The 72,089-nt window shown below is 40.0% G+C and overlaps 1 protein-coding gene across 2 annotated transcripts; it reads left to right on the top strand.

Annotated features, from left to right (window-relative positions):
- The first annotated feature begins 6,804 nt into the window (after positions 1-6,804).
- On the top strand, positions 6,805-59,036 carry LOC148018049 (protein yippee-like). 2 transcript variants are annotated; one of them, XM_087661358.1, is made up of 6 exons: positions 6,805-7,203; positions 8,668-8,774; positions 9,198-9,241; positions 58,119-58,227; positions 58,318-58,373; positions 58,516-59,036. In XM_087661358.1, the coding sequence occupies exons 1-6, from the start codon at positions 7,140-7,142 to the stop codon at positions 58,520-58,522; spliced, it is 387 nt and encodes a 128-aa protein (XP_087517484.1). In that variant the 5' UTR covers positions 6,805-7,139; the 3' UTR covers positions 58,523-59,036. The 2 variants fall into 2 exon arrangements, with proteins under 2 accessions (XP_087517484.1, XP_087517483.1); XM_087661357.1 differs by having other exon boundaries at positions 6,811-7,203; positions 58,502-59,036.
- The last annotated feature ends 13,053 nt before the right edge of the window (positions 59,037-72,089 follow it).

Here is a 72,089-nt window from a genome sequence, read left to right on the forward strand (position 1 = left end):
ACACATTGAGGTGAGGTATCACTTCATACGTGGGGTCATTGAGAACAAGTCTGTTGATCTTGTCAAGATCTCGATTAACCAGAATCCTGCAAATCTGCTCACGAAAAGCCTCTCTACAGAGCGCCTTGCGTTCCTCAGGAGGTTGATGGGCGTAGGATGAGATGACGTCTTTCCTCATTCTGTTGTACATATGTACATGTTGTACTATCTTTTTTTTTCTCTTTTCACTCCTCACTAGGGCAGATTCGCCTTTAAGTTGCAGGTTGTTGGGGGTAAAGGCGCCTCTGCCTAGCCGCCCGTGTATTACTACACTGACAGTCACCGCCACTGCACACTACAGGTGGTGGGTGCCCATCAACGTTACTTTATTCTTTATTCTTTTAGTGACAGTTTGAATAAAGGAAGGCCCAGTCACACATTGTGACTGTTGGAGTTCCCATTTCTTTTCTCTCTCTTCCTTGCTCGTGCTCTCCCGCCATAGCTCCCAAGTGCAAGCTTCGATCCTTCTCACCTTTCAACAAGTGTTGAATGGTAATGATGCATCTAATAGCCATTTGGGATTTGATGGAGATTCTAGTGGTTTAGAGGGTTTGGATGATGAGCTTGGTATTCCTTCAGTCACAAGACACCAGGTTTACAAAGAGCACATGGTAATGTAAAGGCTCCACTAAGTGATCCAATAGTACACAGGTCTAGCAAGGTCATATATCCTATTAAAAGATTTGGTTTTGAAGGTTATGCAGCTCACCATTATGCTTATATGGTAAAGGTAGTTGATGATGTTAAGCCTACTTGTTTTGAGGATGTTGTTGGTCATGTTCATTGGGATGCAGCAAATGGATGAGGAGAGGGCTGCATTAGAAGCCAATAAAACTTTGGATTTAGTACCATTGCCTAAGAGCAAGAAAGTTATTGGTTGTAAGTGGGTCTACAAAATTAAGCATAATGGAGATGGTTCTATTAGCATGTATAAGGCTAGGCTGGTTGCAAAAAGCTATGCTCAAACATATAACATAGATTATGAAGAGACATTTAGTCCAATTGCTAGGATGGCAACTATTAGATGTATGATTGTTTTAAGTCAATGGTCATTATGATCCTCACATGGCCATTGACTTATCGCTTATTATATTTAGTTTGTTGCACCTACTTATAGCTAGCATAGTTATAGCACTAGTTGACTAGTATAGTCACTTATATACTGTTTGACTTAATAGACAACTTTTCTTTATGTTGTAACTTATCTATGCTTTTTTTGCATTGTATTGTGTGTGAGAGAAGAATAAGAAAGTAACAAGAAATTTTTTTGGCATCCATCTCTCTTCTTATGTTCTTGAGTGAGCTTCGTCTTGTGTGTATAGTGTGTGTTTGGTGTAGCAGCTCAAGCAAGTCCCCCCACCACGCGATTCATGATGACAGAGATGCTTACAACAATGGCACACCTTGTAGGGTTTTTTTGAAGGGTGATTTAACAATGAAAAGGGGGAATATTAGTCTTTAAGTATTTGTTGTGCTATGTGTATGGGATAGGGCCATTATCTTCTAGAAGTGCTACACCTTGTAGGTAATGTAGAATGGCTAAAGTATCCCAAGCCATTCATTCATCATCAAGCATTCAATCATAATTGTGTATCGATCTTCTTGGTGAGTAGTCATGTTCTAAGGGCGGTTACACACCAAACGGCAGACGCCTAATCCCTACCCAGAGTGTGGGCATGCAATTTTTGAAATTTGGTGTGGACATGGGCACAAAGCCTTTACACACTAAAAGAACACATTTTGCAAAAAAGGAAAGATTATTATATTTATAAAAATTTTATTGGTTGTAAGTGCAAAAAGTGTACCCTTGTCCATCAATTTACTAATTGGGCAGGCAAGACTCCCCATCCAAAAGTGGGCGGGGATTTCACTTGTTTAATAGGTAAATAACAGGTTGTGTCCTCTCTGGTGTGTAAAGAATTGTGGATGCCCAACCCCTAAAGAAGTATTTTGATTGGTTAATACTTGCAAAGTGGGCGTCCGCCATTTGGTGTGTAGCTAGCCTAATCCCTTGTGAGAATTTTGTGAGTGCTTCTTAGCTATGGCTTAATCCATTTCCAAAGCCAGGATTGATTGTCAAAGCATTGGGTGAATATATTAAAGCAATTACTAAATCCTCACCATTTAGGAAGAATCTAACTGCAATGGTAGTGCCTTCCTTGTCTCACCATTCAAGTATGGTTGTAGGTAAGACTTTGCAAATATCAATGTGCCCCCTTTCCCACTAGTCGTAGCTTTGGTGAAAACCTCATAACTAGGTTCATGGATAGCATTTTGAGTCTTGCCTATCTTTAATTCTTGAAGGGCCACAACATTGGGCTTATAATCCCAAAGCAAATCAAAGCATGCCCTTCTCCTTTTTTCATTGTTGAAAGCCCTCACACTCCATGAGAGGACTTTAAGCTTCTTAGATAGCCTATTCATCTTGAGTCTCAATAAAACCATAATCTTCATACCCTAGGCTTGCATAATTTTTTTGGTCAATGAGAGGGCCTACAAGCTAGATTTGGAGAGGATGATATGTTGGTTTATTTGAATGTGCAAAAGAAAGGAGGTAGACTTTAGATAGAAAGGAGAAATCAAGAACCTTGACACAAATAGGGTTTTCTTGTTTACTATCATTAAATTCCCTTTAGAGCATTCATGATTTCTTCATAGTGTGCTATGTTGCAAAAAAGTGAAGAGGAAATTATGTATTGGGGGACTACTTTTCGTCAATACAATGTAAGAATTGTCATTAGCAAAAGAAGAGGTGTTTGAGCATCACAGATAACAATCTCTCATGATTATCTATCTAAGAAATGTACCAAACTTGAAAGGAAGTAGATGACTATAATGTTAAGGTAGGGAGACAAGCAAACATATTAGATCCCCCTAAATACCTATTTCTTTGATGAAATCACCAATCTTCAACTCATCAATCTACAAATGGGGTTTTTTCAAAGCAAGAATAATCTGCTATACTTAAGATATATGTGTAAAGCACTTATTTGTATAGGGTGTTAAAGTTGATGCATAAGAAAAGGAAAAGACTAAGAAGGAATGATGTTTAAACCCATCAGTTTGACATCTAAAATCTTTTAGAGCTCTTCTCTGTTGGGTTATAAAGGTGACAAACCTTGACATCTCTACATCACACTTGCATCCAATGTTTTGTTCCATTTAGAATGACATAGGTTTTATAAGTTTTAAGCTTGTAGAAATCATCCAAGATTTTGTTCCATTCATAATGAATTGGATTTTATGAGCTTCTATGCATGGTTTTAAACTATTCATTAGGATCCTTTTTAGGCAATCCATTTTGATCTAAGTTATTTATGTGATATGAGATAATCATCACAGTCGCATTTATAGCCTACCTCCCAATGCTACTATCATTTGCATAGTGTAGAAAATTTCAATATCTCTCTCTCTCTCCTCTCTATCTTTCTATGTTGTCTCTATCTTTCTTTCTCTCACATACTTTCTCTCTCCTCTCTCTCTCTCATTTTCCTCCCTCTCCCCACCCCCCCCCCCCTCTCTCTCTCTCTCTCTCTCTCTCTCTCTCTCTCTCTCTCTCTCTCTCTCTCTCTCTCTCTCTCTCTCTCTCTCTCTCTCATGATCCCTTCATTCCTCCAATAGTTTTACACTATTAACAAATAGCTCCTTGCTACTAACTAATTGCTATTAAGTTGTGATTAAATGTATGCTTTAACAACTTCTTGATTATGTACTCAACTTAACATTAATTTTCCCTCCCTCAAACAACAACAAACTCTTTCTTGATGTTAATTTTGTTGCCAAATTTTGAATTAGAATCATTCTTGTGGTTTTAATTATTGCTAATTTTCTTGAACATTACTCACATGTGGCTTTGTCCTTATTATTCACTCACTTTCTCTCTTTCGCCCGCGCTCTCACATGTGATTAGGCCCCAAACTCACCCCAAAACACATTCATCAAGATCCATTTGTATTTCTTTAGCCATAAAGTAACTCTACATGCAACAACTTTTTCACTTAGTTGCCATCATAAGCACTGCTAAAAGCTTTCAAAATCTCACTCTAGGTAATATTAACTTGAGTATAGCTCCACCCATCTTAGTAACAAATATTAAGCACCCTTGTATCCTCAATGAGTAAACTTAGCTCGAGTGATTGGTAGAGTTACATGCGTTTTGGCATTGAACATTGCACCTTTAAAAAGACTCCTAGATCTTTATCAAGGTAATAATATCTCTACCAAAACATTCATTGCCAAGGCAATGATAGAAGACCTATTACTAAGCTCAACTTACCTCCATCACTTGTACACCCTTGGTGTGTGTCTAAGGCTTAGGGTTGGTAGCTTGACCACACACCCCAAGAAGTCCTTGAACTATTCCTCAAGTTAATATACCTCAAGGCTAGATGTGGTAAGGTATTGGCCTTAAATACAAAATATATTTGGTCTATTTTTATGAGTAGGCTTCTTTGCAGGCACAATTTAAGCTATGTTTTTAGGGTTTTCGCAACTAGTAGTTTCCAATTACAATGCATATGAATTTATTTTGTATGAAGACACCATATGATATTCTATCTTTATATGTTCATGGATTCCATGATGAATAGTTGTCTTTCACTATAGTAAGTATTCTATTTTATGCTTTTGTGTGTAGCATTAAGCCTATGAATCTAAATTTGCTCGAAAAAGGTATTGTTGTATATCATATCGAGATAGAGAAGTATTGTGCATGTGCTATCATTGAAAGATATGGAATTTTTTCTTAATTGACAACAAAATATATGCCATCATGTGTTGAGCATTCAACATAATATGATGCCCCAAAGAGAGAGAGAGAGAGAGAGAGAGAGAGAGAGAGAGAGAGAGAGAGAGAGAGAGAGAGAGAGAGAGAGAGAGAGAGAGAGAGAGAGAGAGAGAGAGAGAGAGAGAGAGAGAGAGAGAGAGAGAGAGAGAGAGAGAGAGAGAGAGAGAGAGAGAGAGAGAGAGAGAGAGAGAGAGAGAGAGAGAGAGAGAGAGAGAGAGAGAGAGAGAGAGAGAGAGAGAGAATTCAAAACATGTATGCTTGGATGATAGTCCTTCCCACTTGGAATCCTTGATGTTTACAAAATGATCTATACATCATTTCAATTTAAAGTTCACTACATGATTATCATGTATAGTAGAAAGTATTTTGTACTACATGCACCTTGCTTTACATTGAAGAGTATTTTACACTACAAAGGTGAAGGCACATACCATGAAACAACCTCGATGCCATAGTACAAACCAATGGAACACAAAAAATGCTACCCAACATGTAAGATCGAATCACATCTTACTCTCATATTTACAACTCTCAAAAACAAAATCCGTGCGAAAACTTGTTGTGTGTCCATCACATTGCCTTCGCAAAATTATTGGATGAATTGGTCAAAGTCACATCATGTTTTTTTGAACACAATGTCGTTATTTAAAAGGACAACAATGATCTACTCTACAAATATAACTTATGAAACCCATGAAATGTTCATGCTTTTCTAAATGCATTAACTTATTCTTGGCATTCTTGTTGTCATTATTGAAGTATCCAAGTACAAGGTGCTAAACTTATGCAATACATGCAAAACATTTAGGTTTAGGTCTCTTATTGTGTGGTCGGGCAAGGTGACTCTCTACATTGTCTAATGTGGTGGCCCACTTGTGGTTGTGTGAGGTGGAGGTCTATTAGCAAATCGGTCACCAAGTGGTGTCTTTGATCCAAACGTTCATTTCCTTCCCTTTTGTTTCTCTCCATCTCTAACAAGCCAAACATTCTCTTTCCTCTTTCAAACTCCCTCGAGTCTACTTTGTAAACATCGCTTTTAAGGATGCCAAATGTCCTTGAGACCAAGTCATAGGGCGTTCCCATTAGTGGGTGGCCCATCCACCACCAAACCCTTTATGCTTTGGTAATTGAGCAATTGAACTGCCATCTAAGTTTCGACATCATGATAAGATTGCAAATAAATAGCGTGTGGGAATTTTCGATCACAAAAATTTTACTGAATGGAACTTTAAAGCATACAATTAAAGTTGACATTTCTAATGTGATACTTTACAACATAACTTGCCACTTTATGTTCGACCTACTTTACTCTAATTACACTTAATGTTCAAAATAGCTATAGTTCCTTTTTTTTGCCCTCTCTATGCCTAGCAATGGAGGATGTTATCACTTAAAAAAGATAATTGATGTCATTAAATTGGTGACATGATAAGGTTGTAGATAGTTCTGCTTAATCTCTTTGGGGGATATTGATTTGAAAGTGCATTAGACCATGTAATATGTTTTGTGCCAATAAATGCTAATCTCGATGCATAAGCATTGAAAATCACCATTATTTTGCTTCCTTCCGCTTGACTAAGTCCTAACATTGTTCCAGACATTTGCCAATGTTTCAAACTAATGCATAGTACCATAATTACAAAGCCTAATCATGATGTACATGCTAAATGTGTGAAGTCGGTCGATGATTCACAACCATACCTAGTAGCATCCTTTGGTTGTGGCAACGAGAGAAGTGCCTCATGGGAAGTGGCTCTGCGGGCATTGGAATGACCTTGACTAATTAAGCCAATGAAGAGCCTCCATTAATCTATAGCATTGTTGTGATTTGTTATTGTAGCCTATGCTGCTAAGCATTGTTTTTTTTGGGCAAAAAGGGAAAGTGGGCTTTACCTTTCACGTGATTCTCACTCGATTCCTTGCCTAGTTGAGAGGCTCCTGCAATGATTGGATACAAAACCCATAATTAATTTTCATCTCGATTCCAATTTGGATGTCATCTCGTTTCATATTCCACAAGTCTCAAAGTTCCCCACAAGGTCTATAATTGTCAGCCTTGGCCTATTTTTGCATCTACTGCAACAAGCCCCATTCTCTCTTCCTTCCATTGATTGATTGACATGTGAGAGAGAGAGAGAGAGAGAGAGGATCCTGTGATGGCCCATGTGCCTGACAGGGTTTCGGATTGTTAGCTCTGCATGCACGAGACATGAAGCAAAGCATCGCACAGCTTTAGATTGCCCCTTCTGGAGTTGCGTTAGATTCTCGTGCGGAGGGATCAGCATCTTTTCTTCATAGTAAAACTGCATTTTATATGCGAGAAGTTGACCACCATCTTCCCTCTCACAATTGGCTCCATTCCTTCTCTATTCCTGCAGGTGAGTCCCTCCCCTTCTTGTGACATTTTGTTCCTCTTGTTTACTGTACTCTCTCTGTTTTCCTGTACATTTGTGCGAGCCTATTGTTCTGCTCAATAACCTTGCCTAGGTCTTCCCTTTTCTTGGCTTCTGTACATTCCCCATTCAGTTCTTTAATTTCAATGTGTTGTCTGATTTCCTTGATTGAGGTTTGACATGACTCTAAACAGCTCGATGTCACCTGCACATATTATCAAGAATCAAACAAATTGTGAGAGCTAAATTGTGTCTGCAAAGAATGAGAATGTTTTCCGATCAAACCCTCGCAAGCATATTTTGTGCATCTGTTTTGCTTGGTTCTGTGTGGATGCTCACCATCATGGAACAAAACAAATGATCTGACAGCACATTTTGGTGCATTCATTTCGATTGTTCCTGGGAAGTGTTCACCATCATGGAAAAACGCAAAGTATCTGACAGCATACAAGCATGCATCACTCCTTTAAAGCATATGCAAGCAATATCCAGGTGCACACGCATCCATAAATGTGATGAATCCTGCACGATTCAGTGCATCTATGAAGGATGGCCTACGTAGGCATAGTATAAACATACATCCACGTGCATGCTGTATGTGCTACATACATACATACACAGAGAGAGATGCAGAAACATGGGAGGCATGCATACATACTATGTACATGATTATAGATACACATTGTAATCCCATAGAAATATCTATCAGGTAGATCAGATGCGTAGAGTCGAAATTCTTCACTACTCATGCCATCAGTTCGTGTTTTCCTGATTTTACTAGTCGCCAAGTAACTGAACTCTGGAGGACATGGTCAGGCATGCATGGAATGCCAAGAATGAAATGTCCTTGCTGACAGTAATGAACTTGGTTTGTGAGACACTGGTGTCCAATATGAACTTCTACACTTGCCTCTACAAAATGTAGGTTCAAGGTCATTATGGAATGCTACCTTGTAGTTTCAGACTATTTTCAGACAAAATATCAACAAGCGAACTGCTAGGTAATTGCAAATTTGTTGCTCTGTACAGTGTAATCATAGCCTGTCTTTGCAGGACATAGGGTGGGATTAATTGGTCAAAGATGGTTTAGGACCAGGAGGGTTTTGTTGATATGTTGTGGCTGCTTCAGCTTGAACTCCTGTTTCATCATGATCTATCAACTTCTAACTTCCAACAACTTGTGTCTTCTAGTTTAAGTCAATGCTTGTTTTGACAGGAAAAAATTCCCGTTCAACTGATTGCATCTTGTTTGCTGTTATTATAAATGTTGAGACTTCTAACAGTAGCAGTAGATCGGATCTTTGATTACAGTTATGCACCATGTTTTGTTCCTTCATGTTACTGCCTTGTGAACTCTAGCGTTTTTTAATTCAAATGTTCACTCAATGAGAATTTAATGACACATAGGGTTTTGTTGCATGCAAGTGAGCTAAAGAGAAGACTTGTCAGGTAGCCTGATCATGGGAAGACTGCATGTGGTAAAGCTGGAGGGAAGAGTCTACAGTTGCCGTTTCTGCCACAGCCACCTTGCAAACAGTGAGGAGCTTCTTTCTAAGGTGCGAACACAACTTGATTTCAAGAAAGATAAACTGTAAAAACAGCTTTGATGAGAATTCAGAAAGATTAAAAGATTAAGAATTTAGTTAAAATAGGCATTGAGTTTTCTAAAACTGCCTTGATGAGAATTTAGAAAGATTAAAAGAGAAAATTTAATTAAAATAGGCCTTGTTTTTTTAAAATTAAACTCAGTGCTGTATTTGGATCTGTCAGTACTGTATTTTGATTCTAAATTGAGCTCTATGATGTCACTGGCATGGAGGCCCCAGAATGGGGTTAGGATTGTGCTTCTTGTTAGTTGTTGCTTTCTTTATCTTTGAATCTGATAGAAGAGCCTATTTGCAGGCTTTCTTTGTTTGTAAGTAATGAGGTACTGGCTATTTGTATACTGATATGGCTCTTGCTTAGTGCACCTTTTACAGGCATTTCACTGCCGACAAGGGAAGGCTTACCTGTTCAACACAGTGTAAGCTCTCAATCGAACAAGTTGCTGATTATGGATGAAACTTAGTCATGTGGATGCTTATATGTCTTAGTAATCTGCATTGACTTTTGAAGGAAAACAGTACGGTGCTATTGCCTTGAAGGCAAAACTCTTTTGATTTGGAAGTTTATAGCATTTGAAGTTTTAGAAAGATGTTGTGTTGGATGTTCTTCTTTGTAAGAGTAAGTACTAGGTATGAGTTATTTCGGAGCTAGAGATCACAAGATAAATATTGAATTTATTTATTTGTTCTTAGATATCTCAAATTGTTGGAAGGTGGTGCATGCATTATGGTTTCAGGCTATTTTCAGATTGAAGGTAGCTGAAAGGAGGAAAACATATATTCAGTGGGACTATGGAAGTGCATTAGTTGAATTATAGATACATGCTTGCTGCAACCACAAACATTAGGAAGGAGGAGTTTGTCTCATCTCCTTCAATCTATTAAGGATGAGATAAGTGACAGTAAACTATGTGGTGCAAAAGGTCCTTAGACATTTGTTACAGTGTTGTTGGAACAATGCATATATGTATTGATGCTCTTTGATAAACTTCATGATATGGTTAGCATCCAACGACATAAGTCGAATGAAAAATAAGTTAAGAGTGTGAGCTATACAAGGAATCCGACTAGTGTCTTGTTACACTGCCATGATGTGTTCACCTGCACTCTTATAGCATCGAGAGCTGACAGATTCAACTAATTCCCCACTCCTAAGAAAATGGTAGGTGTTGATATTGGCTGAAGTGGCTGTTCCAGCATTGAAGGTAGTAGCGATGCCTATATGGTGGAAGCAGACTTGTAATGTACATAGGGGCCGGTGGGAGTGGAGGCTGTCCAGTAGTCATTGTCTCTCAGGAGAGCAGGTTGAGGGAGTTCTTTAGGATCTCAAATTTTACTTTTTCTTTTTATTTTACTTTTGCTTATATGGCGATAACCCAAAGTGGAATGTAAATGGAAGTGTCTATGTCCCACAGGTCGAGTTTGGCCTCGTGTGGATGTTAATATGACTTTCTTTTTCTTTCCTTCTTTCTTTCTTCCATCAGCAGACAATTTCATTTTTTCTACTGTTTCCCTTGGAGATCATCCTCGTCATCACCCAAAACTATGGAGGACTGCATTTCGCTTTACTGCTGTCCACTTTTATTCGTGCCTTCTTCGACATCCCCCTATGCGAAGGACTGCATTTCGCTCCCTCCATAGTGCAGGTTCCTTCATAGGTGTTGCTGCTTGATCAGCCAAGTCAATGCAGTTATCTAGAACCACTTTGCCAATGCTAGATTCTGTGATTCATGCATCAGCCTTGGTCCCAAAGAGGAGCCAAGGGCCCCCATTGTATCAGGGCATGATTGGATATGTAGCAGTAGGCTGATAGGCCAACTTACAAATTTAGCGAATGCATCGTTCATGTTTGTAAGAAACGTCCAAGCAATGTCCATATTTGAAAACAAGTGAAGACAAGTGTCAAGCATGCCTAATTTGAATGCTTATACATGAAGAAGTGAACACATAATATAGATCGATAGTTTTTTTTTTCACATTATAATTGTCTCATGGTTTAGATCAAAACATTCTAGTGTAATATTCAAGACTATTCCGTGGACACAATACACTGTGGGCCAATCATCCTTGAGTATTTGATGAAATAATATCCAAGACTAATCATCCCTTTAATACTTGATCATAATTTACTTAAGGTCAAGCATCCTCAAATGCTTGTTCTTAAAACTCCAAGGCCAAGCACTCTTGGTGTACTCCAACAGTTTGTGACAACTTGCATGGCTGTTAAGGCAGGGCAATAGCTGATTTTTTCCACTTTCTTGCTATGGAAGTTTGGATTTTCTCTCTTCTCAGCATTCTCTCTTATCTTCCAGCCATTTCTCATCTTCCCTCAGCAAATTCTAGTAGTTCCAGCCATTGGAGGTGGAGACGCTAAACCCTAATTTACAGCGAAAATTAGGATTTGACAGCCACCTCGAGAAGTGTGCTTAGTTTTGCAAGCCTAGGGCTTGAATTTCAGCAACTGAAGTTGAGGAATTTCAGGAAATTCAAGAGGCTAGCTAGGTAACAGTGATTTGGGGTTGAATTTTTCACCCAAGGAGCACGGTGAAGGCCAATTGCCTAATCCAATGAAGGGGCAAATTGGTTTGAAGGCTTGCAAGTCATTTGTGACAGCAAGAGACAATTGGAGAGTGAAGGAGATTTAAGGAATCTCAGTGTATTCCATCTACATTGCAATACAAGATAAAGAAATCCTGAAAGGGACACCAGTTTTGGGGCCAACAGACAGTTCGTTGTCCAAGATTAAGTGGCAATGTTGCATTTTCAGTTATGTGAATTTTATGCTTGCTGTAGTTAGTGCTTAATCAGGTTATTTACCACCCTATTTGAGAAGGAAGGTTGGTTTTATGATTCCATTGCCGAGATACCATTACATTCTTTGAATTGGTGGGTCTGAAGCACCTGATTGGAGGTTAGAAGCTTTGCCCTAGTGCTGAAATTATATTCAGCTGAGCAATTACAGCAAGGATGTCTTCTTATGGCGAGATGGGATCAAGTAGTGATGTTGCATCTTAATTTGAAAATGCATATAATGAAGGGGAAAATGCAATGCCTACTCTTGAAACATGCTCACATTATGGACAAAAGAAAAGAAAAGAAAAGTGACACCAAGAAGTGTATCCTTCTAGACCATAGGATATTGGTCACTAGCAAGAAGGAGAAGAATATGATGACCAATTTAAGGCTCGGTTGAGGGCTACAACTGATATCATTGCTCAATTGACTAAGGATCCATAGTTTGAGAAGTTTTTGAATTCTTCTAAGAAGGACACCAAGGGCAATAAGAAGATGTCATCCTCAAAAGGCTTTGGGACAGCGAGAAGCTTCCAAAGGGCAGCCATTGCAACCTCAAGGTTCATCAAAGGTTGGTAATGAGCAAAAGTAATTAGTGCTAATGGGGCTAGATATGCAAATGCAAAGCTATCTTGGTAGTGCCAATCCAATGGGTTTTGGACATCAATAGGAATTTCAACATTTGATAAGTTGAAAGAAAAGATGACTTTAGATCCTGTGCTTGTGTTGCCTGATCTAAGGAAGTCATTTATTGTTTAGTATGATGCATGTGAAAATAACATAGGGATTGAATTAATGTAGGGTGATTGAGTAATGGCACATGAGAGTTGCGTTCTCCATGGGGTGCAGAGAGAAATTTGTAGGTTTATGAGAAAAAATTGTTTGCTATAATTCATGCACTTTTGACATGGAAACACTAGCTCTTGGGAGTTGACTTTACAATGCAGACAGACTATCAGACATTATACTACTTTTTGACAAAACCCTTGCTTATTTTTGATAGGCCTTGATAGAGTATTGCTAAGGACTTTATTTTTGAGCTTCCTAGGATATCTATAGGGAATGATGGGATATGGACTATTATTTATAGGTTTTGAAACCGGCTTGCCTTTTTGGATAGGGTGGTAAAATCTAATCAAGCACTTAATTACAACAATTAATAATTGAGCATAAACTGAAAGGCACATATTACCACTTTAATCTTGGACAATGGACACCTGATTAGCCTCAAAACTAGCGCCTCTTGTGGTACTTCTTTATCTTATATTGCAAATGGAAGGAGTACAACCGAGATCCTTTGATCTCCTCTGCTAATCCAAGTGTCTCTTGCTATCAAAATTAACTAGCAATCCTCCAAACCAATTTGTCTAGGGAAAATAAACAAGGACTTGAATCCTAAGTCTATGCAAATCAACCACTTGAGTATTTAAATATGAAGTCACCTTGGTTTGCTTGGGGATTGGCCTTTACCTGTCTCCTTGAAAGACACATTTAGCCTTGAATCTGATATTGATTGGGCTGGCCTCTTGAATCTCCCTGAAATGCCTTAATTTCAGCTGCTAGAATTCAAGTTCTAGGCCCTCAATTCTAGGCATGCATCTTGAGACGGCTGTCAAAACCTTAATGTCTGTTGTAAATTAGGGTTTATAGCAGAGATTAACTGAAATCTCTTTCTCTCATGGCTCAAACTATTGGAAAATGTTGATATAATTTGAGAGATGGCTGGGGAATGAGAGAGAATATTGTAGAGAGAGAAATTTTAGAGTTTTATCATGAGAAACATTGAAAAACTATTTCTACCTTGCTGCCATGGAAGTTGTCATCTACATCTTAGGACCACCAGAAAGACTGCTGCCCCCTCTTATACGCTATCGTTTGTACCAAAAGGATCTTGGGTTGCTATCACCTACTCTCAGAGAGCTCCAAACTGTTGTCACATGTTGTAGGATTGATCTTTGGTGACTGCAAATTACATCAGTAGCCTCTCCTTACTCTCTAACTGCCTCTTTCTCTTGCACAATGGCTGAAATAGACTTCCACTAGCCCCTAAAAAACTTTTTTCCACTTGTATGGGCAAGTTTTGCTAAGTAGCAGCCTTCTAATTTCATTTTTCAGCATTATCCAGCTTATTATATCCGTTTTTAGAATATTAATTTCGAAGATTATTTTAATAATTATTCCAATTCTTAAAAAAATAATTTCACTAGCCAATAATTAAATTGGCTAAGCCAAATTGTCTTCTAAGTATTCTTGAGCACTTATTGACCCTTAGATTGGCATTCATTAATTAATGCTTAGTCTCTAATGTCACCACTGACATTAGTGGCCGATAAATTGGTCTAGATCCAAATCTGACACTAGGTACTAACTAGTACTTGTCAGGCATAACTTATTACAACTTTTGCCTTTAACACCCATTGCATCCTTAGGGTCCTTGACATGTTACCATGAAATAGTTGCCATGTGCATCACATATGCTAAACAACCTTGCACATTTGATTAATATCTAAGCCAAATTGTCTTCTAAGTATTCTTGAGCACTTATTGACCCTTAGATTGGCATTCATTAATTAATGCTTAGTCTCTAATGTCACCACTGACATTAGTGGCCGATAAATTGGTCTAGATCCAAATCTAACACTGGGTACTAACTAGTACTTGTCAGGCATAACTTATTACAACTTTTGCCTTTAACACCCATTGCATCCTTAGGGTCCTTGACATGTTACCATGAAATAGTTGCCATGTGCATCACATATGCTAAACAACCTTGCACATTTGATTAATATCTTAATCAAATATTGTTGGTGAGATTGGAGCATCTAAAAATTTCACGTCTGTGATAGATTCTCCCCTCGAAATCCCTGCAATCACTCTCAATTGCATTGCATTGTGCCTAAGGAAAAGCATACTGCACTGGAATTTCCATAAGGCATCACAGTCACAACATTGGCCATTGTTGTCCAACCATGCCATATGCCCTAAACTTGCTGAAAATTTCCAGCCAGCATACACATCAGATAATACTAAGAATTAGCCCAGAATTGCTGCTAGAAACCCGTTGGATACATCTATAACTCATGTTCTCAATAGTTTTGACTTCAGAACATAATGAAGCATATTTTTGCAATGGTTTTTAACATAAACCATGGCTGAAACTCTCAATGGCATTTACTCACATGTTGCTATCCATGGAGATAGCTGTAAACAATGGAAAACTGAGTATAATTTGATCATAAACTGATCACTTGGTGATATGAGAATTGATCACAAGCTTTTGCAAATGTGATTGCAAAAATTGATCAGTAACTAATGCAAAAATTGATACAAAACTGATCCCAAAAGTGACCATAGACTGTTTTCAAATAGATTGAAAACTAAGCTGAAATTGATAAAAAATTAATCTCTAAATTGAGGCAAAAGCTCATGCCTAGTTGATCATGAATTGATCTCAAATGAATGCAAAAGTATAGTCTCAGAGCCATGGTAATAACCATATGCACTTGCATACATCTCATAGTGACTAGTATACTAAGTAGTGACACTATGTCAGACATACTATTAGCACAATATCTTGGATGCACGTTGAATATATTCGAGATCCACTACATATGAGAGCTATTCATAACTGGAGGAGTGGAAGTGCTACCTTCCCCTTGAGCATTAGGTAATACTCCAAATCCCTGCTTGATTGAACCTAATTGAGCGGCTCTAAGTGAAAGGCATCTAGGTAAAGCTACAACAACTGAGGATGGTCTGCCAAGTCATCCTCTTTTATCCACTTTGCATCTATTGATGAAACAATATTGAAGGTTGACCAAGAAGCATATGGAAACTTTACCTCTAACTTTACTTGCATCTTAAACTTCCACTAGGTTGTAGGCCTTTCTTCTCCTTAAGCATTGTGATGCTTTATTATTTTATATTGCTATAATTCCAACTTAACTAATATGCAACATTGCATCCGGTTGATTAGCCCTCATGTGTATCTGACACGCAAGGAGCACTAGATGCATTAGGAAACATTCTTGTTTGCATATTTTGGACCATTGCAATGTGATTGTGTATGGGAATTTGCATACAATTTCCTCTTATTGCCTTTGTTGCCCTCCTCTAAGGGGTTCAAAAACCATATGAACTAAAGATCATTTGCCAATTGCATTAACATTTCAGTTGTTGTCCTCAGTTGATCTTTGCATTGGCTATCAAATTCCTCTTCCTCTTGTTGGTCATCAGCTTTAAGAGACCTAGAAGGACCCACCTCTTGTCCAATTTCCTCATTCTCAGCTTGCTGCCCATGCATCATGCCTTGTCTAAGATAAGACATTGCATTTTATCCAACACTTAGTGAATTTTTAGATTGAGCGGCATCATCTTTGCTTGATCCCATCTCACTATCTGATACATTCTTGCTGTAATGCTTAGTTGAATACAATTTCAACACTAGAGTAAAGCTTCTAACCTTCAATTAGGTGCCTTAGGCCCTCAAATTTGAGAGAATTGATGGTATATCTCGGCAATTGAACCTTGAAACTAGCCTTCCTCCTTGGAGAGGGTGGTAAAATCTAATCAAGCACTTAATTACAGTAATTAATAATTGAGCATAAATTGAAATGCACATATTGTCACTTTTATCTTGGACATTGGATACCCAGTTGACCCCAAAATTAGTGCCCCTTGCGGTATTTCTCTATCTTATATTGCAAATGGAAGGAGTACAATTGAGATTCTCTAATCTTCTCTGCTAATCCAAGTGTCTCTTGCTGTCAAAACTGACTAGCAAGCCAAACCAATTTGCCCCTTGTTTTGCTTGGAGATTGGCCTTCGCCTTGCTCCTTGAAAGACAAATTCAGCCCAAATTTGATATTGGCTAACTAGCCTTTTGAATCTTCCTGAAATTCCTCGATTTTAGTTGCTAGAATTGCTGTAATTGTGTGTCATGGGGATATGAGATTTTGAGATGCTCTAATCTTGCCGATAATATTTGATTAAGATATTAATAAAATGTGCAAGGTTGTTTGGCACATGTGATGCACATGGCAGCTATTTCATGGTAATAGGTCAAGGACCTCGAGGATGCAGTGAGTGTCAAATGCAAAAGTTGTAATGAGTTATGCTTGACAGGTACTGGTTGGTACCCGGTGTCATATTTAGGTCTAGATCAATTTATTGGCCACTAACGTTAGTGGTGATATTAGAGATTAGGCATTAATTAATTAAATTAGCTCGTGAAAATTGTCTTCTAAGTATCCTCAAGCAGTTATTGACCCTTAGATTGGCATTAATTAATTAATTAATGCCTCGTCTCTAATGTCACAATTGATATTAGTGGCTAATAAATTGGTCTAGGCTCAGATTTGACATCGAGTACCAACTAATACGCATCAGACATAACTTATTACAACTTTTGCCTTTGATACCCACTGCATTCTCCATGTGCATTAGATGTGCTAAACAACCTTGCACATTTGATTAATATCTTTATCAAATGTTAACGCTAAGATTAGAGTATCTCAAAATTTCATGTCCCCATGAGAGATTCAGTAAGCAATCCCATTCCATTTTGGTGAGAAAGAAGATAAAGGCTGATCATATGGCATGTTTATTTTTGCAGTATGTGTTCACATGTGATGGCGTTATAGAGTTGATCATTAGTGGTCAAGACCCTTGGATGACCAGTTCGTTTGGGAAGGGGCTATTTGAAAATACGGATATTGCATCCATTCATAGATTGAAGGTCACTTTGAAGAGGTAAACTCCATAGTGCTAGATCTCCTGAGATGCTATGTATTTGGGCATAAGACATAGTTGAAGCAATACTTGTCTTTGGTAGAGTTTGCATATAACAATACAATATGCAGTTCCACTAGCACGGCTAGATTTGAGGTTGTGGAGAGTGGCAAGAAAGTGTCCCCAATCTTACACATAAAAGATAAAATCTTTAACATTGATTGTTTTGTGAAGAACATGGATGCAGCCTATGAGAAGGATAAGAATGTACTTTGGAGGTTTCAAGAGAAGCAAAAGAGGGCACTTGATTGCAATAGACATGCTTTGCAATTTGTAGAGAGTGATTATATATTGGTATGCTCTTAGAACAAGCAAGGTTGAAGAGGATGAACGGTAGAGAGAGATTGTATCCAAAGTTGACGAGTAGGAGATATTATGGGCCCTTCTAGGTGTTGCAGAGGATCGATGATGTTGCTTACAAGCTGAAATTGCCTTCACACTGGTAAATACATAATGCCTTTCATGTGAGCTTGTTGAGGGCTTTTCATGGTTATGTGTTAGAGGATGTATCTGTTGAAATTCAGCCAAAGGTTGAGGAGTTGGATGAGATATTGATATTGGAGCAAATTTAGCATAAAGAGAGAAAGATTAGAGGTAAAGTTTCCAAAAGATGGTTGGTAAAATTTCAAAATTGTTTATTGATGGATGCTAAATAAATGGAAGAAAGTGATTTGGCAGATCACTCTTAGTTGTTGTTGCTTTACCTCGAGGCTTTTCAGTTAGAGTTAACTTTTGATCAGGCTTAATCAAGTTCAGTAAAGTAGGGGTCTAGAGCATTGCCTGATAGTCAAGGGGAAGGTAGCATTTTCACTCCTTTAGTGATGGACAACTCTAGTGTATAGTGGATTTTAGATGTATTTAGCATGCATTCAAGATATTGTGCTAGTAGTATGACTATATGTTTACCATAAGTTCACTATTCAATGTACTAGTCATTGTAGTTAGTATGCATATGATATGATTTTTCATTTATAGCTTTGCTATTTGCATCAGTTGGTATTAGTGTTTGATCATTAGAGATTGATTTTATTAGTTGCTGGCTTTCAATGGATGGTCATTAGCTCTATGCAAATCACATTCTTGGCATGCGAATACTTAGAGATAGATCAAAAGGCTTACTCTACCTATCTTAGCAGGAGTATATTTCCAAGGTTTTGTAGTGTTTCAATATGGAGCCGGGGGGCGGGGGGGAACAATTGGGGTTCCATTGCCTCCATATGTGAAACTTAGTGTAGAGGACAACCCTACATCTGATGATGAGAAGGCTGAAATGGCCAAGATACCATATGCTTCAGCTGTTGGTAGTTTGATGTAGGCTATGGTTGCTATACGTTGTGACATTGCCTTTGCAGTGGGAGTGGTTAGCAGATACATGGTAGACCTTGGCAAGGAGCATTGGGATGCAGTGAAAGGTATTATGAGATACCTCAAAGATACAAAGGAGTTGTGCATTTGCTTTGGGAAGCAGAAGGCATCTGTTGTTGGCTTTACGGATGCAGACTATGCTGGTCATGCAGATTGCAGGAAGTCCACTTCTGGGTATGTGTTTACTTTCACAGGAGGAGCAGTCTCTTGGATCTCTAGGCTACAAAAGTGTGTTGCATTGTCTATTACAGAGGTAGAGTATGTGGCTTCCACTAAGATATGCAAGGAGGCTTTATGGCTTTCATGTCTGGTGGGAGAGCTTGGCATCACAGAGTTGCTTGTTCTCCATTGTGATAGTCAGAGTGCTATCATGCTAGCACCGAATCCTGTCTTTCATGCAAAGACAAAGCACATACAGGTGAAGTATCTCTTCATTAGAGATGTACTTGATAGCAAGAGCATTGAGCTTGTCAAAGTGCATATAGATGATAATCCTGCAGACCTTCTCTTCCAGCAGAGCGGTTTGCTCATTGTCGACAGATGATGGGAGTTGGATAGATATATGTATTTCAGCTTTGTATATACCTAGACTTAGCTGATTCTTTTCTCCTGTTAAGGCACATTGCCTTTAGGTGGGAGGTTGTTGGGAATAAAAGCCTTGTCCCTTTAAATGTGCTCAGGTGTGAATACACCCTTATCACTTGTACTTACACATATATATATCTATCTAAAAACCTAGAGGTACATACTTGTCATTGTACCTAAAAAGGTGCACACTCTCTGCTTTGCTCTCTCTCACTCTCTCTCTCACTGCGCGTAAAGATTGACTGTCTCGATCTTCGTGCCTAACCCGTCACTACACTTGCGTTTGAGTTTAAAAACCCATTTCGTGCCAAAGGCCTTCTTACCAAGTGGTAAATACATAAGATCCCATGTAGAGTTAGTGGCAATAAAGTCTTAACTCTTCTTGCATGGCCTGTATCCAATATACATCTTGCTGAGCTTCGTCTAAGGAAGTGGGCTCATTATCATCTAGTAGTGAGCTCATGAACACATGCTCATCACAATCATCTACTTTTATAAAATCAACCAAACAGACCCCCCTGCATCATGTGCTACATGCCTAGCAACCCTTCTAGTGCACTGAGGTAAGGGAGCATCCATTCTACTTTGCTGGAGAGTGTGTAGCAACCATCTAGGGACTGTTTTGGTTGCATTTACAATAGCCCTTTTATGTTGTATTGCATTTTCCACTGCATGAGGCAAACCATCATCATAACCGTGTTGTTGGGAGTACGTGGCGCAGCAACAACTTGTTGTATTATGTCTGTCCGGCCGTTTACAACAGGCACGGACTCTAAAGAAAGTGGGAAAAGGCCCTCATAAAATCACCAATATCATGTGTGGTTGGCATTTGAAACTGGTCATGTGAAATACTGCATTTTCAGCAAATATGACATGACTATTGACAAACTTCTTCTTCGTGTGTGGGTCATATATGCGATAGCCTTTGCTTTCTAAAATGTAGCCAAACAAAATGCATTTTACAGCCGTATCATTAAGCTTTCCATGAAGCTCTTTCGGAACATGCGCGTAGGCTATGCAACCAAACACTCGAAAGTAGTTAACTTTGGGTTTCTTCCCGTGCCAACCTTCCAATAGTGTGATCGCCTTCAAAGCCTTTATAGGTGCATGATTTAATACATGATTGGCACATTGAAGCCCTTCTAACCAAAATTTATGTGGCAGCCATTTGCTTTTCAACATACAACGAATCATTTCCATGATAGTGCAATTCTTCCTTTCAACAATTCCATTTTGTTGAGGAGTCATTCTAATGTTGGCTTGATGCGTAATGCCACAATTCAACAAATATATCTCAAATGCACGAGACACGTACTTTCCCCCTCTATCTATGCGAAGTATTTGCACTTTGAAACCAATTTCAGCCTCAAGCTTTACCACAAGATCTTTAAAATGCATGAATACATCAGATTTAGCCTTCAATCCATACACCCATGTATACCTCAAGCAGTCACCAATAAATGTAACAAAGTAATGATGACCCCCAAGTGCACGTGTTCTCATGGGACCGTAAATATCAAACTGAACAAGTTGCATTTGTAATATTTCCGTTTGAAAAATATTACTAAACCCGACCTCCCGCGCATCGTGTAAAACTCGTGCAAAGGTTATCTTCAGTGCCGGCAGTTAATCTGTAACACGCACACGAGAAATCAAGGCCTCCGCATTGGCAAATTGAGCCAGGGGTTTAAAACCGCTTAAACCGCGGGGAAACACCCTCTTCGGAGGAGGTTAAGTGGATAAGGTGAAATTTATTGCAAATTTTTTTTCTAATTTTCCCCCAGCTGATGCGTGCTGAGGGAAAGGGATGGCTAGGTGGGAGAGGTGGTTACAAGGGGGAGTCGTGGGCTGCATGCACAACCCACGTGGGGGAGGTCCCCTCTCCCCCCCTTGACCTATAAAAACCCCCCTTGGGGGGGGGGGGGGGGTAAAGAAGGGAGGGGGAAGGACTGCTGTAATTGCATGGAGAGTGAGGACGAGGCTGCAGACGTCGCCGTGCTGAAGGATCCGCCGCTGAAGGAGCCGTTAGCCGCAGGACTGGGGGGGACGCCGCCGCCTGTGGTGTTGATAGTCGCCGCCAGCCCTCACGCCATCCTTCTCTGCCACGACACTTTCATATTGGCCTCCCTCTTCCACGTGGTTCTGCCCAACCAAAAGCTTCTTAGAAGCTTCTAAGGGGGCTTTCCTAAGCCCCCTTCCCACTAATCCCCCATAAGCCCATTCCTAGCCCGGGATTTAAAGTCTCCATTTCCACAAGGCCCTTCACAAGAACCCTTTCGCGAACCCCCTCTTTTTCCGAAAAAAAAGGCCCAAGCTCCAAACCCTAAGGCCTTCCATAAGCCAAATTCTGTAAGCCAGTACTTTTGTCAAGGATCCGTACTTCAAAGGGGATCTTCGCGTACGAGGGAGATGGGCAAAGATCTTAAGGCTGCGTACCAAGGCGAGTAATTCGTAAACTGCGAAGGCAAACCAGAAGCCGAAATCACGCCTACGATGGCCCCTAAAAAGTCACAAGGCGCGCTTGCAGGAGGATCATCTCCTTGTATTCATGTGGATATTTCATCGAGCCCACAAGTCCAGGTTTTTTCTATTTTAATTTCACGCAAAAGTATTGCATTGCACGATAATTTCATGAATTAGGATGTACCTATGCATGTCACATTCACCTAGTTAAACGCAATTGGAAATAAATTGGCTATTTTACTAGAATTAACTCATGATACGAAGTTGGTCATTGGTACTTTCAATGGAATGAATGAAAAAAACATAAGGTGTCTATGCATTTTAGGACCTTATTAGCAAGTTGCCTTTTGTGCATTTCAAAGTGACGGTCTAGAACGCCTATTGTCTATCTTTACAAGGTCGAAATTATTAACGTACACCTTTGATTAGGCATGGAAAGATTAAATCGCATGTCGCATTTTTAGACAAATCTTCTTTGTAATGATTCATTAAGGAAGTCGTTATCAACCGTAGGAAATAGCAAAGCATGGAAAAAAATTCTAAGGGTTGCATGGAATAGGTTAACTCTAGCTTCAATTGACATGAATCTCATTTATCTACGTAGTAGTTAGGAAAGGTTGCATAATGGATATTCATCGTACGAAGAATTTCATTCATCAAGAATTGTATTTAGGGAAAAGCTGCATGGTTCATTTAAGCATGAAATCTTAAAAGCTTAGAAAAAGAATAGTAATATGATTCGTGAATGCAAGTCCTAGTAGGATCAATGGAGGTTATGCCGAAATTTAACATGCGTTTTGGTCTTAACAAGAAAAGTTAGGGATTGTGAATCTAGTCATACGTAGAGGCAATGAATCGCATGCTTACGTGAATTGTAACGTAATGCAACTAGTTTTCCCCTTTTAGACCAAGTTAATATCTCTAGGAATGGTTCGTCCTTGTCGCAAGACAAGTAGATCGAATTACCTAAATCACCTAACCCGCAAAGGATTCGCATAGGATGGTTCAATCGATACAATAAATACTCCAAGTGCTAACTAGGGTTTAGCACGTTAAGGACTTGACCTAGTTTCACACTTGTTGCCAAGTCGAAACCCTTATACCCAAAGGTCCTACCCACATTTACGGAATGTAGGGACAATTGGACGTGCTTGCAAGAAATGATCTAGGGTTTCTACCCTAAGGATCACTTGTTCAAATGATGAAACTCAGATTGAGTTGGAACCCCTAGGACCGAACGTTGTCGGCCTAGTGCAATTTAGGAATGGGTTGGAAGACACCCTAAACCTTGCTTCTTATGTAATCATGATTCCGTGACTAGAAAACGCCGTTCGATGGTTGAAAAGATCCCAAGGAATAGATGCGACACTTGTGCAACAAGTTGCAACGTCTCATGGTCTTGTGGTTTGATCACAAGAGAGTTGCCATTCCTTGGAATGAGGTTGGCAGGTTCTTGCGCAAGTTTAACTTGCTAGAGGATGAATAGTCATCCTGTTATAACACCTTTCTTGGGAAAAATTTGCCAAGTTAAGGGAAATTAGATATGGTGCATGTCCAACTAATTGTGGTAGGTAATTAGACAACTAAAGCAACCTTGAGGAAAGTGCGGTGGATATGGCCATGGGTCCGTTCTACGGATGGGTGGTCCCGGTTGGCCGGGAACTTTTCTCAATCGTAATGGACAGCAAGGAGCTATTCTCAAAGGAAATGAACAGCAAGGGTGCTGACCTAGAGTTTAGGTAACAACAAAAATCCCGATTTATGCTGTTTTAGGGGAACGGAATGGGACTATACCTTATGGCAGAGAGGTCGAGCCTTGTATCCCTCTCGTTTCCCATTCTCCTTGAACCAAGTGCAGCGTGAATCCGCTTCGACCCTGGCGTTTCTGCGTAAAGTAGTGCGCTTGTTGGGGTTCAACGCTAGTTGCCGTTTAGGAAAATGACCATTAGGGAAGACCCTGATTCAGGTCGGTTCTAAGTGGGAACGGCCGAAATACTTCCGCTACGTGGCAGACGTGGAAAGTCCTAGATCGCAAACCCCGTAACATTCCATGGGAATGCCGGGCGGAGCTTTCTAGACTCTCTTTCCGATGGATTGCTAAGACGTGTCCTGAAAGGGAACAGGTGGACACGTTACAACATTTTTGGGATAGTACGCACCACACCATCCTTTTTGGAGGCAAACCTTTGTATCTTGCCCAAAATACATCCCTTGCATGCATGAGGAGGTGGAGTCTCCGTTGGAGGCAATGCATCTACCATATGACACCTTTGAAGGGTCATTAAACTTCCAAAGCTTGTATGCCCATAATGGGCATGCCAAAGCTCGGCATTCTACATAACAGGCGTAAAACTAGTGATTGCTAGAGCATCATGAGATGGTTGGTTATAAGTGTCTAATAAGATTAAACCCTTGTATAGGGTGTCAGACAGCTTGAGTGCATGGTCCATCTCTCTATCTCTGACAATACATTTGTCATCTTGAAAGATGACTTGAAAGCCATGCTTATTGAAAGTTGAAATAGACAACAAGTTCTTTGTAATACCAAGCATAAATAATACATCTAGAAGCATGGAGTCTGAACCATCTGCATCAGTAATAATGACTGTTCCAATGCCACAAACATCATAGTTGCTGCTGTTCGCACATGTGACATGCTTCTTAGAAAGGGCTAAATGCAAAGAAGTAAACAAACATTTCCTTGAAGTGATTTGCTTTGAAGCACCACTGTTAAAATACCATGTTTGCAGTGCTTTAGTAGCATTAAATGCTGAATCATCCATAGAAGAATCATAATTGCATGTGAGAAATGCATAATCCTACTCTACCAAGTTGGTTGAAGCATCATCATTTTGCTGATTTGTTGGCTTATGCCTCTTGGACAGCCAAACCAAACTCTTTCTTATTCTCCTTGGCCAATCTCTTTCGGAACTCATAAATATAATGACTTGGCTTCTTACAATAATGGCATTTTCCCTTCTTTTTAGACTTATCTGAGTCTTGGAAAGCCTTGTTTGATGGCTGTCTAGCATCACCCTTTTGCTGATTTTGTGCATTTTGCCTAGCTTTATCCTTGTCTTTAAACTTGGAAAGCATAGCCACATCACTTGAACGCAAAGCTGTCCCCCCCCTAATGACAACATCAAAGAGGTGTGAAATCCAAGATATGACTCTTGATGAAGAGAGTTTAGGGTGTTGTTTACCAATTCAGCATCTTGAATAATCTCATTAACGTTGAACAACTGCTCATGCAAATCCTGTATATGAGTAAGGTGATCCGTCATACCATTATCCTCATCCATGTTTACATTTGTGAACTCTTTGAAAAAGAAGGTAGATCTTGGTCTCATTGTGGGCAACAAACATACGCTCAAGTATGTCCCATGCTGATTTTGAGGTCTTGCAAGACGGAATGTGTGGAATGATAGCTCTTTTCACTGACAAAGCTATCAAAGAAAGTGCTTGAGCATCCTTAGAATCCCATTTCCTTTGATCCTTTGTAAGAGGGGGAGGAGGAGGAGGAGGAAGAGCAGCACCAACAATCTGTCCTCGAGCATGACATTGAGGTGTCTGAGGTGCGAGACTTCCTGGTCACTACAAGTCACCTGTAACATAGTTCCACAAATCCTTCACAACAAGAAGGTTGCAGACCATAAAACGCCACAATAGGTAGTTGGAGCCATCAAACTTGTCCTCTTGAGTGAGGATCCCAAGGATGTTGCTCTGATCATTGTTTCCTTGATGTGCCATGTCGTCAGGAATGGGCAAAAGTCTGTAGCCAAATACTTCAATGTTGAAGTATAGTGTATGTACAGCTCAGAGTACCAAAAATCCTTCAAGATAGTCAAACAAGAGCCAAATTGTCACACAAATGCCTAAGTGTGCACAGTGTCACCCAGATTAGCATCAATCACAAGAATAACAGCAATGTACTGCTGTACACTACTGTACTACACTTGTCTCACAAGATGTGCCCACAAAAGTACAAAATTCAGAAATTTAATGCCAATTTTCACCAATTTTTTTGAATTTCCCTCAAATTTACTATTCAATTTGACTTTAGCTGCAATTAAATGCTGCTGTACCATTGATGTCTTGCCTTGGGATGCATGTAGGGAAAAACCCCCAAAGTTCTTCTAGAAATTTCAAAGAACTTGAAGAAATTTTTACCTCACGGTTTGAATTTTTGTGGAAACATTGCCTTGGGACACGTGCCAATAGTAATCAGCAGCTGAAATCTGCCTTTGGTGTGTGTTGGAGCCCAAAAATAGAAAAGTTTCAAATTTCTTGCACCAATGGAAATTGCACAACGTGGCAAATTCGGTGGAGATTTGTGCACGGGAACTTAAATTGGGCAAAGGCTCCAACTTTCCTCGAAGAAATTTGAAGAAATTTTAGAAATTGAAAAAATCGACCGAAAATCCCTAAATTTCTTAGCATGGAGTGTGAGAAATTGAAAATTTCTTCAAAATTAGGTATGAGACAAGCATGACGGATGAGAAATTGCAGAAATTTTTGAAAACCCTTTCCCTCCCCCCCCCCCAATTTTGAAAGTTAGGGTTTTTGTGTTTTTTCTCATATTTGCAGAAAATGGTAGCCAGGGCTAAGAAAATGGTAGGTAGGTTTTGAGAATTCTAGGTGCAATAAAGAACTCTTCGCTGTCCACACAACTTTGAATGTGTAAGTGAAGTTTTCCAATGAGCAACATGACAGGCTCTACATGGCCCTTGCATGCCATTCCAATTTCTCCCATGGGTCCCATCTCTCTCTCATCGATACTTGGGCAGGCTGCCATGTCAGTGGAGATAAAATTGGATCTTGCTCCATTGTCAAAGAATATTAATGCATGTTGGCTCCTAATTTTCCCCCATGCTCTACAAAGCTCAGTAGAGTCATCATTGGGCTGATCATTGACCACATCAACCACCAAACCAGTTGATCTTTTAGGCTTCTTACCCTTTGCATCTTTATTTTCAGCCTTATCAACTTGCTTTTTATTAGGAGAGCTCCTAGCCACCATGAGCCCTTCCTACTCACAAACGAAACATTTATTGGCAGCCATTAATTCCTTATGGTGGGCAACACTTTTTCAAGTTCTTCCTTGTTGTTTTTGTTTCTTTTGGAACCTGTTTGCCCATTTGCGCTTTTTTAAAACTTTGAAGGTTGGCTTCAGCGACTTTTCCTCATAACCTTGGAAACCTGAAAGCTTTTCATGCAGCAAAGCATCATTAGTATGTGTTGACTTAATGAGTTGTGATATGCTGGTCAAAGAGATCTTAATGCAAAAATCCTAAATCTCTTTTAGGAAAGCGAAAGCAGTACTTTTTAATTTGCTTAGAAAGGGGGATAGCACGATAAGAAGTGATGGGCAACAACACCTCCTGAAACTTCTTATTATAGTGCTCTAAGTTCTTGCATTGCGAGGCATTAAAGTTATGCCGTGTTGTCATAGTACTCACCTCAAAGTCGCTCATCAACCATGTAGAAGCAAACACTTGCTTAAATTGGATTCATGTTGACAATGCTTTTCCTTGTATCAAGATGGTAGATTACCAATGCAATGCATTTCCCTCAAGAAAAATAGCTACTAGTTGCTTTTCGGATTTTTGAGCACTTTGTGAAGTTCCCTCTTGAGTATCTTGAGTAGGCACTATCAAATTGTTGGATGAAAGTGAAAAACTGTAAGCATAATCGTTGTCACTATTAAGAGAAGAAAATCACCCCCTCTCAAAATGGAAGGAGAAGTAAGAGGAAAGCATCTTCTCCTTGTCAATCTGAAGTAGTGGGGGGTGCACCCAAGCCGATCCGCGGTAAAAGATACTGTAGAACTAGCTTGATGATCGCTTGGTTAAAATATTTGCAAAATTATCATTGGACGACACAAACTCTAGGCGAATAGTACCTAGCTCAACTTGCTCTCTAGTGAAATGGAAATGAATTGCCAAGTGTCATGTTCGAGAGGTGATGATAGGATCATCCGTAAGGGTAATGGCACTTTGCTTGTCACAGTAGACAAGTGTAGGTGACTTGCAAGGAAACTGTAGTGCGGCCAACAAGTTTCTCAAATAGATGGCCTTTGTAATACTATCAAAGAGAGCTTGATACTTTATCTCGGCCGTGGAAGCCGTCCCTATCTTCTACTTATGGCTAGCCCAACAGATGGGTGTCGTGTCCAAGGTGTAGAGGTAGTCACCATGGGAACGCCGACATAGGGATCTCCCAGTCAATTAGAATTATTGTACCTTTGCAAGCATAAACCATGACCATAAGTTAGTCCATAATTATAGGTACACTTTAAATATCTTAATACACGAAGACAAGCAATCCAATGAGATATTCTAGATGTATTAAAATATTGACTAAGCAAACTAACTGAATATGCAAGATCTGGCCTAGTATGAATCAACGAGAGTAATTTTCCTACAACAAAATGATAGGTGTAAGTATCAAAAGATTGACTGGAGGTATCCTTGTGCAAATGGAGAGTGGAATCTAGAGGCGTGGCACTCGCCGTGTCTGATTGGTGCAATACTATTCCACCAACTGTAGGGCGTACTTCTGCTGTGATAGAAAGATACTTCTCTCGGATCTAACAATCTCCATCCCCAAGAAATAAGACAACAAAACTAAGTTACTCATTTTGAATGTAGAGCAAAGTTGTGCCTTAATTTTTGCTAGAGTGAAACCAGCCTTCCTTCTCAGATAAGGTGGTTTAACTTGATTAAGTACTTAAATACAGCAATTAGCAAATGAACATAAACGGAAATGCTCACTTTACCTTCATAAACTTGGACAGTGGACACCTTGTTGGTCCCAAAACTGGCGCCCCTTTCGGTATTTCTTTAATTTCAATTGCTGATGGATAAATTACAAGCCGAGATTTCACAATCTCCTTGGCTGATTCAAAAGCCCCTTGTTGTTCCAATAATCAGCAAAGCATTTGGGCAAATTGCCCCTTGATTTTCACCCAGGACTTGCTCTAATGGAACCCCAACTGGTCAAATGCTGCCCCAAATTCACAATAGATGGGCTGGCATTTGAAATCCTCACAATTCCACGAATTTTCGGTGCTGATTTCACTGTACAATGCCTTTGACTGATGGCACGGGTCCCAAGGTGGCTGCTAAACCCTAATTACTGCTGTAATTTAGGGTTTACAACAGTAAACTCTCTGCTGTCCACCGAATTTGGCTATACTTTGCTACCCATTGCTGAGAATTGTTGAGAATACTTGAGCATAGACTGGAGGAGATGAGAGAATGCTGTAGAAAAAGAGAAAATCAGCTGAAATGTATCTTATGATTCGTAGCTCTGATGACAAATCTGATGGCACCAACAGCTTCAAAAGGGGGGTAAAACACTAGCTTGACTGGCAAGCCCTCCTCTCCTACCGCCGCCTCTCTTGAGGCGGAAGAGAAAACCTGTTGCCCCCTGTCCTGTTGCAGTGCGCGATCAGTCGTCGTCGCCTCTCAGAGCCAAATCTGATCACCTCCTCTCCCTCCACCAAGCTCCGAATGGCTGCCATTCAGCTTCCACCACCCTCCAACAGCCTTCTCCCTAGTTGCATGGGAAAGTTATGCCAAGTGGCAGCCTTCCTAATGCGTTTTCAGCCATTAATCAAATCTTACTAGCAAGATTAAAGCATCTCAAAATTTCACGTCCCCGTGACAGACCTCCCCCTTGAAAACTTATTGAAAATTTCCAGCGAGAAAAACATAATAGAAAACTAAAAAACAGTCCAAAACTGTTGCTAGAAACCATTGGATGCATCCATAACTCATGTTTCTCAACCATTCTGACTTCAAAACCACAGTAATCACAAATGGCTGCAAATGTGACTCTAAACTGATCACAAGCTGATGGTAAAAAAAACTAATCAGAAATTGATGCAAAAGCTGATGCAAAACTGATCCCAAAGTGATCATAAACGGTTCTCAAACTGATCAAAAACTGAGCTGAAACTAATCAGAAATTGATCTTAAAATTGAGGCAAAAACTCATGCCAAACTGGTCCAAAAACTCATGCATAAGTATAGTCTCAGAGCCGCGGTGACAACCATACTCATATACATGTATCTCACAGTGACTAGTACATCGAGTAGTGACCTCATGGCAGACATACTGTCAGCACAGTACCTTGGATGCATGCTGAATACATCCAAGATCCACTACATATGAGAGCTGTCCAAAACCGGTGGAGTGGAAGTGCTACCTCCACCTTGAGTATCAGGCAATGCTCTGGACGCCCACTCTGCTGAACTTGAGTAAGCCCGATCCAAAGTCGGCTCTAACTGAAAGGCATCGAGATAAAGTTGCAACAACTGAGGATGGTCTGCCAAGTCATCCTCTTCCATCCATTTTGCATCCATTGGCGAATAATTTTGAAACTTCACTAAATATCTTCTGGAAACTTTACCTCTGACGTTCCTTTCCTTATGTGCCAAAATCTGCTCGGGTACCAAAATCTCATCTAGTTCCTCAAACTCTGGCTGAATTTCAGCAAATACTTCTGGCACATCACCACGAAAATGTCTCAACAAACCGACATGAAAGGCATTGTGTATCCGCCAATGTGGAGGTAATTTCAGCCAATATGCAACATCGCTGACCTTTTCCAACACTTGAAAGGGCCCATAGTATCTCATGCTTAACTTCGGATACAACCTCTCTCTTCCCTTCATCTTTTTCAGCCTTGCCTTTTCGAAACGCAGCAATACATAATCGCCCTCTGCAAACTGCAAAGCACGTCTATGGTGATCAGCTGCCTGCTTTTGCTTGTCTTGTGACCTCTGAAGTGCATACTTTATATCTTTGCATAGGCTGCATCCAAGCTTTCCACAAAGCGATCAGCCTCAAAGATCTTATTCTTAGTGTGCCAAATAGGTGGAACCTTCTTGCCACCCTCAACCACCTCAAATGGAGCCTTGTCCGTGGAACTATGCACTGTATTATTGTATGCAAACTCAACCAATGGCAAATACTGCTCCCACTGTGTCTTGTGATCTGAAACATAGCACCTCAAAAGATCCAACACTGTGGAATTTGCTTCCTCAGACTGACCATCTGTCTGCGGATGGAAGGATGATAAGAATTTCAGCATGGTACCCATATTTTCAAACAACCCCTTCCAGAATAGACTGGTTATCCGAGGGTATCGATCACTGATGATCGACTCAGGCATACCATGATACTTGAAAATGTGTTGCATAAATAATCGTGCCATATGATCAGCCTTTATCTTCTTCCTTACCGGAATGAAATGGGCTTGTTTGCTAAACCTGCGAATAATAGTCCATATCCCATCATTCCCTGTGAATATTGCTGCCCCCTGCAATCTATCCATAACATCATCGATCCGAGGGATCGGAAAGCGGTTCTTTATCGTGATATTGTTCAGAGCACGATAATCAATGCACATACGCCATGAACCATCCTTTTTTTGCACCAAAAGCACTGGAGAACAGAAAGGAGATGAGCTGGGCTGAATCAACCTTTTTCTAACAACTCATTTACCTGACTCATAATCTCCTCCTGTTGGGCTGTAGTGACTTTATAGGGTTGTTTATTAGGAGGGCTACTTCCAGGGGTAAGGTCTATGCCATGATCTTTGGGTCTTTCAGGTGGTAGGCTGGAAGTGATTGAGAGAAGCAATCAACATACATTTTTCGAAATGACATGCAATCCTTCTTTAATTTAGACATATTCCCAACATTCTCACTATCATCCTTATCCTTAGCAAAAACTAAATACGCTGAAAGATGATTTTTCATTACTTTAGAAATAGTAGCTGCAGATACTACAGGGACAGATTCCCCTTTCAACTTTACATCAAGTGTGAGTGTCTTTCCCTTATGTTGAATAGTGATCTCTTTTGCATATGAATCAATCACTGCATGCATACGGTGGCACCATGGCATACCAAGCAACACATCACAACCCTCAAGTGGAGCAATGTAAAACTCTTCACTGTCCACATATCCCTGTATGTGCAACCGAAGCTTTCCAATGAGTGGTGTGACAGGTTCTGCATGACCCTTACATGCCATTCCATCTCATCCTCTTTGATGCGTAGACGAGCTGCCATGTCAGTTGAGATGAAGTTGGCTTGTGCACCATTATCAAAGAAGATCAATGCATGCTGATCCCTAATTTGCCCCATGCTCTGCACAACTCAGTAGCATCATCATTGGGCTGATCACTAACAACATCGGGCACCAATCCCACCGATGTTTTTGGCCTTTTACCCTTAGGATCTCCTTGATTTTCTGATTTTGCAGCTTGCTGCCTATTGGGACAGTTCTTTGCAATATGACCCTCCTGTTCACAAATAAAGTATTTATTTGCAGCCATCAATTCCCTACGTTGTGTCAATGTTTTCGAGCCCTTTCTTTACTGTTTTGGCCTCTTTTCAGGCTGGTTTGATATGCCCCTTTTCTCGGCCTTAAACAACTTTTTATTCGGCTTCTCCCTGCTCTCTTGGAAGCTCGAATCCTTTCCACGCAGCAAAGCATCGGTTGTAGCAGTAGTCTCTATGAGCTAAGACATGCTAGACACGGTGGATTTTATGCAAAAATCCTTGATTCCTTTGGGCAGCCCACATACATATTTTTCCACTTGCTCATGAAGGGGTACAGCACGATAAGAAGTGACAGGCAGCAATGCATCCCAAAACTTCTAATTGTATTGCTTTAAATTCTTGCATTCCTTAGCATCAAGCTTGTTCCAAGCTGTCATGATGTCCACCTCAAAGGTACTAGTCAACCAATTCGATGCAAACATTTGCTTGAATTGTACCCATGTTGACGGTGCTTTACCTTGCATCAAGAGCGTGGACCACCACTGCAATGCATTTCTCTTCAAGAAAGTGGCTGCCTTTTGAATTTTAGAGGATTCGGTGAAGTTTTCCCCTGAATAGGCTATATCAAACTGCTGAATGAAGGTCAAAGCTTTCAGTCTATCTTGTGCACCACTGAAGGACTCAAACTTCATTTCTTTTCCACCCTCATCATAGTCTTTTGCTACCCCTTTCGGAGTCAAGTTGTCATACACTGGCTGTTGCAGAAAGGGTGCATTTGCTGTATTTACATCATGACCAAGTCCAAATGAAGCATTTGGATGACCGGTAGTCATTCCTTGAGCCCCATAAGCATTCGGGGGTGCAAATGCATTGCCAAACATTCCACTTTGTGCCCCAGGCATCAAGCCAATGCTATCATACATAGGGTTTTGCACATTTCCAGCCATACCCGAAAACAATGGGCCTTGCACACCATGCATTGGCTGCTGCATACCATAGGGATTTGTGCCATGCCCGTATGCGGCCCTTGGCCAACCATTGCATGAAAAATCGTGCTACCACCAAAGTATCTTGGTTGCCCTATCATAGCATGCATGCCCGGCTGTCCAAAATCCATTGGATTGGCACTTCCATAATGGCCTTGCATTTGCATTCCTTGCCCCATAGGTACCAACTGTTTAGCTTCATTGGCCTCTTTAGGAGCTTCAAGTGAAGGATTTGACACTACCTTCGGTGCATCTTGCTGTCTTGAAGCTGTAGAAGTTGACTTCGTCTTCTTGCCCTTGCTGTCCTTCTGCGGAGCATTCAAAAATCGGGTGAACTGAGGATCCTTTGCCAATTCAGCAAAGAGATTTGCTGCTGTCCTCATTCGATTCTTAAACTGGTCATCAAATTCCTCTTCACTTTGCTGGTCATCTACCTCATGACGGCTTGAAGGCCCTGTATCTTGCCCAACAGTAACATTTTCAGCTTGTTGTCCATCATGAGAGCCTTGTCCGAGATTAGGCATTGCATTTCCTTCATTCCCATGAGAATGTCCATATTGAGAGGCATCATCACTGCTTGATTCCATCTCACTATATGAAGACATGTTGCTGTAATTTCTCAGCTGAGCACAAAAATCAGCACTAGCACAAAGCTTTGGCTTGCAATCAAGTGCCTCAGGCTCACCAAATCAAGAGATTGAGTGATTTATCCCGGCAATGGAACCATGAAACCAGCCCTCCTTCTCGGATAGGGTGGTTTAACCTGATTAAGCACTTAATTATAGCAATTAGCAAATGAACATAAACGGAAATGCTCATTTTACCTTCATAATCTTGGACAGTGGACACCCTGTTGGCCCCAAAACTGGCACCCCTTTCGGTATTTCTTTAATTTCAATTGCTGATGGATAAATTACAAGCCGAGATTTCACAATCTCCTTGGCTGATTCAAAAGCCTCTTGCTGTTTCAATAATCAGCAAAGCATTCGGGCAAATTGCCCCTTGATTTTCACCCAGGACTTGCTCTAATGGAACCCCAACTGGTCAAATGCTGCCCCAAATTCACAATAGATGGACTGGCATCTGAAATCCTCACAATTCCACGAATTTTAGGTGCTGATTTCACTGTACAATGCCTTTGACTGATGGTACGAGTCCCAAGGTGGCTGCTAAACCCTCATTATTGCTGTAATTTAGGGTTTACAGCAGTAAACTCTCTGCTGTCCACCGAATTTGGCTGTACTCTGCTATCCATGGCTGAGAATTGCTGAGAATACTTGAGCATAGACTGGAGGAGATGAGAGAATGCTGTAGAAAAAGAGAAAATCAGCTGAAATGTATCTTCTGATTCGTAGCTCTGATGACAAATCTGATGGCACCAACAACTTCAAAAGGGGGGTAAAACATCAGCTCGACTGGCGAGCCCTCCTCTCCTACCGCCGCCTCTCTTTAGGGGGAAGAGAAAACCTGCTGCCCCCTATCCTGTCGCGGCGCGCGATCAGTCGTTGTCGTCTCTCAGAGCCAAATCTGATCACCTCCTCTCCCTCCATGAAGCTCCGAATGGCTGCCATTCAGCTTCCACCACTCTCCAACAGCCTTCACCCTAGTTGCATGAAAAAGTTTAGCCAAGTGGCAGCCTTCCTAATGCATTTTCAGAATTAATTAATTTTGAAAATTAATTTCAGCCCTTTTGACCATGCCCAAAATTAAAGAATGCCCATTTGGAATGAAATTAGCTAGGCCATTTGCAACTTGGAGTGGTTCCCAACCTCTGTTGACCCTTAGACTAGCATTAATTAATTAATTAATGCTACTCCCTAGTGTCACCACTGACACTTAATGGCCAAACAATTGTCCTAGGGTACAACCTGGCACCAACTGACCATCAAAACCCAGTTGGCATAACTTAACACAACTTTTGCCTTTAACACCCACTGCATCCTTGGGGTCCTTGGCCCGTTCCCATGAAATAACTGCTATGTGCATCATATGTGTTAACAACCTTGCACATTTGATTAGTAACTTAATCAAATGCTACTAGCAAGATTAAAGCAAGATTAAAGTGAGTAATATATAATCAACATACAATAGGAAATAGTTGACACTTGCACTAGTGGTGTGCACATATAGATTTGGATCATAGGGAGTAAAATGGTATCGATGAGTCTATAAGAATTTGTCCATCCTCTGGTACCAAGTATGCGGTGCTTGCTTTAGCCCATGAAAAGCTTTTTGCAAGTGAAATATCTTATTAGTTCCGTCAACGGAAAAAAGCTAGAAGATCGCTCCACATAGACTTCCTTCTCCAAATAACTGCTCAAAAATGTACTTTTGATATCCATCTGATAGATTGGCCAACCGTGGCGAGTGATGAGCGTAACCAACAGATGAAATGATGTCAATCAAGGTTTCTTCATAACTTATGTGGTGATCCTTGTATTTGTCTAAAGTAGCATTAGCCTTTAGCTTGGTCCTCAAAATCCACTTTGTCTTAATGACCGCGAGGACGATCCATCAATGTCCAAGTCCCATTGCAATCAATACTATCCATAGGAGAGTAAAAAGCATACGGTTGAAATTTCAGCACGAGAGCTTGTTTCAAATGAAGAGATAGACCTTTAATATATAGGTGTGGGGCTTGGGTGCTCAAAAGTGAAAAATAGAGGCTACAAATGATAAGCGTTTACTGAAAATAGTAAGTGTAGGGACATTTGTCTCTTCAAAATGACACATATTCTATTCTAGATATTCCATGTCACTTTTTTAGAGAAAAATATTTTCAAATCTTTTACTCTAAAAATCTCTCAAATGGTTAAGAATTTGAGATAGTTGATGAAGACAAAATTGTTCCTTATTAAATTCCAGAGCATTTGATGCGAATAGAATTTCCATTTGAGCAACTTTAAAAAATAGTAACCTCCTAAATTTTAAGAGTTGCCAAATTTAGCATTTGGAGAGCTTCATTATATAGGTTCATTGGTTCATGGTTTGTTTCTTTGATCATGAGTATCTAGTTTCACTTTTTGCAATCACTTATTATATAGGTTTTAGTTAATGTGACTATCTGAGTGTAAAAGTTTTAGTAATCTGAGCTTTTTGGTTAATCTGACCATTTGACTAAACTTTTAATTTCTCTTGGGTAATGACCTAAGTATAATTATAGGGCATTTTGGCCATTGGCCATCCTTAAATAGAAAGATGAACATTTAATCATATTTTGAAACACTTAAATAATACAAATTGCCTTTTAAAGTATATGATCATTAAATTAATTTTGAATCATTGGGCCAATATGTCTTGGTAATAATTGATATACAAAAGGTTTGTTACATCCCTCTCTCTTGAAATCCATCTTGTTCTCAAGACATAGTATTTTTGATCCTACAGTTTCTTCATAAGTTACAAGTATTTTTGGATAGTCTTTGAAATACTCTTATGACATCCATTTAGAATCTAAATGAGAGTAATTTTTAAAATTTAAAAGAAATTTTCTAGAAGTGTTTTTTCCTCATTTCTTGATCATATGAAAGACTATTTGCTTTGGTTGAAGTATCTCTTCCAGTTCATCTATTTCAGATTGATTCTCTATTGCAGATTCTAATGGTGGAGGTCCTTTATAAGGCTTCAAAAGATGGATATGAAAAGCATTGTGAATTCTCCAATGCTCTAGAAGTTGTAACCTATAACAATCAATGGCCCATAATTTATTGCTAGGAGCTTAGTGACTTGGGATGAAGGCTTGTTAGAGCTTCTTACATAGGCTTTATGAACTTTTAGCCACATCTAATTTTCTTTTTGTAAAATCAATTACCTTCGATCTACTGCTTTCTTTTGTTATTCTTGAGATATTTAGATAGCTCGTCTAACTTGGGCGAAAGCTATATCCATATCATGCACGAACTCATCGGCATAAAATATCTCCTCCTTGGTTTTGAGAGCAGATAATAAGAGTGGTTTTTCATATATGATCTCAAATGGTGATTTACCTGTAGAAGTATGAACCGCGTTGTTATAGATATATTCTACCAAAGGCAAATACTTTTTCCATTGTTGGTTGGCTTCATAACAATAGTACTTCAACATATCCAATATTGTGGGATTGACTATTTCACTTTGACCATTAGTTTGAGGATGATAAGAAGAAGAAAATGTAAGCTTTGTATCCAAATTTTCAAAAAGAGCTCGCTAAAAGAGACTAGTGGTTCGTGGATCTCTATCACCCACAATGATGTTAGCCAGTCATTTCTTGGACAGTCAGTGCCACGTCAGCACAGTACGGCAGAGGAGGTGCCACGTCATCATTGCCACGTCATCAGTGCAGTCGGACTGCATAGTTGGTCAGATTTCTGTTGCAGTTGGCCAGATTTCTGCTGTCGGCTTAATGCAGCCGACATGATGCTGTTTCTTAATTATTTCTTGGCTATTTATAGCCGGTTCTTGTGGCACACTTCATTATTCACTCTTCAGTGATTTCAGATTCTGATCTTGAAGATTTGTTGGCTGAGACATATTGTGCTTGGGCTGACGGAGATCGAGGTCATCAAGTCGGAGACATAGGCAGATATTTCCTCTGCGTCCTTGTGTATTTCTGCACTCTTATACAACATATTACACCGCAGATTTTCTGCGTTTACACTGTCTCATTTTCTCTCTCTCTCTCTCTTCTCTTTGTGTTCACTCTCTCTCAGTCTTTGTCCTACGCTTCCGCATCGCTGCACTCTGACATGGTATCAGAGCGGTGAAGATGGACTGACTGAAGGCTGAACCTATCTGAAGAGGAGATTTCAGCGCGACACAAGGCTGCGTTTCTAGGATTTGAGAGCGAGCGGGAGGGCTGCGCATCGGATCAGGACTAAAGCGAGCGTGGGCATGCGGGAAATGAGTCTAATCGGTAAATTTGCTGCAGGTTATTGCTGTTCGAAGGGGAGGAAGATTGCTTTTGAGGCCTTCCATTGCAGATTTTACCTTTTCATTGCCTCCGGCTGGTGAAGAAGGTTTGGGCAGCGGAGGAATCAGCCCTAGAAGGTTGCATTTTCACAGTCAGAGGGGGCTGCTTTTGCGTTTGTGTAGGTATTGCAGGTTAACATGTCTACAGAGATTAATTTGGAGTTCCAGGCGATCATGGACAAGAAGGTGCTTGTCCTACCGGCTCTTTCATTAGATCAAAAGCTTGTTGGTGACAATTACCGCATTTGGCGGGTGATGATATTGGCCATTTTAGAGTCTTGTGATTTGGCGAAATTGGTGATGGAGGAGATTAACAGGCCCTCGGTGAGGGATAAGTCCAAACTCTCTTTCAATGCTTGTGCAGAGTTGACTAAGGCCCAGTCTCATTGGGACAAATTGAATGCCAGGATTCGATCTTTTCTGTTTCTGTCTTGCACCACAGCCGTGATAGCTCACATTGAGCACTTGACGGTGGCTCGTGAGATATGGCTGGAGCTCGACCAGATGTACAACCGGATAACCCTGATGAAGAGGGTTTCTTTGGAGGTGCAGATGCGGACTTTGTCCGTGAATAAGTCTTCTTCGCTTTGGGAACACATCAACAAGCTTCAGATGCAGATTCAAAATGCGTGAAAGCCTATTTCCTGCGAAGACATGGCGATCGCTTTACTATCCCAGTTGCCGCCACGATTTGATACTTTTTATTCCACTCTTATTGCATCAGGGCGGGAGTCGACTCTTTGGTGGGAAGAGTTGGTTCCTATGGTCTTGGACCAGGAGGAACAGTTGAAGGGATATAATGCTTCCAAAACGGATGCATTGGTTGGTCAAGCCTCTCAGAAGAAGGGAAAGGACCAAAAGAAGAAGAAGGACAACAAATCCAAGAAGGACAAGGAGAAGGAATTGACTTTTCATATTTGTGGAAAGACCGGTCATTGGAAGAAGGATTGCCCCGACAAAGACAAGAAGGATACCAAGAAGATGGACACGAAGGACTCTGGAGCAGTGGCTACACCCTCATCAGTTGTTTTTCTACACTTAGCAGTCATTGAGGACTCTATAGCGACAACTTCTGATGTTGCGATGACAGCTCCTCAAGCTCGAGAGTGGATTGTGGACAGTGGTGCCTCACGGCACATGACTCCTTCCGTTGGTGTTACCCATTTGCAACCTTCGCGTGGGCAAATTCTCATTGGAGACAGCTCTTTTGTGTCTATTGCTGCGTGGGGTGAGATGCGGCTTATTCCAGATGGACGTGGTGGTACCCACACCTCTGAGGTGTTGCATGTGCTAGGATTGGGGTATCATTTACTTTCGGTTCATAAGATTTGTGCTCTTGGCCTCTCTGTGGAGTTTGACAGTGATACTGTTCGAGTCCTTGATCGTGGATCGAGGAAGGTTCTCTCTGCAGGGTATGAGGAGAATGGAGTCTACAAATTGAAGTATTCTTCAGCTCTTACTTCTCTTCTTCTTACTTCTCAGACACAGTCCGAGCTATGGTATGCTCAATTTAACCACTTGAACTACAAGTACCTTCGAAAGGCGTCGCGAGGGTCGTTTGTCCAAGGCTTACCGGACATAGTGGTGAGCCATTAGCCATGTGTCTCCTGCATTCGTGGGAAACTGCATCCGGATGCGATTCCCAACAAAGCTTCTAGGAGGTCTATTTCACCCATGTAGCTTGTATCTACGGATCTTTGTGGCCCGATGAGGATCGAGTCCTTGAAGGGGAGCTCGTACTTCATGTTGATCGTAGATGACTACAGCAAGATTACTTGGGCCTATTTCTTGACTTTGAAGTCGGAGGCTTTCTCTCATTTCAAGGATTGGCTTCTCTTTGAGGAGAACTGTTCTGGCCGGCGACTGAAGACCTTGCGTTCAGACAAGGGAGGTGAATTTATGTCTAATGAGTTTGCTCGTTTTTGTGTAGATAGGGGCATTCACTAGGAGTTTGCTAACACCAACACTCCCAAGAGAACGGCATTTTGGAGTGGAAGAACCGAAGTGTGATCGAGATGGCACGCACCATGATGAAGCATCGACAAGCACCTCAGTTTCTGTGGGCTGAGGCAGTGGCTTCCGCAATTCACATCCTTAATCGATCTCCCACTTCGGCCGTTGACAGGATGACACCTTTTGAGGCTTACTTCGGGACTAAGCCTGATGTCTCTTATTTCAGGATCTTTGGGTATGATGCTTATGTGCACATTTCGAAGACACAGCGTGATAAGTTCGAGGTGGCTTCCCGACGACAGGTTTTTGTTGGCTATAGCTCCTAGTCCCAAGGTTATCGTTTGTTTGATCCTGCCAAGCAGGATGTCTACATTAGCCGAGATGTGCGGTTCGTGGAAGTACCGGCCCCAGAGGGGGGTGAGGAGCACCCTATCCTTGGAGATCTAGGGGAGAGTTGGGCTCCCGAGACAGTTTCTTTGGAGCCAGAGCCTCTTGATGGAGATTCTTCTTCGGATTCAAAGTCTTCTCTTCCACCAGCCACCCCCGAGGAGCTTCCGCCGGTGGATGTTCCGGAGTCTTTAATAGATGGAGAGCGATGGGGAGAGGTTCGTCCTTCTCCTCATTGGGCCCGTGACACCCTTCAAGATTCAGGAATCGAGGGGGTCCCTGAGGAGTGGGAAGCCCTTTCTTCTACTGAGGTGGAGTATCGGGCTGGGTCTTCCACCACATGTGAGGTAGTGTGGCTTCGGAGATTGTTGGAGGAGCTTGGCTGCCCCCAGACTCGTCCTACTCTTCTGCGGTGTGACAATGAGAGTTGCATTGCCTTGATACGGAATCCAGTATTCCATGCCCGGACGAAGCACATTGAGATCCAGTATCACTTCATTCGAGAGAAGCTTCTGGATGGGACCATTGATGTGGAGTATTGCAAGACGGAGGAAATCTTGCAGATTTGTTTACGAAGACGCTTCCCCAAGCTCTTCTTCGGTAGCATTCTAGATCCCTCAGTCTTTTCACCCGTCCAGGATCTGCGAGGGGGTGTTAGCCAGTCATTTCTTGGATAGTCAGTGCCACATCAGCACAGTACGACAGAGGAGGTGCCACGTCATCATTGCCACGTCAGCACTGCAGTCGGACTGCACAGTTGGTTAGATTTCTGTTGCAGTCGGCCAGATTTTTGCTGTCGTGGCTATTTATAGCCGGTTCCTGTGGCACACTTCATTATTCACTCTTCAGTGATTTCAGATTCTGATCTTTAAGATCTGTTGGCTGAGACAGACTATGCTCGGGCTGACGGAGATCGAGGTTGTCAAGTCGGAGACATACGCAGATATTTCCTCTGCTCCCTTGTGTATTTCTGCACTCTTATACAGCATATTACACCGCAGATTTTCTGCGTTTACACTATCTCCTTTTCTCTCTCTCTCTCTTCTCTCTGTGTTCACTCTCTCTCAGTCTTTGTCCTACGCTTTCGCATCGCTGCACTCTGACAAATGGATTGTGATAACCTATGGTACTTAAAAATTTATTGAATAAATATTCTAGCCATATGTTGAGACTTGATAGTCTTCGTGATTGGAATGAAATGAGCGTGTTTGTTAAATCTATCAATAATAGTCCATATACCATCATTGCCATTTGTTGGATTTGGCAAGCCAAAAATAACATCCATAGCAATACTTTCCCAAGGTTGGCTCGGAATTGACAATGGTTGCAAAAGCCATGCAGGATTTTGGCCATCAAACTTTCTTTTGGCACACAAGACATTCTTTGATAAATTGCTCAATGTCTCGTCGAAGACTTGGCCAAAAGAAATACATTTCAAGTGCCTTGGTTGTAGCCAAAACACCATGATGAGCCATGTAAGGTGCCACATGACATTCTTCAATTACTTTAGGTCTGAAATCTTTAGTAACACATAACTTATTCTCCATCATAAAAAATCCATCTTTAATAACATAAGAGTTCACTAAATTCCCCCGGATGATTTAAAATCTTCATTAAAAGCATACATATTCCTCATACTAGTGAAGTTTGTATGATGAATCATAGATACTGCATGAATCTGGGGTCTTCTTGATAGGGTATCTGCTACCTTGTTTTGTTTCCCAGGAATATGGAGTATTTGAAAGTTAAGTTGAGCTAAATAGTTCACTCCCATCGAATATGCTTTTTAGAAATCTTTGGTTGGTTGAGAAAATGTCTTAAACTGTCATGGTCCGTCTTGATGAGAAAATTTCCACCTATCTTTTTTTTCAAAGGTTTATCCTGGTAAATTTTGGTAGGTTGTCATGCATGTGCAAGCACAGTTTAACAAATTTGGGAGATTGGGCATACATTTACTCTTGGAAATTGACGCTTCTAGCGTATATTCAAAGATTTTACTCGGCTGAGTAAAATTTGTGGAATTTGCACACATTTGGGTCTCAAAAATAGGGGCTTTTCATGTATTTGTGGAAATTGCAGTGGGACAAGTATAATTTTTTGAAATTTTGACATATCGTGCCCCGCACAATTTGGGGCTTTTGTAAAATTTGTGTCATATTTGGTCTTGGTATGTTCTTGCAGTGCAATTTCTATGCAAATTGAGCATATTGAATCTCATACAAATTTGGGGCTTTTGCAAAATTTGTGAAATTTTGGCAAAATTGGATTGTGGAATTTACTTGGGAGTTATGTTCGATGCAATTTGAGGAGTTTGGGCAAAGAAATTTTGGGGCTTTTGACCGCGTGAGTCAAATCTGTGCTTGTGGATGTATCCGAAGTATAAATTGTAGCTATAATATGGGGCTTTCTCATGCAATTGATGTATTAGCCCGTGGCACAACTGCAATTACTTGTGGAGTGCTGTTGCACACATTATGTGACTCTAAAAATTGATTTGCAGATCTGAAAATTCTGCAATTACTTGGTTCTTCATTGCTGGTTGATACTTGTTTTATACCTTGGTCATTTATGTGACAATTGGGCTCACATTTGTTGACTTTTTTGAGTCACATTTGGGTTGTAATTCATGGCTGGCAGTAGCAGTGATAGCATCAATCTTTTGCACATTAAGAAGCTTGAGGGTGCATACAACTTTGCTATATGGTAGAAGTAGTGCTATAATGTCTTGGTGCAGAAGAAACAGGTGAAGCCCATAAAGACAAAAGGAGTAAAACCAGCAACCATGGATCAAGATGAGTGGGATGAGTTAGATGAGCCTGCTTGCTCTACCATAGAGCTTTTGGTGTCAGATATTTTGTTATTTAACATATAGAAATTAAAATGCTTATGATATGTGGCAAAGACTTGAGGAGTTATATGCTCAGAAAAGTGCAGCAAGAAAAGTTTATTGGTTGAAAAAATTGATGGACCTTTGCATGAAGGAAGGTATTACCATGTCTGTACATTTGAATGGGTTTAACTTTGTTTTTAGCCAGTTGATTGCTTTGGAGTTCCACATTGATGAGGAGTTCAAGGGAACATTTTTGCTATACACTTTGCCTAAAAGTTGGAATACTTTTTGGACAGCCATAACTCCAATGCCATGCTGTTATATTTAGATGTGGAGTTATTTACTCATAAAAGAGCTAAATAGACAAAATAATTAAGCAAACAAGTTCTCCAATGCACTGCATACCAGAGGGAAATCCTAGCAAAAGGGTAATTCTAAAAACAAAGCACGCAGTAAGTTTTGTGGGAAAAATGTAGAGTGCCATCATTGTAGTAAGAAATTGCATTTTAAGCGGGATTGCTTCAAGTGGAAGAAAGAGAAGGGGAAGGGCAGAAGCATTGATGATAGCAAGGATGAGAAAAATGATAGGCAACATGCAAAGAAGAGCAGTGTAAAGATAGAGAAAGTCAATGTGGTCAGCATGGAAAGAAAAGGATAGTCAACATGCAAAGAAAAGCAATGTGAAAATAGAGGAAGTCAATGTAGTCAGTCATGAGAGTGACAGTGGCAGTGATGTACTCTTTGTTTTTTCTTTTAGTGCACAGTCATTGATTGCATTCTGATGATGACATGCACACTTGGATTTTGATTCAGGTGCTTCGTTCCATGCAACACTACATGGTGAGTGGTTTTTTGACTACAGTGGTGGTAGACATGGTGTTGTTCACTTGGGGAACAACTATGCATGTGCCATTGCAAGGATTGACAGCGTGCAGTTGACATTTTAACATGATTCAGTGTTCACCTTGCATAATGTGAGGCATGTATCCCTGCTCAAGAAGAGCTTGATAAGCACAAGGCAAGTAGATGGTGAAGGCTATTATAGCACTTTTAGGGATAGCAAATGGAAGATATGTAAGGGATCTAGGATTGTTGCTAAAGGCTCTAAGAGTAACACTCTGTATCCATTACATGTATCTAGTGTGCATAAACATGTTGTTGCCATAATTGAGTAGTTAAGTGTGTCTTTGAGGCATAGCTGGTTGGGTTACATGAATCAAACTGGAATGAAAGTGTTTTCTTGTTTGGGTTATTTGCCGCGTTTGAGGTATGTTGATTTTGATTATTGTGATCATTGCATGTTTGGTACGCATGCTGAAACATCACATAAAAAGTCTCTTTCATTAAAATCTTCATCCTTAGAGTTAGTACATCAAATTTATGTGAGATGCTAGGATTGTCTCCAAGGGGAAATAAATATTCTATCACATTTGTTGATGATGCCACACACAAAATATGGGTTTATCCAATCTGTCGTAAAGAGGGGGGATTAGATAAGTTTAAAAAATTCATGGCACTTGTTGAAAATATGACCAGCAAGACATTAAAGTGTCTTCGCTCTAACAATGGTGGAGGATACATGTCAAAAGTCTTTCAGGCCTTTTGTCATTGCAAAGGCATAAAGATGGAGCTCATTGCTTGTAACCAGCCTTCCTCCTCAGATAGGATGGTAAATAACTTGATTAAGCACTATTTACAACAATTAACAAATTCACAAAACTAAAAAGTATACTTTACCGTAAAATCTTGGACATTGGACACCTTGTTGGCCCCAAAACTGGTGCCCCTTTCGGTATTTATTTAACTTAATTGAAAAAGAAGTTGATGTACAATGGGATTCTCCCAATCCCTTTCAGTATTCCAACTCCTCTTCTTGCTGTTCAAAATGACTAGCAAGTCTTTAATCTGATTTGCCCCTTGATTCGGGCAATCAATTGGCCTTCACCCACTTTGATGGAGATGGAAAATGCCCCAAATTTAATTATTTGTTGGTTCCTCCACTTGAAGAGGCTAAAAATAGCTTTAGCCTTGTTGAATCCAAGTCTTGGAGCTTCTAATTTTTGGCACGCTTCTCGAGGCTGTTGCTAAATCCTAATTTCTACTACAAATTAGGGTTTATAGCAGAGAAATTTGAAATTTCTCAGCCTTTAGTGATCTCAATGCTGTAATCTTTGGAGCAAGGTTGTAGAAAGGTTGGGAGATGAGAGAGAATGCTGAGGAGAGAGAAGGTTTAGACTTTCTTCGCAAAGAATTGAAGAAAATTTATCATTTACTGTTGTTGTCCTGTCTCAACAGCTTGTAGATGCAAAGAATTGAAGAAAATCAGTCATTTACTGCTATTGCCCTATCTCAACAGCCTGTAGATGCTGTCACCTATTGTTGATTGGTCTCCTCTTGCCCCTAGCTGCCTTAGAAGGTCCTCCAATGACTGCAAATCAGACAAGCAGCATCTCCTCTCTCTCTCTTGCAAGTTGAATACACTAAAAATGCATCTCTCCAACATCTAAAGACGTTTTTCAGGCTTGCATGGGCATTTTTGACGAGTGGCAGCCTTCCCAAATGGTTTTTCCAGCATTATCCATAATTAAAGATTAATTTTTAGTCTTTAAATACTGAAAATTAATCTAATAATTATTTCGATATCGTGAAAAATAATGACTGATCAATAATTAAATTGGCTAGGCAACTTCCATTCCTGAGTGTCTCTGTGCCATCTTTGACCATCAGATTGGCGTTAGGTATCATTAAACACCACTTCTCTAGTGTCATCAACTGACATTATGGCCAAATGAATGACTAGGTGAACAATTGGCACCAGATACCACCAAGTACCTATGCAATATAACTTATAGCAACTTTTGCCTTTGACATCTCGTGATTTCCTCCGGTCCCAGGCTCATAAATTTACTCTAATCCCAGTTACACCTCACATGTGCAGCATTTACTTAACCATGTGATTAAAAATTAATCCACATGTTAAGTGAGGTTTCGAAAATACATGTCCTTATGACAGCCCTTCCCTTTAAAATCCTTGTAATCGTCCACGATTACACTGCCAAATGCATCAAAAGCAAATAGTGGATTGGAATTTCCATAAGGCATCATAGTTAATACAACATTGCACATTGTTGCTCAACCATTTCATATGCCCAGTACATGCTGAAAATTTCCAACCAATCATAACATAACATGAGACTCCCAAAGAATCTCAAAAACATTGCTAGACTATCATGTGACATGTCTATTTCTCATGAGCTCAACTCATTTGGCAAAACTAAACCATAGCATAGCATGATCAAGCATAAACCATGGCTAAAACATCAATGGCATCATAACATATACTGTTGTCCATGGAACCAGATGTAACCATTGAAAACTGAGTATAATCTAATCATGAATTGATCGCTTGCTGATCTGAGAACTAATCACAAACTATTGCAAATGTGACCCCAAACTGATCACAAACTCATGCAAAAACTGATGCAAAACTGATCCCAAAAGTGACCATAAATGGTTCTCAAGCTGATAAAAAATTGAGCTGAAATTGATCAGAATTCGTCTCAAAATCGAGGCAAAGTGTCTTGCATACGGAGGAGCATGACTTTCAATGATAACTCTAGGCCTTAACTACTTTGTGACACACAATTGTCCATGCATCATCAGAAATCCATCTCTTAGCACAAAGTGTTCATGCCTTTGGCCATTGCAAAGTTGATCATAAGCATTATCAAAGTTTGAATTAGCAATATATTGCTCTTTCATGGCATCCAACTCAGTATGATAAACCATGTTAATGGCTGAAATTTATGGCTTACGTGATAGTGCATCAGCCACAACATTCTTTTTACCATCAATATGTACAATCTGAAAATGAAACATAGAGAGAAAATTTGTCCATCTCATATGCTTCTTTGATAACCTTGTCTGCGTCAGAAAGTAGCTCAAAGTTTGATGGTCTGTCTACACTATAAAATCAGTCCCCAACAAATAATGTTTCCACATAGATAGTGCATGAATTACAGCCAAGAGCTCTTTCTCATAGACCTGCACATTCTTTTCTGCACCGTGGAGAATTTGGCTCTCATAAGCCACAACTCGGCCGTCTTGCATAAGAACAGCCCTAATGCTGTTACTACATATATCACATTGAACTATGAATGACTTCCTTAGTTTGAAGGAAGTGATTGCCTTTCGAATCTTCGAGGACTCCGTGAAGTTCCCCCTTGAATAGGTTGCATCAAATTGCTGAATGAAAGTCAAAGCTTTCAGTCTATCTTGTACACAGCTGGAGGACTCAAACTTCATTGCTTTTCCACTCTCATCATAGTCTTTTGCTGCCCCTGTTGGGATGTAAAGGTCCTTTATTCACCTCCGTGTATTTTACACGTGTATTATTATGTTGTACATGTGAATGCACCCTTACGGGCCTCAAGTATAAATACATTTTATTCTTTGTGTACCAACACATTGTTGGTACACCCAAATCTGTTCGTCACTCTTACTCTCACTCTCACTCACCTGTTCACTTTCTCTGCTGCAAATCTTCACGCTTCCGCTACCCGCGCGCTCCAACAACTGGTATCAGAGCTGAGGTTAAGGTGCTCGCGCTCCTCGAAGTCCGTGTGAGACAACACCAGCTCTTCGCTCGCGAGAAATCAGTAAGTCGTCACTCATACAGGTCAGGTCGTCACTGTTTCCAGGCACGTGTATGTGCTGGACAGTCAAGCGACAGTGTTGCAGGTCACGTTTTGTACAAGCGACAGCTTGATAGACAGGCGACAGGTCGTTTTTGACCTGGCAGGCAGGGACAGGTCGTTTTTGATCAGGCGGCAGTCAAACAGGTCACGAGCAGCTAGGATAGGTCGTTTTTTGACCAGGCAGGCAGTCGAACAGGTCACGAGCAGCCAGGCGCAGGCTGTACAGGTCACGAAACTGCAGCGACAGGCTGCGTGGCATCAGGCGCAGGTCAACGACTGCAGGCGACAGCTCACGCAGACTGCGTGGCATCCGACGGGCAGGCGACAGGCTGCCGCAGGCAGCGCAGGTCAACGGCTGCACTTTGACACGTTTTTTTTCTTCCAGAAATTTTTTAAAATTTTTCTAAGGTTTAATGCAAGCAACCTCTTTGCCACTGACGGGAGTTCGTGCGCGCAAGCACGGTTCTCAGATTTGGTCAAATTTGAACCTGGAAATTTGGGGCTTTTCCCAAATTTCAGATTTGGTCAGAAATTGCAGACATTGTGCGCATTGACCTCAATTAATTTGGGGATTTTTCAAAATTTGTTGGAATTTTGCTCATCCGAGTAAAATTTCTTGGCATTGGACCAAGGAAAATTGGGGCTTTTTATGTATTGATGCAATTTTGCTCAGCTGAGTTAGTTTGGCTGACATTTGCGCACATTTGGACCTGGAAATTTGGGATTTTGTGCAGAATTTGATAAATTTCTGCATTATTTGCCTGTGCAGTGGCTGGTTTATGTCAAAACAGCAGAGGATTATTGCTGGTTATGCAATAACAGCAGTGTATTTGCTGATTTAGCTTGTGCTCTTGCAGTTCAGTGCTTTTACACTTGTACTTGTGAAAAATGGCTGCAACTTCTTCCAGTTCTGACATTAAAAGTTTGATGGAAATCAAGCGATTTGATGGTCAGGGCTTTGATCTTTGGAAAGATTGTATGCAGGGTATACTGTTCTTAAAGGATTGTGAGGATGCTTTGCAAATGGATAAACCCGCACAAATGTCTGAGGCGAGTGCATTTACTGGCATTTTAAATCAGCTCAAGGATGCAAGTTTGGATTTTGATGATAAGTTGAGGGCGATCTTTTTGATCATGACATTGCCTGACTCTTGGGAGACTTTGGTTGTTTCTCTCAGCAATAACCCCAATCTCACATATGATGGTGTGAGGGGTTCGATCTTGAATGAAGAAATTAGACGTAAGTCTAGTGGAGAAGGCAGCAACACAGCTTATAATGTTAGAGGCAGGGCTGAAAAGAAAAATGCAAATGCTGGACAGCGGAGCAGGAGCAAGAGCAAAGGAAAAGAAAAGAGTGATGTTACATGCTATCAGTGTGGTTGGAAGGGCCACAAGAAGCCTGATTGCAGGTATTACAAGAAGGAACAAGAGAGAAAGAAGAATGCAGGAGACAAAAAGAAGAAAGAGGAAAAGACAGATGCATCTGAGGCAAGTAAAGGCAAGGAAAAGGCAAATGTGGCCTCTAGTGTTATCATAGAGGAGCTCTCAGATGCAGAGGCTGATGTATTATGTGCAGTGGATTATGATGCCCTTGTATGTCACATACAGGATATGCAGATCACCAAGGCTGATGTGATTGATGCACTTTTGTCAGTTGATGATTGTGTCACTCAGACTTGGATTGTAGACTCTGGTGCCTCTTTCCATGTGACTCCATGCTTGGAGTGTTTTGCTACTTTTGATGCAGGCTGTTATGGCAAGGTTTACCTTGGAAATAATCATGCTTGCAGCATTGATGGGATTGGCACCATACACTTGTCTTTGGATAATGGGCAAGAACTTGTGTTGAAAGATGTCAGATATGTGCCTGGCATCAAGAAGAGTTTACTATCTGTTGGACAGCTTGACTTGCATGGTTACACCACATTGTTTGGTGGTGGTTCATGGAAATTAAAAAGGGGTTCCATGCTGATTGCTAAAGGAACCAAGAAGGGCACTTTGTATTGTTTGCACTGTAAAGCCTTGAATGGCAAGTTTCTTGCAGTTGCTGAAATTGGCTGTCATTTGGAGTTATGGCATAAGAGATTAGGCCATATGAGCTAGAAAGGTCTTGATGTTCTTACCTCTTTGAAGAGGGTTGATGGAAAAGGCTCTAAACTTGATTTTTGTAATGATTGTCAGTTTGGAAAGCAAATGAAAAATTCCTTTTACTCTGGTGTCTCCCGTAAGTCAAATGTATTGGACTTAGTGCATTCTGATGTATGTAGCATGCCTTTGAAATCGTTGGGTGGTGCTACATACATTGCCTCTTTTATTGATGATTGTTCCAGGAAGATTTGGGTTTATTTGTTGAAAAAGAAAAGTGAAGTGTTTGCTGTTTTTAAAACATTTCATGCATTCGTGACCACTTAGACAGGTAGAAAGTTGAAATGCTTGAGAACTGATAATGGGGGTGAGTTCACGTCTAATGAATTTAAGTCCTTTTGTGACTTGCATGGGATCAAGAGGGAGCTTACAGCCCCTTACAGCCCTTCTTCAAATGGTGTGGCTGAAAGATACAATAGGACTCTATGTGAGAGAGTGCGGTGCATGCTGTCCACTGCTAATCTCCCTCATGAATTTTGGGGAGAGGCACTTAAAACCGCGGTTCACATTTGCAACCGCTCTCCAAACAGGTCCCTAAATAATGGCATTCTTGAGGAGGTTTGGTCTGGCAAACCGGCCTCATATGACCATTTACGAATATTTGGCTGTGATGCTTTTGTGCATGTTAGAAATGAGCTGAGGAATAAACTTGACCCGAAATCCACCAAAGGCATTTTCATGGGCTATGGTGATGAGGGTGAATTTGGCTATAGAGTGTGGCTACCTCAGTCGAAGAAAATTGTTCGCAACTGTAATGTTGTGTTTAATGAGACAAAGTTGCTGAAAGGTACTTTAGCCTCTGATGAAGATATGAAAAAGGTCAAATTTCAGAATTTGCAGCCACCTATTACTTCAAATGATGAGCCTCATGGTGCTGTACCACAGGCTGAAACTGATGATCAGCCGGTTATCTTTGAGCCAGCTGATGATGGACAGCAAATAGAAGCACAGGGAGGTTATGGACAGCAAGATAGACTTGCTGATTATGAAAATGCAGGTGCTGGAAATGAAAATGAAGGTGCTGTACAGCATGAATAGCATGCTGAAAAGGCTTACAGCAGCTAATAAATGCTGAAAATAACATGCCTCTAGATGTAGATCCGATTCCTGAGAATGTGGATCATTGGGTATGCAGGTCTACACGCCTAAGAAGGCAGCCACATAGGTATGACCCCTCTTTGCATTATGTGATGCTTACTGATGAGGGTGAGCCTCTGACATATAAAGAGGCTAAGTCATGCAAATTCAGCAATAAGTGGGAGCTAGCTATGCAGGAAGAGATTAAATCTTTGTATGCTAATGATACTTGGGATCTTGTGTCGTTGCCCAAAGGAAGAAAGCCTCTTCCAAACAAATGGGTTTACAAAGTAAAGAGAGTTGATGGGAAACCCAAGTACAAGGCAAGATTGGTTGCCAAAGGTTATGCACAGAAGGAAGGGATTGACTTCCAGGAGGTCTTCTCACCTGTTGTGAAGATGACCACACTACGTGTGCTTTTTGCTCTCACTGTTGTATTGGATTTAGAGCTGTACCAAATGGATGTGAAAACAACTTTTCTGCATGGTGACATTGACGAGGAGATCTACATGAATGGGTTTACAAAGTAAAGAGAGTTGATGGGAAACCCAAGTACAAGGCAAGATTGGTTGCCAAAGGTTATGCACAGAAGGAAGGGATTGACTTCCAGGAGGTCTTCTCACCTGTTGTGAAGATGACCACACTACGTGTGCTTTTTGCTCTCACTGTTGTATTGGATTTAGAGCTGTACCAAATGGATGTGAAAACAGCTTTTTTGCATGGTGACATTGACGACGAGATCTACATGAAACAACTCGAGGGTTTTGTAGTTCCTGGAAAAGAGCAGTTGGTGTGTAAACTAAAACGCAGCTTATATGGGCTGAAACAAGCACCACGGCAGTGGTACAAAAAGTTTGACACTTTTATGCTCTCTCATGGGTTTACGCGCAGCCATGCAGATCATTGTTTGTATATGAAAAAGGATACAGATGGCAGCCCTATCATACTTGTTTTGTATGTGGATGATATGTTGCTAGCTGGGAAGAGAAAGACTAGCTTGGATGCTCTCAAAGATCAGCTGAAATCAGCCTTTTCCATGAAAGATTTGGGGAATGTAGAGCATATATTGGGCATGAGGATTCGTAGGGATAGAACGCAGAAATTGCTGTTCTTATCTCAAGAAAAGTACATTGAAAAGGTACTGGACAGATTTAACATGGCTGAAGCTAAGCCTCTCGGAGTACCCTTACCTCCATACCTTAAGCTTAGTAAAGCCAACAGCCCAAAAGATAACATGGAAGCCAATGCTATGAAGGGAGTCCCTTATGCATCAGCTTGTGGATCTCTTATGTATGCTATGGTGGCTACTCGTCCAGACATTGCTCATGCAGTGGGAGTTGTTAGCAGGTTTATGTCAAATCCTGGCAAACCACATTGGGAGGCTGTCAAGAGTATTCTTAGATACCTGAAGGGTACACAAAGAAAGTGTATTTGCTATGGGCAGGGTGCACTTAATTTGCAGGGTTATTGTGATGCAGACATGGCAGGTGACTTAGACACTCGCAGGTCCACTAGCGGGTATGTCTTTACAGTTGCTGGAGGGGCCATCTCTTGGTGCTCCAGGTTGCAGAACATTGTCGCACTGAGTACTACTGAAGCTGAATACATATCAGCTACTGAAGCTTCTAAGGAAGCTATATGGTTGAGCAGACTTGCAGAGGATCTCGGCATGTCTGCGAGTACTCCAGTGTTGGGATGTGATAGCCAGAGTGCTGTGTATCTGGCTAAAAATGCCATGTATCATTCACGCACAAAGCATATTGATGTGCGATATAAATGTTCATACTAAGAGGTATCATCATTGCTTGAGTCCATCTCACTGTATGAAGACATATTGTTGTAATTTCTTAGCTGAGATTAAAAATCAGCACTAGCACAAAGCTTTGGCTTGCAATTAGGTGCCTTGGGCCAACCAAATCAAGGGATTGAGTGGTATCCCGGCAATGGAACCATGTAACTAGCATTCCTTCTCAAATAGGGTGGTAAATAACCTGATTAAGCACTATTTACAGCAATTAACAAATTCACAAAACTAAAAATTACACTTTACTATATAGTCTTAGACATTGGACACCCTGTTGGCTCCAAAATTGGCGCCCCTTTTGGTATTTATTTAACTTAATTGAAAAAGAAGTTGATGTACAATGGGATTCTTCCAATCCCTTTCAGTATTCCAACTCCCTGTGCTGTTCAAAATGACCAGCAAGTCTTTAATTTGATTTGCCCCTTGATTCGGGCAATCAATTGGCCTTCACCCGCTTTGATAGAGATAGAAAATGCCCCCAAATTCAATTATTTGCCAGTCCCTCCACTTGAATAGGTTAAAAACAGCTTCAGCCCTGTTGAATCCAAGTCTTGGAGCTTCCAATTTTTGGTACGCTTCTTGAGGCTGCTACTAAACCCTTGTTTCTACTACAAATTAGGGTTTATAACAGAGAAATCTGAAATTTCTCAGCCTTTGGTGATCTGAATGCTGTAATCTTCGGAGCAAGGTTGTAGAAAGGTTGGGAGATGAGAGAGAATGCTGAGGAGAGAGAAAATTCAGACTTTCTTTGCGAAGAATTGAAGAAAATTTGTCATTTACTGCTGCTGCCCTATCTCAACAGCTTGTAGATGCAAAGAACTGAAGGAAATCAGTCATTTACTGCTACTGCCCTATCTCAACAGCCTATGGATGCTATTACCTGCTGTTGGTTGGTCTTCTCCTACCCCTGGTTGCCTCAAAAGGTCTTCCAATGGCTGCAAATTAGACCAACAGGATCTCCTTCCCCTTTCTTGTAGGTTGAATATAGTAAAAATGCCTCTCTCTAGTCTCTAAAGACGTTTTTCAGTCTTGTATGGGTATTTTTGACAAGTGGCAGCCTTCCCAAATGGTTTTTTCAGCATTATCCATAATTAAAGATTAATTTTCAGTCTTTAAATATTAAAAATTAATCTAATAATTATTTCGATGCCCTGAAAAATAATCTGACTGGTCAATAATTAAATGGGCTAGGCAACTTCTATTCATGAGTGTTTCTGTGCTATCTTTGACCATCAAATTGGCGTTAGGTACCATTAAATGTCACTTCTCTAGTGTCACTAATTGACACTTATGGCCAAATGAATGACCTAGGTCAACAACTGGCACCAGATACCACCAAGTACCTATGCAACATAACTTATAGCAACTTTTGCCTTTGACATCTCGTGATTTTCTTCGAATCCGGGCTCGTAAATTTACTCTAACTCCAGTTACATCTCACATGTGCAACATTTACTTAACCATGTGATTGAAAATTAATCCACATGTTAAGTGAGGTTTCAAAAATACATGTCCTCATGACACTGCCTCTTATAATCCTCTCCAAAACGTATTGCAGAGTATGAATAGGACTATTCAGGAGAAGGCTCGTACTATATTGTCTCATGCTCCATTACCTCGTGGATTTTGGAAAGAGGTTGTTATGATAGCTATGTACTTGATAAATCAGTCACCGAATAGGTGTTTGGGGGGCGAGGGGGGGAGAAGAGTCCCTCAAGAAGAGTGGTTGGGCAAGCCACCTTCGCACGCACACTTGAGAGTGTTTGGTTGCGAGGCTTTTATACATATACGAAAAGAAAAACGCAGCAAGTTGGAGCCAAAGTCTTGTAAATGCATTCTTCTACGATATGGTGACGAGGGTGAAATGGGATATAGATTATGGGATCCTGAGAAAAGAAAAATTGTATGCAACAATGATGTTATCTTCCGGGAAGATCGCATGCATAAACAGCTCGAAAAGACTAAGGAAGTTAGAAGGATTGTATTCCAAGAAGAGATACTTGCAGGACAACAAAGAGTGCCCGTTGTACATCAGTAAATACCTGCTGTAAATGACCCTATTAATGCATGGAATGATGCTGAAATCGATAAGCAAGAAGTTGCCCTTGATATACCATAGTTTCAGCAAGAAAATGTGCCACTAGAATAGTCGGAACAGGCAGGACAGAATGCTGAACCATTTGAAGAACAAGTTGTTAATGTAGATCTGCAGGCTGAACAGTTAGCAAGCATTGATCATTGGGTCCATAGGTCGACTAGAAATACCAAACAGCGAGATAGGTTTGTTCTTGGTGCAAATTATGTTGTTGATTATGTCTTGTTGATAGATTGTGGTAAACCGTCATGCTTCAATGAAGCAATGGACAGAGAGGATAGTAAGAAATGGCATAAAGCTATGCTGTTAGAGATGAAATCTATAAAGAAGAATGTTACTTCTTTGTCCAAGGGACAGAAAGTCCTACCATTCAAATGGGTTTACAAGATAAAGGTCACTTCTAGTTCCTTGCCAAAATACAAAGTAGGGCTTGTTGCAAAGGGATACAAGCAGGAACATGGGATTGATTTTGATGAGATCTTTTCTCCTATAGTTAAGATGACTACTTTATGATCCATATTGGGTATGGTTGTATATGAGGATATGAAACTCATATAGATGGATGTAAAGGCTGCTTTTTTACATGGTGATCTGTATGAGGACATATATATACAACAGCTAGAAGGTTTTGTAGCTAAGGGGCAAGAAAATATGGTATGTAAACTCAACAAAAGCTTGTATGGGCTGAAATAGGCACCGCATGAATGGTATCATAAGTGATACATTCATGCAATCTCAAGGATTTAAAAGAAGTCAAGTGGATCACTGCTTATATACCAAGAAAGTAGCAACTGGCATCCTTATTATGTTGGTTTTGTATGCGGATAGCATGCTGATTGTTGGTGGGATTTTTATGCTTTGGACACATTGAAGCAAAACCTATACAGTAGTTTTAACATGAAGGACCTTAGTGAGGAAAATCACATTCTGAGCATGCGTATATTCAGGGATAGATCAAAAGGTCTTCTTTATATGTCACAGCAGGAGTCTGCATCCTGGATTTTGTAGCGTTTCAAGACGGAGGGGGGAAAGCAATTGGCATACCATTGTCTCCATACGTGAGACTTAGTGCAGAGGATAGTTCTACATTTGATGATGAAAAGGCTGAAATGGCTAAGATTCCATATGCTTTTGCTGTGGGTAGCTTGATGTATGCTATGGTTGCTACACGTCCTAACATAGCATTTGCGGTGGGAGTGGTTAGCCAGTACATGGCACATCTTGGCAAAAAGCATTGGGAAGCAGTGAAAGGTATCATGAGATATCTTAAAGGTACAAAGGATTTGTGTATCTACTTCGGAAAGCAGAAGGCATCTGTTATTGGCTTTACGGATGCAGTCTATGCTGGTCATACTGATTGCAAAAAGTCTACTTTAGGGTATGTATTCACCTTCACAAGGGGAGCAGTTTCCTGGATTTCTAGGCTATAGAAGTGTGTTGCATTGTCTACTATAGAGGTAGAGTATGTGGCTGCCATTGAGGCATGCAAGGAGGCTTTATGGATTTCATGTTTGGTGGGAGTGCTTGGCACTATTGAGACCCTTGTCCCCCATTGTGATAGTTAAGAGTGCTATCATACTAGCATGGAACCTTGCCTTCCAATGCAAAGACGAAGCATATACAAGTGAAGAATAACTTTATCAGGGATGTACTTGACAGCAAAAGCATTGAGCTTGTCAAGGCACATACAAATGATAACCCTTCAAATCTTCTCACAAAGGGTCTTCCAACAGATTGGTTTGCTCATTGCTAATAGATGATGGGTGTTGGATAGTATATGTATTTCAGCTTTGTACATACATAGACTTAGTTGATTCTTTTCTTCAACCTTAAGGCACGCTACCTTTAGGTGGGAGGTTATTGGGAATAAAGGGCTACTGTGCCTTTTATATGTGCTCGTTTGTGAACATATCTTTAGCACCTGTACTTACATATCTAAAAAAACCTAATGAGAGTGCATCACTCACTCTCTACTCTCTACTGCTGCTCACATATTCTCTCTCTCTCTCTCTCTCTCTCTCTCTCTCTCTCTCTCTCTCTCTCTCAGCCATAAATATTGCTGACCATCGCATCTCCACTGTGCATCAGGCACCTCACAAAGATAGTGACATGGGACAACCATTTTCAAGCTTCCTCTCCTAGTTGCAACTTGTCCTTAAACCATCCCAATCTTGTTCTCTTGTTGGAGTCCCCATTGATGGTGACAAGGTGTTTGGTAGCATCGATGATGGAGGAGAATGTCAAATGCAGCAGTTCTGGGGTGGATGAAGGATGCAGAGGCCAAATGCAGCTGTGAAGAACTCGTGAAGATGTGAGATAGAAGGGATGAAGCGTAGCAATGCCCGTGAATGATCCCCTTTATAGACCTTTCTGAGCCAGTTTTCCTACGAAAACTTTGGAATTTGTTATCTACATAAGTTTAATTTGGAAGAAGTTTTGGGGCTATATGTGAGGCAAAGGAAAATAATATGAGATTCAATTTTAGGCTAATTCTCAGATAGCTCAACACTGTGTTTCCATTATTCTTGCGAGGATGTGTATATCTCAGATCCTCATGGCTCACAAGGAGTCAACATTGGATTGGTGTCCTGTGCTGTAATGAGCAGATTAGCAGTGGCATGGGGGGTTGTGATATTAGGTTCATACATGGAGACATTCAGCCTGGTTGGTTGGTGAGGTAGTTTGCTACCTCATATTTCCTTCTGCATACTGACATTTAGCCTGATCTTGTGATTTGGTGTGGTTGGGTAGTGAAGTAGCCTGCTCCCTGAGTTGTGTGTTTTCTGCCTGCAGCTGAAACCCAACGCAGCCAGCTGGGGAATTTATTGTATTAGTAATCAGGTTGACAAGAGGGGGTTTTAAATACATATTGAAGGGTTGCTGCTGTTCTTCGGCCAGCTTTGTGTTGGATGTGTAGATGTGCTTAAGACAAGCCCTTGATACTATCTAGCCTGTAACTGTACAGTTTTCTTTATGGTCAGGAGAGTTGTGTTTTATGCAGATTAAGTAACTGTCTTGTATAAAGTTCCAAACAGTCTTGGTTTTGTTAACTCTGTAGCTTTTTTGTGATTTATTTGTGCAGTGTCAATATCTTTGAAGGACCTGCAGAAGACAGGATGATGACCACTGGGATGCATACAGTTTCTGATATCTACTGCAACTGTTGCCAACAAATTGTTGGTTGGAAATATGTGAGTTTTGTGCTCTGGGCCAGATTGTTCATATGGAAGTCTCTTCAATAGATAGTAGCTACCAACCTGATCTTTTGAGCCTTTGCCCAGGAAAAAGCTTATGAGAAGCCCCAGAAATACAAGGAAGGAAAGTTTATTTTGGAGCTGTATGTTTTCTGACCATCTTAAGCACAAATCTGATTTGAGCTTTTTGTTTTGGAAAATTTATGCTACTTGCTTTCATTGTGGACTGATGAGTGCCCATGATCAAATACTTGTATAAATCCTGACACAGTGCAAGGACAACAGGCTGTGATAGTAGCGAGTTTTAAGCTGGAGCCCATCCATCCACCAGTGACACCCATGACTCCTAAGTTGGGTTGCTGAACTGCTAATAAATTTAATGGCAGTTTGTGATTATACATTTTAAACCTTGGTCGAAGCTTGGCCAAAGAAACTTGTTGTCATACAACCTTTTACCTTGTGATCTGGTTGGTTGGTCAGAAAACTCGAGACATCAAACAGGATGTTGAGGCCCTCATTGTAAAGTTGGCTCATGTGAATATATTTGTATATACAATTCAGAGCTGCCAAAGGCAGCTACAACCAAGACAGATACCATCAAGATAAGAAGTGTTGGTATCAGGTGTGTAAGATGCACTGGCACTCATTATTGCAAGAAAGTACCTCACATGCTTGTCCATGATTTAGGCAGAAGCCTGCTTGTGACTAGTGATTCCATTTTGGCAATTAGTGATTTCATACTTTTGCAATTCTCAGACAGTGGAATAAGAATCATAGTAGATGATGATCCTGTTGGTGGCATGTAATGGCAAGTCTCACCTATGTTCCCATGGTGCTTGCTGTGCCTTTTCTCTCTTGAAGGACGTTGCAGTTGCTCGATTTTTGGACCATAATGCTTTGGTGAGGGTATTTTAGGACCATGTACTGTCAAGGATAAAGAGTGATCTGTGTGTGGGGAACTCTGGTTATTACGCTTAAGAAAAAGCCTAATTTAATGGTCATCTTTTTATTATATAGGACCTTCAAGTTCTCGTGGATTGTTGCATATTTGAGACAAATATAGGACCATGTACACTCAAAGCCTGAGCTGAACAAATGTAAGGGGCCTCGTGTCATCGCACAAACTTTCTTAAGAAAAAGCATCCTTCCAAGGTCATGCCTTACATATGCCCTTGGTCATGTAAAGATTGTTTGCACAGGTCACACAGGCCTTTAATTGTTGCAAATCCTTGCATGGGATATACTTTTTGAGAAAGTGGGATTTGTGCATGCCTAGTCTTGGCAGTAAGAACATCCCAAGGGGCTCTAGCATTGAAATTGTGAATTATGCTTGAAAAAACACCAATGAACTGCAGAAAGCTCAGTATTGAACCACCTTTTTAAAAGGGAGTATTGAGCCATTGTTAAGAAAGTCACTTGCACCACTTGCACACAATGAGTTCTTCGTGGGGAGACTTCTCTTAAGAGAATGCCAAGTGGCTCAAGCACTTTGGGTCATGGGGAAACCAAGTCAATTTAAGATCTAAGCTGCACTACTCAAAAGCCTTTTGGGATGGCGAGATGTTTTTTTTGGAATGTATGTGTACATCTACACATTAAATAATGGAATGTCTCACATGCTTGGGGGAAAAATTGCGTTACATGTATTGGGAATACAAATCCATGGGGAGGCAAGTTTGCATGCTTTTGTATTGTAAGATATTCCCAAGTCTTCCAATCTTGTAGATCAAATCTCACTTAGCATGTCACTATCGTGCTTAAGGGTTATTTGAAGCTCACGGATCGGAGGAGTGTCGAATGTGGGATTGTTTAGTTATTGCTAGGTGCCAAAGCATAGGTTGTATGTGTTATTTGATGGTATGTAAGTCTTGCAAGCTTAGGATCTTCTATATCTTGTATGGTGGTGTTTGTCAATGTCAGGTACATATTGGCATATTGTGACAATTTATGAGACAAAGTATCCTCTTGTAGTGTTTGTTCTTCCACAAGCATTCATGCATTATATCTACTTGAAAACCTTTAATTGTTGTTGTGTTGGGAGCATTGTGCACACATGTCAAAGGATCAATACTCTAAATCAAACAATTTCATAACATGGGATTGCTATTTCAATTCTCAAGAATGCAAAATGTAGGTAGTGATCCTCAATATCTAAAACTTGAGGTGTCCATTGGTATATGCTTTAAGAGTTTTTGATGCATTAAATATGTCTAAAACAACTTTGGGTGTTGGATCATGTTCTTGATGGTCAACTTGTGTGCTTGTGAGAATTTGTTGGTGTTATGAGGAATGATATTGCGAGAATGATTTTTAAGGTGTCTTGTGGTTTAGTGGCTTGGTATATGTACATAATGCATTTTAAAAATGGTTTGAGAAATTCCAAAGCAATGAAACTCCCCCTCCAAGGAGGTGTTGAAGAAGTTTCTTCATATACATTGATAGGGTTTCCTTGAAACTCATGACGGCTTATTTTGACATTATATTTTGAACATGTTGCTTGTAAGGAAGATAGTTTGACACTAAGAGTGGTGTAATTAGCTTTTTCATTTTGGGAAAAGAGGGGTTCTCAAATTACTTAGCTCTCAATCTAATAGGTAGCACATCATATTAATGAATCAAAAGTTACTTCATTGTGCCCTAATGAATATGGCTCTTCCCTAGGTGAGTTTTGTTACTCAATTCAAGGACTATAAAACATAAGAGTTTCTAAAATTGGTAATGGTCAACAGTAGACGTTGTTGAAGTCAAAATATTAATAAAGCTCAAAGGTAGCAAGAGTTAAAGCACAATTTGCAAAAAGTGTTAAAAATAACTACTGCAAAAATAAAGCTAAGAATATTGACAATAAGCAATTGGAAATAGCAAGAAGGATCATATTTTGAGTCCTATGACCAATGCATAGACTTTTGGAATGACGTTTGGAAAACCTGACACATGAATAAATACTTATTGTAAAATTGAAGCATTGGGCTCATTCTTATGGAAGTATAAACATGTAGGTAGACCGCAAATGTCTCACTGGCTCATTCTCATGGAAGTATAATTGTGTAGGTAGACCTCAAATGTCTCACTAGACTATGTGTAGGAAAATACTTAATAAATTGAATCATGTGCATACATTTAATGTCTTGCGGGCAAGCAACAAGGGCCTTGGTTGAGGATTGGGCATTGATGAGGGAGGGGTCGAAGGGTTTAGGGTGCCACCCAAAAAAGGAACCCTTGTATTTCATGTGTAAAAATGGAGAGAGCTTACTCTTAGCCACAAAATTTGGAGAGCCCAAGAGAGCATGAGAAAATGAGGATTGCACCATCATCATTATACTGGTTTTCCTTTTCTTCTATTTGTTTGTTCTCTCTCTCTCTCTCTCTCTCTCTCTCTCTCTCTCTCTCTCTCTCCCCCCTCGCCTCCTCCTCCTCCTCCTCCTCCTCCTCTTCTTCTTCTTAGTACGAGTGAATGAATGGAGGAAAGTTGGAAGTAAGAAGAGCTTCCATTGTTCATGCCTCTAAAATGTGAGAATTGAGGCTTCACTTTTAGAGTTTGGGCTATAATCAAGAAGGATAGGTATCCATGATAATTCTTTTAAAATAAGTTTGAGTGAAGTGGGGAAGAGGGAGAGTGGTAGATAGAGCCATTTGGGTGATGGATATGAGGAGAGAGCGAGCTTTTGCAAACACCTTGAGGGGGTGAGCTTTTGAAAGAATAAGAGTACTCCAATCTCCCATTGTTGAGCTACGAGAGCACAACATTTTTGGCTTTATTGTGTCAATCAAACACAATAAAGCCAATCTCCCATTGTTGAGCTAGGAGAGCACAACATTTTTGGCTTTATTGTGTCAATCAAACACCAACATGTTCACTTTCCTTTCAAGCATTGATTTCTAAAATGTCTCATATTCTAACTTGTGTTTGTTGCTTTTGGGCTATATTTGCTGACTAAAGGGTGCACTTAAGGAGTACGCATTGCCTTGAGTTTGAATGCTACACATAGGTGTGGATTGACATCAAAGGCAACATCACTAACACCCTACCTCATTATTTGCATATCAATGTTTGATTGACCCTCGTGTACTAGGGTAGTTGCTACATTCTTGGGCATTGAGAGAGAGTGAGCACTTGTAGCACTAGCCACAATAGCCTTGGGTCAATGTATGACTAGGTGGAAATGCATCACTTGGGTAGGGAAATTGGAAAGTCCTTTAAAAAGTTTTACTTTTTGGTTTTATTGTCACAATGGATAAAAATTATTCTTGACATTGCTCTATTTCCTTATCAATTGGAGGACTAGCAACTCGTCATGTCTTGGAGGGACTAAGTAGGGAGATACTCTTATTCTTATAAGGGATAGCATTTGAAACCCATTTGGCTATTTTAGGAGGGTAGGATGGGAAGGGAACCAATTGGTTGGTTAAGAGTAGATTAGGAAGGGGAAAAAGGAATTAGATTAGGATTAAAAACCATGAAAACCCCAAAACGTCTTTAAACAAACCATAAAAAGCAATGCATATCTTTTTGAAAATGGAAAAATTGGTTTAAAAATAACTATTTCTTGATCTCGGACTTTGAAAATAACATTTGCATAAGCATAAGTCAAATCATGCATGTAAATAGTGAAACTAGGTCCATACGACTTCATGTTTATGACTACAACTATATCGATAACACTACATTTTATGAAGTTGGCATTGACCAAAGTAGGATATAGAGAGAGTATAAAACTTCACTTTTTGAATCTTGGTCACTTTTAAAGCATGAATTAGATCTCAAATGCATTGTTGATTCATCATTCAACAATTCTTAGAGACATTTTTTGTGCTGGAAATACAAATGGGCATGATTACAAATGCACACTTGCTCGAAAATAGAGCATAATGGCATGCTTTCAAGTGATTTTGATGTGCTTTTGATTAATAATATATATGTTAATAAAATAGAGTGCTCAAGCTTGCTACTAATATCACTTGAAACATAACCTTGACTAGTGGGTGATCTTGATTGTTAATTGAGCCTTCAAATTAAATCCAATAAAAGGCTTATACCACATGGTGCATGCTATATGTCAAGATAGATATGTGAAAGGAAAATTTTAAAATTTCCTACCAACACATAAAAAATTACTATACTAATATCTTTATCGTTTTTCGAATCCCGTGAAACCCATTGTGTGTAAATGCACATGAAATTAGGTATACAAAAGACCTTAATGTGTTGAAATTATACAAATACAACAATACCCATTCTAGAATTTGGCATCTATCCAAGTCTCACTTTTGGGAACATCCTATCAAATTAACTCCAATTTCTATGTATAATGTGTGCTCTTGAAAGAACATATACAAATTGATGGGCTTAACTTTAGATTGGTTGGTGAATACAACATCAATATGTTAATATACTAACATCAATTCACAAAATCTTAATTTTTGGAATGCTCTTTCAAATTGGTTGCATTTTGATATATATAATGTGTGCTCCCTTGAAAAAAATCCATGCATTAATGGGCTTAACTATAGATTGGTTGGTGAGTATGGACAAAAACTACTTTTCCTTTTACTAACAAAAGTTGCATAAAACTTCTGATTTTATTTAGTATACAGAGCACATATGCACAAATACATTCATGATCAAAAACTCCATAAGGTTCAATTCTGGATCTTATCATCGATAGAAAATATAATCTGTATGAAGTTAGATACATATTTAAAAAACTAAAAGCGAATATAGTTATTCTTTGGATGTCAAGCTACATGCACAACATGCGGGACATAGATTTAATAGTCTCAAGAGTTTCAATGTTCTTTGATTCAACATTTATATAGTTAGCTCATAATCGAATCTCATAGCTATCTATGTTCTCCTCACGATCCACGACCAAGAGTTTGTAGTAGAATCACCTTCTCGCTTTCATGTGTTATAGTATGAATGCCTTCAAAGGCTTGATATTGGGGCCTCATGATTCAAGTAATGTCCCCCCAAGTTCGCCACACTACTCCACTGCAACAGATTCGCTCCTCAAGTTTCCTATGAAGAGAGGAAACATAGAGAAGAAGGAGATATTCCAACCTGAACCTCACTCTCCATTGCAATAGATTTGCTCCAAGTTTCCTATGAAGAGAGGAAACATAGAGAAGGAGATATTCCAACCTGAACCTCACTCTCCACCACTCACTCTCAAATGTATGGAAGAAGGGGAAGAAGAGAAGAACAAATAGCAAGACAAAACCTTCACTCTCTAAGTTCCTCACTTGCACTCTCACTCTCATAGTTTGACAGTCCCTTAATCTTAATGTGATGTGTAAGGAGATAGGATAGAAGCAAGATGAAGGTAGCTCTCAAAGTTGCACACACAAGAATGAGTTCCTCTATTCACTTTTTAGCTTTTATACATGGGTTTGGGATTTAAGGTTCCCTCCATAAGTTGGGCACCCTTCTCACTTTTTAGGCCCTTGAGACTGTTGCCTTTTAGAATATGCATACATCTTACATTAATGGGACAATCAAAAGTGAATAGAAGATTAGTGCAATATAACAGTTCGTTGCTATTGGTCTTCCTATTTACTTTGAGATATTTTAAAACTTGCACAGGAGCAAGCCCAACTTCCAAATGATATTACAATAATAGCGCAACGTGAATGTGTTTGTAGTTATGTAGATAATAATTCCTAGTAATGCTTCAAATGTATTTTTGGAACATTACAAATCCACTTGACTTGCATCCTTCTTTGCTATTTGTGGTTAACATTATCCCCCTTCTAGATGAGTGCCAAACCTATGGCACTCACCATTGTAGGTCACATGCTTTAGCTTGCACTAAAGATGTGGACTATTTGTGTAATCTAGATGATGTTCTTGGAGGAACGGTGGCATTTATCGATGAGGGATGCTGCTTGGTACTTGGAGATGGGTGGTGGAAATTGTGGTCATCAGTGTGACAAAGTTATTGAAGAGCTTCACTATTGATAGTGCCCTTGACTTAGAGTCCTTGTTGGTTGGATAAAGCTTGTAGGGGTGTGGGATTGTAGATAGTGAAAGGTGGAGTAGTCATTGTTGATAGATAGGTGGTGATGCAAGAGTCTTCACAATCTTCTGTACCTACAATAGAAAACCTCTTATGCATTCTTTCCCTAGGGGGAGTATTGATCTCCTTTCTCGTGCACATAACATGTTTCATAGGTTTGAGAGATGCATTGAAATTTAAGCAAGCCTAAATTGTTGTCCCACACTTGAGGGTCCAAATTTTGTATAGGTTGTGCAAGTACTTATGTGAGTGCACATGCATACTTGGGATAAGTACTTAGTTGGAAGACAGCTCCATTGGTTCTCCATAATGACTTGGTCAGTGAAAGAAGGGACTTAGGAGGTTGGAAGAATCATCATTATTAAGGAAAGGATGCTTGAAGAAGATTATAGGGTGACACCATTAGTTGATTACTCATTCACTCATGGCAACTTGGCTCGACCTTTCTAGTGGGTAGTTTTTGCTTTATATGGCAGTAGTGATCTATGTGTTTAAGTCGATTGTAGCACCAACTTATTATAGTATTGTGAGGCTGGATCATCTCCTTTTAGAATTTTTCCTTTTGGACATAGTGTTGCCTTCCTTATGCTATGAGACAAAGTGCCTTTCTTTTTTGTCATCAATTACATGTCCAAGAGAAACATTGATGGTGTTGGTTTCAATGTCTGCAAGCCATGAGGTATCTAAAGAGTCAATGGTTGTAAGGCTTTTAAATTGAGCTTTAAAAGAATTTATCTTGGCCTTTTAGAACTCTTCCATAGGTTGTTTTTTGAGTTAATGTTAATTTGTAGCCCTAGTCAGTCTATGAATTCACATTCAAAATTCTTGGTCCTCTTATGTTATGTGGGTCCTTTCATGTTCTCCAGAGCCCCAAGAGAGGTATAAGAACAACGGGGAATCTACTATGAGAAAATCTATCTTGTATCATCAACAAGCATTTTATTTATATTTTAATCAACCACAAGGAGAAAAACAACACCAATCTTCTTAAATCTTCACACAACATCATATAACAATTCTCCCACAAATTTATCACAACAAAAATTCAACACATTCTTCATATTCTTTATAAAAAGAACAAGAGAACATAAAGGAATGCTCCACTTTGAATGGAAATCATCACATAGTATTCATCTTCAATAGCTTCATAGTCTTCATAGTCTCTATCATAATCTCTTACTCATAGACACATTGTTTTGCATGAAAAATTGACTATCTCTCACTCTCTATCTCTCATACACATACACATACTCTCTCTCTCAATGGTAGATTGGAATAATCAAAGAATAATCATTTGTAACTCCTCTGATCGTGGATATCCCTCTCAAGAGGAATATTTGATATGAAGGGTCATCAAAGCCACTACGGTATCCTATCATAGCTCAACACTGTCATTGTCACTTCAGTCTTCACTTGAGTCTTTAGCAACTAGTTCTTCCACTTCTTTGAGCTATTTTGAACTTATATTCACTCTTCCTAAGATTAGAAAACTTCCCCAAGGTACACATTCATCCAATAGAATATTATAGAGGTATATAGAACAAAAATAAAATAGAGACAGAGGCTCTATAGACGATCAACAGAGGGTTAACAAAAAGTCATCAAAAAGCATTTAGCTCAACAAAAATAATTCAAAACCATCAATAATCATTCAATAAGCTTCTAAATACTCTTAAACTCCATCATGATCATTCCAACCTCTCATATAGAAAGAAAACAAAATAAAACAGAAGCTCAACAGAACCAATCAAAACCTATTAGACACTCAACATAACTTATCATCACATCATATCTCCACTGAAAAAGATCATGAACTTCTCAAACCTATTCAACATTATCCAAAATTATCTCAAACACTTTCAAAACAATAAATTAACATTGAACTAATACAGAAATCACCCAAAAATTCAACAAAAAACAACAAAAAATACAATCATATCAAGCCTCAACATATCCCTACACTTAATCAGGGAGCATCCTCGCGACCTTAGAAAAAGAGAATAAAAGTTCAAAAGAATAGTTCAGCTTGATCTTCCACATCAACTTCAAGGAAACACCATCCAAACACAACCCAAACTTACAATCTGCATCTAATAAATAATTGCGATGAAAACGAAAACACATTTATCCATTAACTTAGCTTAGAAACAGAAAAGCATGACAAAATTTTAAAGGATATAAGAGGTTACTTTTCCAATAAATATCCATCCAATCAGATAGAATCATGAACCGCCATCAATCAACTTCTCAATCATCTCTATCTTTATCTTCAACTTCACATAAGAAGGATAAAACACCACATATACATCATAGAACATACACAAAACTCACATAGACACAAGATAATGTAGTCTAAATGGCACATGCTCCATACCTATGGTGCGGTGAAGTGGGTGGATGAAAATTACATGACTCATTTTTATTAGATGATAAATAAATCACAGTTCATTATTAAATTATCCCATTAATGCATGGTGAGTCGTATTCACATCCCAATCCCTACTTAAAATGACTTCACTATACTAGCCTAGGGGTCTTTACAAATGCAATTCATTTATTAAAAAATTAGATGATTTGTGATGCAAAGCGCATGCATGCATGACTTTGGGGGGTTCATTCTTATTTATAAATTAAACATGTGTATAATGCATATGCATGTGCACTATAGATGGAATTTAATTTCTAAGATTAAGTGGGTTATGGTGCTATGTGCACGTGTAACTGCAGGGTTCCTTTTATAAATTAATAGTTGGTTTCTTTTAATTAAAAATTTATGAGGTGCATTCTGTTTGTTTGGTGGGTGTAATGGTCGGTTAATTTTTAGTTACAATTATATGTTTGTTACGATGCTTATGAAAGAGGAAAAAAGTAAAAGAACCTAGCAGTGTATGTACACCCGCAAAGTCTTATGCGCAAAATCCCACTTCCAAACAAGGCGTAGAACATAAAAATCCTTGTACGAAAACAATAAGTCAACTAGGCGATAGTCGTCCTCCTATAAGGTGTACAAAAAAACCAATACGAATACCATGGTAAAGAAAAGGGGGACAAGGAAGGGTTTGTCACTTGGGTGATCATGTGTTAGGGTTTTTTTTTGTTTTCTCTTCTTTTTGTGTTCTTTTCTTAATTTCATCTTTTTGTGTTTTTTCAAATTTCATTTTGTTTTGTGTGGTGTTTGAATCCTTAGAATTTTAAAGTTGTGTATTGAATTGTGTTTAAAATTTGGTTTTTAGATGTCATGTCACAAGAAAGGGATCATCAGAGGCATCAATGGCTTGTAATTGGACAGAGCCGTTATGGTTGATAGTGAGTACCTTATAGTAGGGGACTATCCAACATTGCTGAAGATTCTCTAGAAACTTACCAAAGCACGATTTATAGGTGAGAACTAGGTCACATTCCTTGAATTCTTTAAGCTTGAGGAAGCTGTCATGGTAAGCCTTTCACCGAGCTTGTGTGGCTTCCATACACTGTAAGGCCATCCTGCAAGTCTTGTCCAAACATTCCAAGTGTAGGAGACAACATTGTAGAGACTCATCATCTCCCAAGCGCTCTATGTGATAGCCACTTGTAAAGAGAGCAGTTCTAGCTCGGTAGGAAATACGACTTCTATGCCATACACTGATGTGAATGAAACTTGAAACATTTTGACTGATTTGTTTTTCATTAGATTTGTTGTTTTTAAAAAATAATAAAATAAATTTGAGTGAGCAAACGGTTACATGGGAATGTGAAAAATATTTTTACTGAAATTTTAGAAATTTAATAGCCAATTGTTAAAAATTTATCAAAAATTTCAAGCATTTTCTAATTTTATAAGTTATTTTTAATGTAAATAAATAATTTTCAATGTATTTTTAATATTTATGTATTTATTTTCCAATGTGGCTATTCATACTCATGAAGGAAACTTTTTGAAATTTATTGGATTTTTTGGAATTATTTTTTATTTTTGATTTTTAAGGACTTTATTGAATCTTTATGGAATTTTCAAAGGTTTTTTAAAAATTTAATGATTTTTTAATTTTTTAATGTGGAGTATTAAAATAATCAGGATTGGGACAACACGGTACCTAGTGGCAGCCTATGTGTGAACGGTAACTCCACGGCACGGGTGGAATGGGATACACGCCCTCATGTGTGAATGAGGGCGGACAACACACGTATGTACAAATGTGATCAAACATGCATGCATTCGGATGCGAATAGCAAAAAATTACAAGCATACCATGCGATGCGTGATGGGGGTTGATAGAAGGGCATTCACGCGGTGAGGGAACCCAAAATGCAAGTGTGGGGGACTTGAGTATAAAAATTTATGGTGGGGCATTGGGGGGTGGAAGGAAATGGGGGTGAACAGGGGCATCAAAAAGGGTTTGGGGGGTGGAAAGGTGGGGGGGTCAAGGATTTGGGCGGGGTAGGTTGGAGGGTGAGGGGGGGTAAGGGTAATTTGGGGGGGAGGGTTAAGGGTAATGTGGGGTAATGTTGGGGGGGGGGGGGGGGGCGATTTAAGGGTAATGTCGGGGCGGGTTGTAGTAATGGGTGATGGGAAAGATGGTGGATGGTGGGGTGGGAGGCGGGTTGATAGGGTGGGTGGGGGGGGGGGAGAGGGGCACACTAGGTGGGGAGCCGAAGGTAAGGCGAGTTGGAGGCAAAGGGAGAGGCCACACGCAAAATCGACAATCGTGCACACAACAAGCAGTTGTGCAGAGGAGGGGAGGGGTGGTGCAATGCTGGTGGCAACTGGAGGAAGAGGGGGAGGAGCAAGAGGGAAAGGAGGAGGAGAAGAAGGGCGGAAAGGAAGTGAGGAGGGGGGAGAGGGAGATGGCAGGAGGAGAGGGAGGAGGAAGAAAGAAGGAGAGGGGAGGAGGAGACGAGGAGGAGGAGGAAGAAGGAAGGAGGGGAGGGAGGAGGGAGGGAGGAGGAAGGAGAAAGGAGGGGGGGAGAGGGATGGAACAGGAAGGGGTCGGGGAGAGAGAAAGAGAGAGGAAAGAGAGAGAAGGAAGGAGGGGATGGATGAGGAGAGAGATGGTTGGGAAGGGGGGTAATTTAAAAAATGATTTTAATAAAAAATTTTGATTTGTAATATTTTTTTGTTTTTGTTAAAAAAGAAAGCATGCCCCACATCTCCTGCGCACCAACGTGGGCAAGGGAGGGGGGGGGGGGGGAACAATTTGCGTTGATAGGAACAGATGGAAGTGGAGGAGAACCCGGGGCAGCCAAATACAACACGGTGAATGTCGGAAACACATTTTGAGGCGAAAACCAATTGTTTACGTGACATGCGAGGGGCAAAAAATAAAAATTTGGATGGAAAAATTAATTTGGAGAGACTTGAGCATCGAATGAAGACACCGTAAAAAGAAAAACTAGGAGGGCAATGGGAGGAATGGCACGGACAACACGTCGGGCGTGTTTGATAGCAAAGAGGGGGATTCACGTGGAAAAAGATGAAAAATTGACCATTAAAAATCACATGAAAAATAATTTTGTAAAATTCGTCAATTGGAATGAAATATGAAAAGGAAGGAAAATTGTTCGTAACGAGGAGTTGGATAGGTCTGTCATGTCAAAATGCAGTTTCGACGAAAATAGAGCCTGTTTGCATGGAAAAAACAAAAAAAGAAAACCTAAAAACGTAATAAAAAATTAATAACAAAAAATCAAAAAGTTAGAATGGCAGATATCAAGAAGAAAAAATGCGCGGAGTGATAAGTTTGAGAGGGATATCTGGTTGATACATGGGTCCATTGAAAACGGAGTGGTTTGTATGGAAAAAAATGGTAAATACACACCCAAAAATCCAAACATAATTCCAAATAAGATGTAAGTTGGAACAAGGGGCAACAAAAAGGAAAAATGTCAAAGGAACGGCGGCGGGTGATAGGGTTTTCAGGTCAAAACACGATTACAGGGGACGAAAGGCATGTTCACATGGAAAAAGGGGCGAAAACGTGTAAGGAAAAACAATGAAAAATTAATAACAAAAAATTGGATGGTTGAAACAAGGGGGATGAAAAAAGGAAAAGATGTCTAGGGGGACTAATAGCTCAAGGCTATCCAAATAGAATGCCATTCCGACAAGAATAGTACATATTCACATGGTAAAAAATATAAAAAGGTTGTAAAAATAAACCCAAAAAAATAAATAACGGCCAATCCATGTAACGAAAAGAGGGGTTATAAAAAGAAAAAGTGTTCGAAAAAAGAGAAAGATTAGAGCTAGTACATCAAACCACAATTTTGGTGCAAAAAATATGCCTTTGCATGGGAATACATTTGATTTACGTCAAATTCTTTAAAAAATAGTAACTCAAGAATTTTGGATTAGAGTTGAGAGCTGTAAAAAGGAAAAGTGACCAGTTCAAAGGGACGAACATGGTCGTAAAGTTAGATTGTAATGTTGGGGAACATAGGGTGTGTTTCATAGGGAGGATCAACAAAATAATAAAACAACCGAAAGGTCAGAGAAGATTGTGGGAATGGGCTAGAATAGGGCAGGTGGGTGAGAAAGGGACCTCAATAGGGCATAATGAAGATAGGGTATCGTGTAAGGATCAATTAATAGGGTATTCACAAATGTATGCAACTAAGATATGCAAGGACACATCCCCACACTTACATGATATGCACAAAAATGAATGCAAGAGGTAGAGTTAGAAACACTTGGTCCATTCAATTGGTTGATGGAGATCGCCATTGATACGCACTGGGGAGTTGAAGTCAACCATACGAGGTACCAAGGATTGCCACAGCACACTTGTGACATGGTAGGAACCATGCAATAGCACCCAGTGAGGTAGCATTGTTGATGGAGATATAGTAAGCCGTTGATGGCGAAGA

Source organism: Lygodium microphyllum, chromosome 21 (genome assembly GCF_053477565.2).
Source record: "Lygodium microphyllum isolate KBCC chromosome 21, Lygodium_microphyllum_v1.1.10, whole genome shotgun sequence".
NCBI classification, from domain to species: Eukaryota; Viridiplantae; Streptophyta; class Polypodiopsida; order Schizaeales; family Lygodiaceae; genus Lygodium; species Lygodium microphyllum.

Bases quoted from the DNA above. Each gene is read 5' to 3' on its own strand.
- LOC148018049 (XM_087661357.1), top strand. From the start codon at position 7,140: ATGCGAGAAGTTGACCACCATCTTCCCTCTCACAATTGGCTCCATTCC. The intron at 8,775-9,197 runs GTGCGAACACAA...CACCTTTTACAG, and splicing joins GTGAGGAGCTTCTTTCTAAG to GCATTTCACTGCCGACAAGG. The intron at 58,374-58,501 runs GTATGTTTTCTG...ATCCTGACACAG, and splicing joins GGAAAGTTTATTTTGGAGCT to TGCAAGGACAACAGGCTGTG.